General features: G+C 43.4%; 1 protein-coding gene across 2 annotated transcripts; it reads right to left on the minus strand.

The window, feature by feature from the left end:
* Positions 1-1,578: 1,578 nt before the first annotated feature.
* LOC137528247 (NTPase KAP family P-loop domain-containing protein 1-like) lies at positions 1,579-33,129 on the minus strand. Of its 2 annotated transcripts, XM_068249527.1 has the most exons (6): positions 33,021-33,129; positions 22,286-22,396; positions 16,826-16,864; positions 11,103-11,237; positions 6,784-8,426; positions 1,579-1,970 (listed from the first exon to the last, which is right to left on the minus strand). In XM_068249527.1, the coding sequence occupies exons 1-6, from the start codon at positions 33,082-33,084 to the stop codon at positions 1,758-1,760; spliced, it is 2,205 nt and encodes a 734-aa protein (XP_068105628.1). In that variant the 5' UTR covers positions 33,085-33,129; the 3' UTR covers positions 1,579-1,757. The 2 variants fall into 2 exon arrangements, with proteins under 2 accessions (XP_068105628.1, XP_068105629.1); XM_068249528.1 differs by lacking the exon at positions 22,286-22,396.
* Positions 33,130-72,089: the final 38,960 nt, after the last annotated feature.

Below are 72,089 nucleotides of genomic sequence, written 5' to 3' on the forward strand. Positions count from 1 at the left end.
CATAAGGGGAAAAAGAGGACACAGGGACACAATATACCAGGGTGACACAAGATGTACAAGGAAGGCACAAATAGAACATAATAATTGCGGGGAGAAGATCCACAAGATGCCCCTGCGCCATGGACGCATCAGGTTTAGTGAATTTTTTCCCCCGTTTTTGCCCTCTAAACCTAGGTGCGTCTTATGGTCCAAAAACTATGATATCATGATCATTATTATTACTGATTTATAAAGCACCAATTATTTATTGAAACTCAGGTTTTAATGATTTCTGTACTCATCATGAATAGTGTGGTGGTGTGAAATATCACCAATCAGTCTCTTGGTAGTATTGTATAGGTTTATTTAGGAGACATACACTGAATTATACCAATGTCTGCCCAAGAGGGCTTGGACCAGACAGATAAACCCTTTGGAATGAATTACAGATTATAACTGTTCCACCTACCTTGACCAACGATTGGGTCCTGACATGTAAGCTAACTATCTTATTGGATAATATAAAACTGCATAAATGAATACATAAATATATATGACAATGTACGGTAAGTAGGCAAGCTTGTTAGTTGTTAATTATTTCATACTGTAGGTTTTTGTATGAACTATAGTCTGTTGTAACTCAAGGTTAGTTAGTCTCATAAGATACACTGTGTTGTTTTTGATCTACAAGACAGCAAAAACAATCCCCAGCTGCACATACCATTCCCATGAAGACTGTGAGAAACTGTGCGAAAGAGAACCTGTTATTTCTGAGAATGCAATGTATTATACAGAAGAAGTGTGGAAAAATGGCTTACAGGCGGCAATTTTGTTATAGCTCTATCATTTTTGCTTCAAGGCCCGTTTCCACTAGAGCGAATCTGCATGCATTTCCTGCATGCAGATTCGCATAAACAATACAAGTGGATGGGACTGTTTCCACTTGTCAGGATTTCTGAGCGTTTTTCTGTGCAGAAAAAATCTGCACGGCAGAGCCATCAGAATTTGCATACCGCTATGCGATTCACATACAATGTATTTAATAGGAAATGCGCATGCGGTTTTGGTATGCAAATTTTCATGCGAATTCGCATACGATTTCGCATAGAAACAATGCAAAAGCACACAGGCACTGCCATGGTTAAATTCACATACATAGTCATCCATGCGAAATCGTATGTGAATTCGCATATAACCGCATGCGAAATTCGTATCCGCATGCACATTTTTTCTGCGGCGATTCCCACCGCACAAGTGGAAATGGGCCCTTATTGGTAGGGATGCTCATTCGGATTCCGCGGAATTGAAATTTCCCTATTTCCGATCGGAAATCAGCATCTGAATCAGCAATTGGAATTAACCGAAACTTTAGCCCAACTAACTAATTTTAGCCCAATGACAGAACTCGGAAGCATTGGACCAATCAGAGAATGCAGAATTTTTCTGCAAATATCAGACCACCGCAGTAATTTTAGACCACTCACATGACCATTTTTTTTTCCAATTTCCATCTATCCAATTTTTTTTTCATTTTTTTGCATTCTCTGAAGCAAAAAATTACTAATAAAAAAAACTCCTTGAAAACAGGAAGTTGGAAAAAATGGAAAATCAGATATTGGAAAAATAGAAATTTCCACGGAATCGGAAATCGGTATTTCTGACTATCCGTATTCAATGGTCAGATGCTAAAGATTCTGGCATGCAATTTTCATGCAAAGCATATGCAGCTTAGCATTGGGCCACGTGGAATACAATTAGCACGTGCTTTACAGAAGCTTTCACAGTGAAGAAGCTGAACCAAGCTTCGGAGTAGGCAAGCGCAGGAAGTAGGTACAAAATGTCACCCAGTCTCCGATTTTCATGTCCAGGGCTTTTTTTAGTTCACGGTTCTCGGTGCTAACGATTGCCCTTCCATCCAGCTTGTGTTCTCGTATGCGGATTTTGTAGTTGTTCAGGTCATCTATGTTTCCAGCATTATAAATCTTATCCATCTAAAAGTGAATAAAGTAGGAGTGCTTTAGCTGGTTTTTCAAAATAAATCTTTTATTCACCACCAATATATTTACAGAGTACCCAGCAAGCTCATGGTGAACGAGAACTCCTAGGAGTGTGTACTTTCTGTTTTAAGAAGGCAAACGTTTGTTTTTCATAGCATTTTAGTAAGAGGGCTTTTTGGTCCATTGTAGCCCCTTACACTCTCCTAGGAGTTCTGGTTCACCATGAGCTTGCTGGGTAGTCTGCACCTCTGGATGTTTTGAGTCCTACCCCATATAGAGCCATAATAATCCACGACATTCAATAATGAGGATCAACCAATCCAAAACAGTCTGCTTGCATGTTGGATTATTGTGGTTTTGAACAATTAACAAGCTGACACATCATTGCATTCCTGCAGTTCTGGAGGTGTGTTTGCCTTACAGGGACAACACAGGGTGATTTGCATATGCAGCAGTGATGCACTGGGAGATGTCTCAGAACTAACTTCAACCTGAATAATTGCAAATACTTTCTGTTTTAAGAGGGCAAACTTATTTTCCACCACCAATATACTGCAACATCCCAAACTCTCAGATACTGGCTCATCAATGCAAGCTCTCAGCAGGAAGCCAGTGGCAATATGCAGAATGTGCGTGACTACTTATTGCCACTTGCGTGTACTCTTTGGAGGACCATCTGACTATTTCTGACTATGAAGAAGATCATGTCTGATCCCTTTCTCAAGGGGATGTATAGTAAAGTTTTTAGGTTGGAGCCAGCAGCATTACTATATCATACATCCTAGCTTTTTGAGATAAGAAAGGACACTTTAAGACATGCCCATGTCACACCTCTAACCACGCCCCTACCCCGCCCCTCGCCATGCATATCACATAGAATTCCAAAACAAAATATGTATTTTTATCATTCAAACCACATTGATCCTTTCTATTATCATTAGCTTTTGTTCACTTTAACATTTAAACAGAATAAATATATCAAACTAATTGATGGGAATTAGGCTACTTTCCCACCAAGACGTTGCGTTTTAGGGGACGTTATGGTCACATAACTGCCCCTAACGCAACGTATGGTGGTGTTGGTCAGATTGAGCTGTGTTATGCAGCTCTCAAAGCAGCCACTCCAGGTTAGTGATAGGAAGTCCGGATCTTTTTAAGGATTCGGATCATTTGAATCGGATCATTGAAAAGATCCGGATCTTTGAACCAAATCATTTGAATCATTTTACTAGGGAAGCAGACTGGGTGAAATGACTAGCAGGACAGGACTTTCCCTGCACTGTACATTCTGTATGTTCTTGTTCCTTCCAGACAGACATCCTGTGAACCGAATCTTTCATGGTGATGATCCGGATGATTCGACTCACAAAAAAGATCCGGATCAAATGAACGATTCGTTCATGAACCGGACAACACTACAGTCCCACCATGAGTCTCTGCAGTGCAGTGAATATTAATTAGCCATGTGGCTGGCCGAGGAGGAGGAGGGGAGACCTCCTCCTCCAACATTACTGAGCATGTGCAAACAGTCTAACGTGGCTTAGCTCAGTATAATGTACAGCATGCAGCACTTTGTTTAAACGTGCTGTGTTACTATGTACCGCAACGTGGGCACTGTGAACAGCACAATTGATTTTACAGTGCTGTGAGTTGGGCTGCGTTACTGGCTGCTGTAACGTGGAACTTTAACGTCCCACTGTGAAACCAGCCTAAAGTTTTATTTCAAAAAATTAGTAGAGCAATACATATATTGACACAGATCTGTACATTAGTCTTGACTGAGGGACAAGTAAGGAAGAAAGAGGGTCAGGGGGGTTTGCTTCCTAAAGAGGGATTGTCCCTCCAAAAGAGGGACAGTTGGGAGCTATGCTATATGTAAGGCATGTAGAATGGTATCTACAACCTCTAAAGCTCCCTTGCAAAAGTTTTAAAAGACCCCTGACTCTAAACAAAGGTAAGTAACAGCGCCCGCCTTCTGAATTGAATATGTTTCTCCAGTGTGTGAGTGCAGCCGTAAACAAGCGGGTCCCTACTGCGCATTCGCGAGTATGGTTCAGCAGGCTCGGTAAAACGAAGGTACTAATGCTCTTTACTGAGCTCCTTCATTCTACTATGCCTGTGTGGTCGTACTCATCCAAGTGAGCCAGCGCTGGAAAGGTTTGGTGTACAAAGATACAGGAAGCTTCTGATCTATCCAGAGGCTCCCCACTAACGAGGTAAGCATCTATCTTTCTTTTTTTATGACTTCAGGATTACTTTTTACAAAGTAATTAGAAGTTTAATTAGGACATTAAATAGGCAGCATAAACCTAAACTGTATTTTCATTTGACAAACATTTCATTCTCTTGCATATTTAAATTGCAATGCCCTATTTTCCTATATTTGAAGTGCTTTACTAATTGTAATAGTAAAGGCTATTAATATGTAAATTCAGTAGGAGCCTGTGATTTAAAGGACACCTGAGGTTACATGTGACATGATGACATAGACATGTGTATATACAGTAACAAGCACCCAAATAACTATGCTGTGTTCATTTTTTACTTTCTCTGCCTGAAACAGTTAAAAATCAGGTATGCAAGTGACAGTTTCTGTCTGGGTCGGGACTGGGTCAGACTATAGTCTAACCCTTACTGATAAGGAATTACAGTCATAAAACACTTTCCTGGCAGAAAACGGCTTCTGAGAGCAGAAAAGAGATAATAGTTTATAGATGTTAGGTCTGGCATACTTCAATCAATGCATCATTGAGAAGAGGCCATGAAAATGTAAAAACGTAAAAATTAGATTTAAATAAAAAATTAAAGCTGTGGGATAACTAAAACAGTCATTTTTAGGAGAAGGAGGATATATACAATTGTTTATCTCATAATTTTTTTTACCTTGGATGTCCTTTAATGCTTTTACTTTGGAAGTGGAATGCCATTCAAGTGCAAATAAAACGCTATAATAATGCAAATTGAATTCTTGCTCAAATGAAAATTAAGTCAAATTCAAAGATAAGTAAAGTGTGATTGAAATGCAATCTATGTGCCAATTATTGCCATAATCCTGTCAAATACTGCCAACAACGCAGAGCTCTCACAACCAGGTGACGCCCCAGCTGTTTGCTTGTGTTGTTTATGCTGAGCAGTGGTGGCGACAAGCTAAAAAATAATAGGCATGAATTATATTTAGATCACTTTATTGCACTGATACTATAACATTCCTCCTCAGTTTACTCATGAAGGGATCATTTTATGCTTTATCTGTCTCTTAGTAACAAAAAAAGTACTCAAGATAGGTTGTTCCATATTTGCTTAACTTATTTCGCCTTTTGAACGTAGCTGCTCGCGTCCAAAAGGCTACTACTGTGCTGCTGCGCACTCCCGTGCGCCATCGCGCACGCGCCTGACGCCGCCCATTAGTCCGGCGATCAATGAATGGGAACGCAGTTCCCATTCATTGATCTAAGTCCCCGTTACAAGGACCGATGGCTTTTTTCTGAAGCCGCGATCTTTCTAAAAAAAAAAAAAAGTTTCCCGTCCTCCCTTCACTTTCTGTAAGTGAGAGCGCTCACTTAATAACCCAAATAATTTATTTTAATTTAAAAAAAATTACAATTAAAAAAAAAAAAAAAAACATAAATAGTTACCTAAGGGTCTGTACTTTTTTAATATGCATGAGAAGAGGGTATATTATTATTATTTTTTAACTTGCTTGTAAATAGTGATGGACGCAAAAAATATTGGCACCATACATTGTGATAGGGACATAATTTAAATTGTGTAATAATAGGGACAAATGGGCAAATAAAATACGTGAATTTTAATTATAGTAGCATGTATTATTTTAAATCTTATTTTAAATTAATGGCCAAAAACTGTGAAATAATGATTTTTTTTTTCATTTTTTTCTTAACGTTCCCGTTAAAATGCATTTAGAAAAAAATTATTCTTAGCAAAATGTACCACCCAGAGAAAGCCTAATTAGTGACAGAAAAAACAAGATATAGATCAATTCATTGTTATAAGTAGTGGCGAATGAATAGGAGGTGAAAATTGCTCGGATGCATAAGGTGAAAAACGACTCGAGGCTGAAGTAGTTAAGGAAAGCCTAAACTGAGAAGTATATGGATTTTTCCTTTAAAATAATACCAGTTGCCCTACTCTCCTGCTGATCCTGTGTCTCTAATACTTTTAGACACAGCTCCTGAACAAGCATGCAGATCAGGTGCTCTGACTGAAGTCAGACTGGATTAGTTGCATGATTGTTTCAGGTGTGTGATCCAGCCACTACTGCAGCCAAAGAGATCAGCAGGACTGCCAGGCAACTGGTATTGTTTAAAAGGAAACATCCATATCCCTCTCAGTTAAGGTTCCCTTTAAGACTTAATGTTTTCCCCCTAATTGATGCCTGATGCTCCTCTTAATTAATCTGACTCTATATCCTCCAGTACCCAAAGTCCCCATTCATATGTTTACCTATGGGGGTTTTCAGCTTTCAAGATCCATAAGCCCACTATGTAACGGGCGCTACTTACCACAATGCAATGCATTACCTACGCAAGGTTCACAGTGAGATGGGTGAGTTGCGGCATAATGGGTTGCAGTATAATAGAGCACTGCATGCAGTGTGTTACCATTAAACACACGTTAACAGTAGAAGTGAAGCATACTTTTTATTGACCATATGCTTCACTATACCCAACTCAATGCAAGCCAAACGTGGGGCATCGCTGCCCTGATCCATTGCGTTGCAATCCTGCTATTCCAGCACTGTTTATGTGTAGTGTCTTGTAAGTATAGCACAAGAGTAAATCCTTACCGTTTCGCAGACCATGTCAGTGGTCATATTTAACAAAGTCCACATGGTTATTCTCCCTACAGTGGAGACCTTGAACTTTAGCATGTTGTAACTGCCTTGAAGTAGTTCCAATTGTCTCTTAATGGAATAGTCTAAGTTCATAGTGAATTGCTGTAATACTGTAGCATCGTAAAAAGTAAGGTTGTTGATCATGTTCTTTGGGTCATCAAGCAGTTTGTTAAAGATTTCTGGATCTCCATCCAGCTCCAACAAATTTTTGATACTCATTTTTATGTTGTCCAGTTCTTCCAAAGATGTCTTGAAAAAATCCCAAATATTAGTATCTTTAATATCTGTCCAATCATTGTTAGATCTTGACTGCCGTTCATCCTCAATTATCTGCAGTATCCAACTCATCCGACAAGGCCAGTGAGTAGTTAGGACCACCCACTTTGTCACTTTTCTCCAATTAGAATTAAGATATTCCCTAACTTTGCTGTCATTCTCCATTAATCTGATGGTTAAAAGGATGGTATTTAAAATCCTTTTCATGTGGATGATGTTATCAGTAATGTACTCTTTCATGTCGTTCTTAAGATAACGTTTAGCTTTTTCAAGTGGGCCATTTGCAAGGGAGCTTCCTACCATGTCCTTACCACATATCTTTTTGTGGGTATTTGGTGCTGTACTGTTCCTTATTTTCTTACCACATTCATTTTCATTGGTATTTTGTTTTTTACCGGTACTTATTTCATTTAAATTGGCTAATTTAGCGTCCTCATCCATTGGTGGGATACAAATGGGCAGTTCTATAGTCCGGTTTAGGTACTGATAACCATTGTTGGCCATTCCTTTGAGCAGGTCAGACTTTTCAACACATTGCACAATGACTCCTGGATCAACAGCCACAATGGAAATAAATGGGGCATTGTCATCAGAGAGGAGGATATTCATGGCATTTAAGACTCCCACCACTTTGTCTGGCATGCATCTGTCCAGGTTTGTGATCTCTAGGACTACCTGAATAGGCTGTTTTCTGAAGACCTCCATAAACTTGAGGTAATTTATTAGGACCTCAACTTCTTTCTTGACATCATGCATGAAGCCCAACTGGGAACTTATGTCTGTGCGATTCAGTTTCCTCTTAATGACACTTTTTTGCGTGAAGAATACATTTTTGATTGTTTTATAGATGTTTACACCAGGGACGAGGACAGTTATCCCACTGAAGCACGCAGTTATGGATAATGAAAGGTAATCATAGAGCTGAAAGCAAACTATTACAAATATAAGACCAGCTAATAATGAAATAGCCATCGAGGTAATCCACCAAAGTGGAATACATGAGAACCTTTTCTTAGGAACCCACGATTTTCCTTTAGTTTTGGTTTTAGCTTCTCCACCCAATGCTCGATAAAGGCTAATTGCAAAAATTCCAAATTCCATCTCGATATTGTCACAGAGATTGGTGATCAGACCAGCCCAAAGATGATCACTGCCTGCATATTGCCAGGCACTGAACCGCACAAAGACATAATGTTTATTCTCTTCTTCTTTACTCTCGTCTTTTATAACAGGATGAAAAAATGTCACACGCAACATCAGCTTCAAAACCTCTACAATCCAGTTCCTTTCCTTCTTCGGCTCTTCAGTAAAAAGATGATCTGCAAAGCCATTGAAAACATTTATTTTAATATTTATCAATGGATTAACAATACTTTTTATAGTGACAAAGAACTGTGTAAGGCTAGGTTCACACTTGGTACGTTAACGTATCCATGGCTCCGTCTTTCAGCCCGGATCAAAAACGGAGCCATGGATACTAATGTTGAAAATAGAAGCTGCCTTTACTCAAAAAAAAAAAAAAAACGGATCCATCTGCATTCAGGGGGATCCGTTTTAAAAACCTGAACGGACGGTCCAGATTTGCTGCATTTTCTCGGACCGTAATCAGTCCCGCATACACGGAGGGGTAGTGGAGGGAAGTGGAAAACCGGATCCACTTCTACACAGGCATCTTTGGACACAGAAACTGATCCGTTTCTGTGTCACAGCCTGTGGAGGGAGAGGCAGCCGCCATGCTGGAGGGGTATAGCAGGCAGGACGGGGGTGGCAGTGGTCAGTGGGGACATTCCCCCCCGCCCTCACCTGGGTCCTCTGTCCCTGCTAGCCCTCCAGCTAGTTTCTGCAAAACTTGTTAAAATGTATAGTGCCAGCAAGCAGGGAGCTTACCTTCTTCTGCCACTCGCCGCCTCACTGCCTGCAATGCCGCCCTTCGAAGTATAGAGGGCAGCATTGCAGGCAGTGATGCGGCGAGCAGAGAAAGTGGTGAGATGGTAAGCTCCCCGCTCGCTGCCGCTATACATTTTAACAAGTTTTGCGGAAACTAGCTGGGGGGTAGTGCGAACCCAGGTGAGGGGGGGGGAGTCCCTCTCCCCACTGACCGTTGCCACCCCCATCCTGCTTGCTATACCCCTCCAGCATTGCGGCTGCTTCTCCCTCCACGGCTGGGCATACGATTCCATGGACTGGATACGTATGCTGCAAAAAAAAAACATTTTTAGGAAAAACGGGGAAGGAAAAGAAAGTTTAGAAAAATGGATCCGTTTAAAACGGATCCGATCTGCAACGGACCAGTGCAGCAATTTAACAATACTGTATACTGATTGAGGCTAGGTCCTAGCCACAATCAGTATACAGTATTGTTAAATTGCTGCACACAGAGAATAGTGCCACCCTTATAGAATGTATTGGAACACCCCTCCAAATCGCTGAATTCAGGTGTTCCAATTGCTTCCATGGGCTCAGGTGTATAAAAGCAAGGACCTAGGCATGCAGACTAATTCTTCAAATATTTATGGAACAATGGGTTGCACTCCGAGGCTCAGTGAATTCCACTATGGTACACATGACACGTGTGCAATAGGTCCATTTGTGAAATTTAAACTCACTACTAAATATTCTACGGTCAACTACTAGTGGTATTATAACAAAGTAAAGCAATTGGGAAGAACCGTAGCTCAGCCATGAAGTGGTAGGCGTGTTGACCCATACCAAGGCACAACTTTTTCAACTACACACCTTACAAACTTCATAAGGCTTTTAGATTAGCTCAAGAACAGTGCATACAGACCTTCACAGATTAGGTTTCCATAGCTGACCAGCTGCATGCAAGCATCTATTTAGCACAGGATAGCTATCTCAAGTGTCAATTTTGGATTGGAGGTATCTCACTAGTCTCCATCTTATAGTAACAAGCACGGCCACCACGTAGTGCTTTTAAGAATTAGGTAATGCCAATCCCACTGATCTACACTACACTAAAGAGTGGACATTTGGGGAAATGTTTGTGTCCAATCAAACCTCTGGTGATTCTAAGGATATTTTGGAAGAAAAGTCTCCAGAATCCAGACAATTTCAAAACAGGTAGTTTAATTTAGGTAATTAAATCATTTTCAGCAAATCTACCCTGCCTATGAGTTACAAAGCAAGCACTTCACAAATTGTATCTTTATCCCTATATCTTTGCGCTGAAGTTAAGAGGTATTAAGAGGGTTCCTGCCAATCACCACTCCAAGATACTTGAATGTATCATTCCAGACCAGAGGGCATTGCATACTATGGTCAAGTGGAAAGATGAGGGATAAGTCCCAGTTTATTTTCAGGCTGGAATAGCCTCCAGAAAGATTGGTGTCTCCTGGATAAATAAGTCAGTCATTGGCATGAAAGGTTGTTTAATTCCTTATGTCTGTCCAACATTATGATTGGGATAGCTAATCAGTCAAGGCTAACAATCATTCTGGGGGCAGAGCTATTTTCAATATACAACAGCATATTTCTGATGCTGAAACCAGGAAAATTGCCATAAAAGTGCTTATCTTAAACAATTGACTGATCTCTACTATATGTCACTACAGTTTCTCTTTAAGTCAGCTGGCCCATGTACACAAGAAAAATGCAAAAGTTACATTACATGCCTACATGGATTCATGGTGGTAATATTTACAGCCACACAGTTGCCTCTGATAAGTTTGTCAAGGAAACGGGTAGTTTCACCATCCACTCCCTGTAGTTTAGCAGGAAATATGGTGGCATAGCGTATACCTTTTTTCCTAGGCGTGCACCTGATGAAATGCTCTTCTGAGCCACTGTGCCTCAGCAGTACAACATGGAAAGGAAAGTTGCTTAGCACTCCACACTGAGCATCATCTGCTTTCCTGGCTTCTTGAAGTATGAGGTCCCCTTCTTGGTACTTCATCACGTTGAAGATAAATGGTCTTGGCAGACCAATACTACAGATTGGTTCTGACAGCACAGATCTGCATGAGCAGAATACTCACCTTCAACGTTATTGAGAAGCTTATTCTTGCCTCGTCCCCATGGTGCATAGAACCCCACCGTCAAAGGGCACCTGACAAGATTCAGAGTCTTTGCCACGGAATCACAGAAAACATCTTCTTTGTTCTTATTCATGTCTGTACAAAGATAAAGGAAATAGAATATTAAGCTGGTAATCATTTTGCACATACAGTATATGAACTTCTTGGAACTGGTGTATATTTCTTGAAAGCCAATAAAAGATCTCATGACTTATTGTCATACCCTCAATTTTTGGGGGATTGTAAGGAGCATGGTGTAACATATACCATGCCAGGTGATTATTATCTGTGACCACAACTCCTGTCATATTTTCATCTAAGGAAGATCGGAAATTCCCTGAATCTCTTCAGAATATTGACTTTCCAAATGCGTTTTCCAAATGAATTACTGACATAACATTGAGTTTTTTAATTGACAACAAAATGGCTGAATAGGATTTTTTGACGGGGTAATGGTAACAATAAAGGAATGGTTAGGGTAGAATAGACCATGAGTCAGGTAATTCATTAATATTTACAATTTACCAGACTCACGATCTTTTTCACTCTACTTCTTAATTTACTGTTACCACTGATCCTCCTCAAAAAATCCTATTCAGCCATTTTGTTGTTAATTAAAACACAATGTTGTGTTTGTTTAAAACATTTAAAAACGTCGGTAGATCTCCTGGCCTCTGCAAATTTTAAAGCAGCTTGCGAGTCGAAAAAGTGTGGGCACCCCTGGTTTAAGCACCCCCCTGTTGATATTAAATAAAAACAATTTGCAAGGGGTTATCCCAGGGTCTCTGGATGGCTGTGTGACTCGTAACATTTCATTTTGGGAGTTTCGGCTTTTGCATTGAATTTTTTAGTGCTGATTCTCTGAAATAATTGCAGAGCTGGTAAAAGTGGTATAATCACCAAATTTACTGTGTGTATTTGCAAATTTGTGGAATCAAGCGCGATCTCTTGCAAACCTGTTGGGGCAATCCAGAGCTTTCTCCCTTCAGGTTTCCTTAAAGCGGACCTGAACTTCCTCTCTGCTCTAAAAGATACGCAACAGCATAACAACCTTTCAAGAAAAACATTTCTGTTATAGCTGATAGAAATCCTGCAATAAATCTGCAGTGTGTCTACTTCTTGCTTTCATGGAAGCAGACACAAGGTTAACATCCTGTGTTTACAAATTAGCTGCTCTACCGAAGCAGGGGAGATTACTGTGCTGACACAGCTCAGTGATCAAATTGCAGTTGGGACTAATAACAGATGAGGGGGAATTAGACAAGGTAATTTCTCTAAATGCATACACGGTGCATTTCTCACTGTTTGCCTCTGTCCTGTGCAAGAGTTCAGGTCCACTTTAATGCCCTGTCTGGGCATTGCCCCCAGAACTGGTCATTAGCATGCCCAGAGAATCACGCCATTTGTGGTTTGTGTGTTCTTCAGTAACCCTGTAAATGTAGAACTCCGCTCACTCCTCCGTTCACCGTCAGTAACCAATGGCAGTGCTGGTTTGTAGAGTAGAATGGCAGCCTCCATGCGAGTCTTTGGCATGTTTATTGCTATTCGTATCTGATTTTTAGAACTCCTGTGAGAGTTTAATCTATACTAGAACTATACTGTTTTTAGCATTTCCTGATAAAATTACATCATACTAAAAATAACTGGACAATGGAATGAGAGAAATAATGGCAGTGTGTTGTGAACAATGGGATTTTACAGTATGCCTATCATCGTCGTAAATATATTATGTACATAGTATTTCAGGATCACAGTTTTTTCCCTTAACCCCCCCCCCCCCCCCCCCAAAAAAAAATATTTCACATTTCAGCGCTCCTCCCATTCATTCAGTGATAACTTTATTGTTACTTATCACACTGAAATGATCTATATGGTGTTTTTTTCCTCCACAAATTAGACTTTCTTTGGGTGGTACTTTTTGCTAAGAATTATTTTATTTTATATGCATTATAAAGGGAATAATAAGAGAAAATAAAATCATTATTTCTCACTTTTCAGCCATTATAGTTTTAAAGTAAAATGTGCTTCGATACACAAAACCCACACGTTTTATTTGCCAATTTGTAATAGGCAAATGCTATAGTGGCACAATTGCTAAGCGCTTTTCCGGCACTCCTATACTTTGTATAGGAGTGCAAATGCAGAAAAAATGCAGCAGGCCCGCAAAGACACAAGACACAGAACATTTATAATGTGCTTTTCTCCTGGCAGACTCAAAGTGCTAGAGCTGCAGCCACTAGGGTATGCTCAGTAGGCATTAGCAAGTTTGCCCAAGGTCTCCTTATTGAATAGGACCTGGCTTACTGAACAGGAAGAGCCAAGATTTGAACCCAGGTCTCTTGTGTCGGAGGCAGAGCCCTTAACCCAGGGATGTCAAACTGGTCCTTCCAGGGCCAAGGTCCACATTTTTGACACAGATCCAATTAATTGATGGGTCTGAATCAGGAAAGGTGTGGTCTATCAGGTAGAACACATTCCTCTCTTTCTCAGTCCATCCTAAACACTGACAAGGATCTGGCTCTCCAGGTCTGGAGTTCGACACCTCGTCGGATTTTTTTAAACGACGGGTCGTTTGGACGTCCCGTCGTTCAGTCATTCGGACGCCAAATCGGGCGTGTGTACAGTCCGTCGTTCAGCTGATAAGACTGGTCAAGACCAGTCTTATCAGCTAAACGACGGACTGTACACACGCCCAATTTGGTGTCTGAACGACGGGACGGCCAAACGACCCGTCGTTTAAAAAAATCCAACGTGTGTAAGGGCCTTCAACCAGTCACAATGCGATTTAGATGTCAGACAGGCACTCCCTCTAGACACTGATATTTATCTGAGGGAGCAGGATGTAACAGTTCCTTTATAAACTCTTCTTATGGTCCTTTTCCTTTTGCTACATTTCGATGCGTTTTTCGTAACACTCATGAGTGTATTGTAACCTGTGAAACGCATTGTCCAGTTTTTCCAATAAAGTAATGCTAGGTACACACTATGAGATTTTCTGGCAGATTTACTGTAAGATCAATTATTTCCAACATGTCCGATCTGATTTCCGAACGATTTCTGATCATTTTCCGATTGATTTCTGACTGTTTTCCATTCACTTCTATCAGAAATTGATCGTAAAATGATCAGAAATTGTTTGGAAATCAGATCGGACGTTGGAAATAATTGATCTGACAGTAAATCTGCCAGAAAACCTCATAGTGTGTACCTAGCATAAATTTTCTGTTATTTTGCGTCACTAGTGAGGTAAGACCTCCTTACTGTTTTTCAACTGTTTTTAATTGTTTTATCATTTTGGGGGCGCCTCTTCCCACCTTAGTTCTGCCACGACCCTTATTGGGGTAGTTCTTAGTAAGGCTAGTTGTCGGCCTTTTTCTACCCAGTCCTCATTATATTATTTTTTCATTAAAGAGCGACGAAACCAAAGGATATCCACGTACTCCAGGGGGTGGTTGGACCCACCGCACTCAAAGCTTGTACCATGGTCATTTTGAGAGGACCATATTTAGCAATTATTTCACCTTTACAATTCATTGGTGTACTACACCATAAGGGCCCCCTGTTCTCTCCTGTGTTATCATTACATACTCTGGAGGATCCACAGGTCTTCCAGACTCCCACCAATACAGTGCTGCCCGTAATTACTCATACCCCTGGCAAAGACTTAAAGTTACTTTTATTCAATCAGCAAGTAATTGTTTGACGGAAAATGACATGGGTGTCTCCCAAAGGATAATAAGACGATGTACAAGAGGCATTATTGTGGAAAAAAAATGTGCAGCTTTTATTTACATTTGAGCAAAAAGTGTTTAGTCCAAAATTATGCATACCTTTCACAAACTGTCACAGTCTGTGGGAAACTCCGAAGCTCTATACCATTCTAAATAGTCCAAGCTGTTCGAAAGCATCCTAATTACCCTGCTTAATTGGGAACAGCTGTTGCGAACAACTCAACAGGTGAAAAACAGCAGCTCTCTGCAGTTGGATTGTGGACAGTCATGGCTAAGACAAGGGAGCTCAGTGAGGACCTGTGGCTGCGCATTGTGGCTGTTCACAAGTCAGGAAAGGGCTACAAGGCCATTTCTAAATGTTTTCAAGTTTCAGCGGCTACAGTGCTAAAGTATTATTTAAAAATACAAGATGTTCCGCACTGTGAAAAATCTCAGAGAACTTGGACGGAAGCCAAGAGTGACACCTGTGCTGGTCAGGAGGATAGTGAGAGAGGTGAAAAAGAATCCAAGGATCACCACCATGGACATCCTGGTGAATCTGGGCTCTGCTGGTGGCAATGTTTCAAGGCAGGCAAACCAAGGAGGGCGCCACTTCTCCAGAAAAGGCACACAAAAGCTTGCTTGGCCTTTGCAAATGCTTATCTGGACAAAGAAGAAGACCTCTGGTCTTCTGTGTTATGGTCAGATGAAACAAAAATTTGATTGATTGATGTTTCTTTATTTTGGCGTAAAAAAGGAGAAGGTTTAAACCCAAAGAACACCATCCTCACTGTCAAACATGATGGTGGGAACCTAATGCTTTAGAGGTGTTTTTCAGCCAATGGACCAGGCAAACTAATCACAGTAAACGGCACCATGAAAAAAGAGCAATACATGAGGACTCAACGACAACATCAGGCAGTCTGCAGAGAAACTTGGCCTTGGGTACCATTGGACATTTCAGCATGACAATGACCCAAAACACACAGCAAAAGTGGTGAAGAAATGGTTAGCAGACAACAACATTAACATTTTGGAGCAGCCAGAGTCCTGACTTAAATCCAAATGAGAATCTGTGGAGGGAGATAAAGATCAGAGTGATGTCAAGAAGGCTCGCCAACTTGAAAGATTTGAAGCTCATTGCTAAAGATGAATGGGCAAAAATACCGGTGGAGACATACAAAAATCTGGTCTGCAGTTATAGGAAGCATTTTATTGCTGTAATAATCTATTGATTATTGAGAAGATTTGCTCAAATGTAAAAAAAAAGTGAGAAATGTTGTATTTCTTCAATAATGCCTCTTGCATATCGTCTTATTATCTTTTGGGAGTCATTTCCCGTCAAAAAATTACTTGCTGGTTGAATAAAAGTAACTTTAAGTCAAAATGTGCCAGGGGTATGAATAATTATGGGCAGCACTGTATGTAGATAGTATACATATGGCATCCCTACTGCTGGTTACATTTGTTTTCCTGTTGACATGAAGCAAACTTTGATTGGGCAAAGTTGCCCAAAATGAAACCCATGTCCCTCATTTTAGCCATATCTGCCACGATAGCTGACCATTGCTAATGCAAGAAGGGGTGTTATACTGTACCCAGTAATGCCACACAGAACCAGAATCACCAGTTTTTTTAAAGACCAGCTGATTTGTATAGTCACTAATTGCCTAGAAATGATGCATTATGGCGGTCGTTCCTTGCTCATGTGACAATAAATGCTTCGAAATAACTTTTGTTTTAGGAAAGAAACATTGTACTTGTAGTTGTGTAAAACCTGTTAAAATTATAGATACTTGACGAAGGCAAGACCATTCTTTCTGAGCCAGAGCGTGCTTAGACAGGTGTCTGTCCCCCCAGCCTCCTCCTCCCCCCCCCCCTTCCCAGGAATGAAGTTGGCTGAACAGAAATTTCGTTATTAGAAGAGATAGACTATACACAAATAAATAATGTTAAGTTATTAAGTATATTTACCTGACTGTGATGGAGGTTTAGTTTTTGTAGGACAATCACCTAAAAACAACAAATTAACAGTCAAGGCAATTGCCTATAGGGCGGTCTTAATACAAATATAAGATTATTCAGGTCATAAGAAGCCACATTGACATTCATATAAACCATTCTTTCAGAAGAGTGGAAGTGCATATATATATAAAAAAAAAAAAAAATGCATATAACAATAACTACTAGTGCGGCCACAAGAACATGAGCCCCCTAAAAAGCTATGCTTAACGACTACCTCTGGCCAAAAAAAGAGTTTACATGGCAATACATATATGTATTCTATGCAGTGTGTACAGTTAGATGCACATGTAAAGTTTACATTTGGTACACTGTAGTGGGTAGAACAGACTCACATTTATATCTGCAGTAGCACCTCCATCTTTCTCCTCATGTTGATGCCTTGCAAGTACACCCTCAGCATTATGTCCTCCCCTCCAGCCAGGAGCTCTCCCTTGACCCGCCCTCACCTTCTTTCTGCCTGCCTGGATCAAATTACAACTCTTTTCACAGTGCGTAAGGGTTTTTTCACATTACAAAACTCGTGCACGAACTAATTTTGTACACGTTAATGACCTGCGGCATTATGTCAGGAAGTTGCGGTCCGACGCTGATTAGCAGCGGTCGTTCTAATTCACCCGACAGGAAACCGCTGGCGCTGGACGTTACGAAGCTCCCAGATGCATTACAACGTAACGCTCTGGAACGCTTCATCTGATGTGGCTAACATGAAAGTCAAATAGACTTTCATGTTACCTTTCTAAATGCAATCTAGGAGCGATCCGTCAAAATGCATGGATCAGCTCCCAGTGTGAAAGAGCCCTAATTCTGGGTACACACGTTATGTTCTTTCGGTCGATTCTGCCGTTCGATCGTTTTTCAATTCGTTTTTCCGCTCCATTTCCCGCTCAATTCTCTTATCTTTCCTTATCAATTTCCATTCACTTCTATGAGAAATCGAGCGGTAAAACGATTGAGAGTAATATCAAACATGATGCATCTATCGAACGAAAAAATGTAACGTGTGTACCTAGCATAAGACAGAGGAGACACAGCAGAACAGCTGAAGCCTGTCTTATGTCTGTTCGCTATAATTCTTATTTCAGATGTCTTGTCTGCCTGCCTGGATTAGATAACATCTCTTTTCACCGTTGTATTTGGTTGGGATTAGAACCTGTGGGTGGATTGATGTCATAAATCCACCCCGCAGGTTCAGCATACTTTGCACCTATGGTTTGAAAAGAAAAAAATTGCCCGGGTCGGGCCCGATTTCAGACAGGAGGCAGGGATTTTAAGACCATATGTGGAACATGGACCCTGGGGGTGAGAAAATCACACTTTATTATGTGTGATTATATATATCCTGGCAACTTATTTGGTTTAAAGCAATAATTTATCATTTTGGTATATAAACTTGCCTTTTTAAAATAAATATTTTACATTTTTCAGCTTTATGTGGACTGGAAAGATCTACAATGATGCATCACTGCTGAATATGCGAAACATTACTTTCAGGGGTTGATTCACTATAACAAACAGCGTGCCTTATCAGAGTTAACACACACCTTATCCGAGTTAACATGCCTTATCAGAGTAGCATAGCGAGCGCTACAAACTTATGTCTGTTAGTTGGCAATGACGAGAGCTCCACTCGCCCTGCCCTGAGCCTCTGCTTGACAGGAAACTTTACAGGCAGCCTATTGGGCCAATCAAAGGGCGGGGATAATGTCCTTTAAAGTGATTGGACCTGCAAGGGCTCATTAGCAGGCATAAGTTCGTAGTGCTTGCTATGCTACTCTGATAAGGTGTGCTAACTCTGATACCGTGTGTTAACTCTGATAAGGCACGCTATTTGTTATAGATAATCAACCTCAATATGTCATATATTACCTGTACACTGTACATGTGATTTGTCTTTGACTCCCTCAAAATATTTTAATTCTCCTATGATTTTATTGTTGTGTCTTTTGTTATAATACTTTACAGGAGCCAATTTTTTAGGACCACTATCATGAAAAAATATAAAATACATATTAACGCATATGGACTGTATATATGCACTATATTCCTTTTTTCCTGTGTCCCTGTCACTTACAGTGGGTAGTAAAAATCTGACAGACCTGATGGGTTTTGGACTAGTCTCTGGATCTGGACTACCACTCCCTGGTAAAAATCTATATAAAGATGCTGTATAGAAATGTAAATTTACTTATGGCTGCCTGCACTTACTTGTTATTTCATATTTGTATTCTGTTTTAATATGAGTTTAAGGTTTAGTGCATAGTTTGCATTTGTTTTGAATACAAGGTGTGTATGTTGCCTCTAGGGGGCTCTGCACGCCTCTGTTGGTAGTCATTTCAGATGTGGCCTAATCAGGAGCACTGCCAATTTTTTCCAATGTTGTGTTATGGTTTTCTATTGCTGGCATGGGTCTTCCTCCTTGTGTCTCCCACCTGTTCATGCACCTCCATTACCATACACCCATCCTATGGATCTGAGTGAGTTCTTGAGTGAACTCAACTAGCCTAATCCCCTTGCTCCCATCCAGTGACTAAGCATTAACTTGTACTCATACTGTGCTGCGTGGATCTAATTTGCATGAATTCCTGTATTGTCTTATTGCTGTATGTCACCCCTAAATATTGTCTGTAGCCTTAACTAATGTCCAGCGATGCGTAATATGTTGGCGCTTTATAAATACAATAAATAAATAAATAATAAATATTAGGGGGTGGGGGCTCTGCCCCCTTTTTCTAACCCTAACACCTAACACACAAACACTCAGTGACCAAGTTTTTGAGCTATTAGGTCTTTGGCATCAATAATTTGTATTTTCTCATTGAAATGAACCAAATCTGATTGACTGTTTGCAACTCCACCCCCATTTCGGAATTTGAACCCCAGTCACCCAATGAACGACTGTAGCACTTTTGAAGCCTCTGCCGTTAACCGTGTAAGACTGGCAGCAGTTTAAATATTCCCCTTGAAAATTAATAGGTGCATTTTGATTGGCTGTTGTAGGCTCCACCCACTTTTTTGAATATTAATCCCATTCACCCAGTGACTAACTGTGCATAGTTTGAGAACCCTGCCATTAGCAGTGTAAGAATGGCTGTAGTTTACATTTTGCTAGTGAAATTTGTATTTGTCTACGCCCACTTTTTGTAACCAGGACTCACAGTCACTCAATTACCAAGTTTATAAACTTTCAGGTTTCTGGCATCAAAATTGTGTGAATGGAAGCAGTTTATCAAACAAAGAAATCTGATTGGCTGTTTGTGGCTCAGCCCCCTTTAGTGAATTTGAACCCCAGTCACTTAATGACTGACTGTTTCAGGTTTGAGGCCTCTGCCAATAACAGTGTAAGAATGGCAGCAGTTTAAATATTCCCCTTGAAAATCAATAGGTGAATTTTAATTGGCTGTTGTAGGCTCCCTCCACTTTTCAAAATATTAATCCCAGTCACACAGTGGCCAACTGAGTCAAGTTTAAAAACCCTGCTATTAACAGTGTAACAGTGGCTGCCGTTTATTGTTTCTAACCTTGATGTACAGTCACTCAATAACCAAGTTTATGAGCTTTGGGGTCCTTGGCATCAATAATTTGCATTTTACCACTGAAAATAAAAAGTCTGGCTGTTTGTGGCCCCACCCCTTTTCAGAATTTGAATCCCAATCACCCAATGACCGATTGTCCCAGATTTGAGGCCTCTGCCAGTGTAAGAAGGGCAGCAATATAAATATTCCCCTTGAAAATCAATAGGTGAACTTTGATTGGCTGTGGTAAGCTCCACCCACTTTCCTGAATATTAATCCCAGCCACCCAGTGACCAGCTGTGTGCAGTTTGAGAACCCTGCCATTAACAGAGTAAGAATGGCTGCAGTTTATATTTTCCCATGTAACAAATTTAGTTATTGGCTCCACCCACTTTTTCTAACCTTGACATACAGTTTGTGAGCTTTCACTGAAATTAAAAAAATCTGATTGGCTGTTTGTGGTCCCGCCCCCTTTTCAAAATGTGAACCCCAGTTACCCAATGACCGACTGTACCAGGTTTGAGGCCTTTGGCATTAAGAGTGTAAGTTGAAAATCAATAGGTGAATTATGATTGGCTGTTTTAGGCTCCACCCACTTTTCTGAATATTAATTCCAGTCACCCAGTGGCCAACTGTGTCAAGTTTGAGAACCCTGGCATTAACAGTGTAAAAATGGCTGCAGTTTATATTTTTCCATGTAAAAATTTTTTGGGGGGCTCCGCCCACTGTTTTTGACCTTGACATACAGTCATTCAGTGACCAAGTTTATGAGCTTTGGGGTCCTTGGTATCAATCATTTCTATATTCCCATAGAAATCAAACACATTTATTTGGCTGTTTGTGGCTCCAGAATTTAAACCCCAGTCACCGACTGTATTAGATTTGAAGCATCTGCTATTAACGGTGGAAAAATGGCAGCAAATTAAATATTCCCCTTGAAAATCAATAGGTGAATTTTGATTGGCTATTGTAGGCTCCACCCACTTCCCTGAACATTAATCTCAGTCACCCAGTAACTAACTGTGCAAAGTTTGACAATCCTGCCATTAACGGTGTAAGAATGGCTGCAGTTTATATTTTCCCAGAAATTTGATTTTGGCTCCGCCCACTTTTTGCAACCTTGACACACAGTCACTCAATGACCAAGTTTGTGAGCTTTCGGGTTGCTGGCATCAAAAATGTGTGAATGGAAGCAGTTTATCCACCAAAGAAATCTGATTGGCTGTTTGTGGCTCCACCCCCTTTAGTGAATTTGAACCCCAGTCACCCAATGACCGACTGTAGCAAGTTTTAAGTCTCTGCCATTAACAGTGTAAGAATGGCAATAAATATTCCTCTTGAAAATTAATAGGTGAATTTGATTGGGTGTTGAAGGCTCCATCCACTTTCCTGAATATTAATCCCATTCACCCAGTGACCAACTGTGGTAAGTTTGAAAACCCTGCGGTTAACAGTGTAAGAATGGCTACAGTTTACATTTTCCCATTAAAAATTAATGGCTGGAATTTAATTGGCTGTTTTATGCTCCGCCCACTTTTCCTGGATTTGTAACTTCGGTCACCAAATGACCAACTGTGCCAAGTGTGGGGACTCTGGCTTGATTACTGTGAGAATGGCAGCCTTTTACATTTTTCCCATTGACATGCATGGGTGAAATCTGATTTGCTGTTCGTAGCTCCGCCCAGGTGTGCAGGGGGGGAGGGGGGCGCGAGACCCCCAGAACATATCATCCCAGGTAGTAAGGGATCTGTATACCAAGTTTCGTTCAAATCAGTCAAGGCGTCTTCGCGTGATTGTGACACACACACACACACACACACACACACACACGATTTAATATATATAGATATATACTGTGTATATTCTGTATACATAGCACAGCGGTTACAACTCTCACCTTTCAGCGCTAAGTTTCGCATCTCAACCAGGGCACTATCTGCAGGGAGTTTGTATATTCTTGCCGTGTCTGTGTGGGTTACCTCCGGGCACTTCGGTTTCCTCCCATGTCCTAAAAACATACAGATAATTTACCATATTTTTCGGACTATAAGACGCTCCTGACCATAAGGCACACCTAGGTTTAGAGGACACCACAAAGACAGACAGACCCTGAGCCTGTACCGTCTGAGTGCCCACAGCCTGGAGATAGAGACAGAGTGCCACAGACAGACATGGAAGCCCCGGAAGGAGAGACTGTGCACGCAATGCGACCAGGGGGTCCTGGAGGATGAGGCCCACTTCCTGCTACACTGCAGCAAATACGCACCTGTGAGGACTGTCCAGAGACTCTCCGCCCACATCCAGGATTTTACCTCCACAGATGAGGAGAGGAAACTCTACATCCTACTGGGGGAGGAGGAAACAACCGCGCAAATAGCTGCCTGATATGTCACAGCCTGCCACCAACTGAGAGGAACATGATACCACATGGACTGTATTCCCCCAATACCCCCTATAGACTGTATATCCCAGCTCCCCATATTGTCCCTTACATCCTCCACACACCTATGGACTATATACCCCAACCCCCTATATCCTTCCCTTATTCCCACAATCCCCCTCCCCATGTTAATGTTTTGTTTTGCTTTGGCAATGCTAAATGTATTTGGTCCTGCCAATAAAGCTTTTCTGGACTTGGACAAAAAACAGGGGAAAAATATATACTAAACCTGGTGCATCCATGTTGAAGGGGCATCTTGTGGATTATGTCCCCTTTGTACCTCTTGTGTCTCCATGTGCCCTCCTCTGTCCCCCTTTTCTCTGCATCTGTCCTCCTCGTGTCCTCCTCTATGCCCCTTCGTGTCCCCCTGTGTCCTCCTCTGCATGGGCATAATACAGGGAGTTCCTGACATTGTGGCGGTTTGGAGGTTCACAAGTCAGGAACTCCTTGCATTTGGACTATAAGATGCAGTGACTTTCCCCCCCAACTTTTAGGCGAGAAAAAGTGAGTCTTATAGTCCACAAAAAAACAGTAATTGGCTTCCCCATAAATTGGTCCTAGTCTACAATACATACACTACATAATATGTAAATGGACTTTTGACTATGGCAGGGATTAGATTGTGACCCCTTCTGAGGGACAGTTAAGTGACAAGACAATATACTCTGTACAGCGCTGCAGAAGATATTGTGCTATATAAATACTAAATAATAATATGTATCGTGCTGCCCATAATTATTCAAACCCCTGGCAAAATTTGACTTAAAGTTACTTTTATTCAACCAGCAAGTCATTTTTTGACGGGAACTGACATAGATGTCTCCCAAAAGATAATAAGACAATGTACAAGAGACATTATTGTGGAAAAAAAGCTTTTATTTACATTTGAACAAAAGGTGTCCAGTCCAAACTTATTCATGCCCTTCACAAACTGTCACAGTCTGTGGAAAAATCCAAATGTCTATACCACTCCAAATAGTCCAAGATGTTCTAAAGCATCCTAATTACCCTGATTACTTGGGAAAAGCTGTCTTAATCAACTCCACAGATGAAAAACAGCAGCTCTCTGCAGTTGGTTTGTGGACAGTCATGGCTAAAGGCTCATACACACATCAGACTATAGTCTTTGGAATATGAAAGATCACAGACCAACCTTACCACCCTTCATGTAGTATGAGAGCCATACCTTCACAGTCTTTTCTATGGAGCTGAACTCCCCATCAGAAAAACATCTTTGCAAGATGCTGCACACACAGATGCCCGTACACATTCAAAAGATCACTATCTGCAAAAGCTCTGTTTCTACAAAAGATCTGTTCCTGCAAATTGCATTCATAGTCTATGAGATCTGCAGATCATCATACACACCTTGTTTAACTGACAATCATCTGCAGATCAGACAATCATCTGCAGATCTGAAAATCCATCCTGGTGGATCTGATCTGCAGATCTGCAGATGAACGTCTGTTAAACAAGGTGTGTATGAGGATAAAAAGGGGGTAAAATTGGTCTGTGATCTTTCATTTTCCAAAGACTATGGTCTGATGTGTGTATGAGCCTTTAGAAAGATAAAGGAGCTCAGTGAGGACCTGCGGCTGCGCATTGTGGATGCTCACAAGTCAGGAAAGGGCTATAAGGTCATTTCTAAATATTTTCAAGTTCCAGTGGCTACAGTGCAAAGTTTTATTAAAAATGCAAGATGTTCTGCACAGTGGATAATCTCAGAGGACGTGGTCTGAAGCCAAAAGTGACACCTGTGCTTTGGGCTCTGCTGGTGGCAATGTCTCAAGGCAGACAATCCAACGGACACTGCACACTGCTGGGTTTCCACGGATGCAGTCCAAGGAGGACGCCACTTCTCCAGAAAAGGCACACAAAAGCTTGCTTGACCTTTGCAAATGCTCATCTAGACAAACAAGAAGACTTCTGGTCTTCTGTGTTATGGTCAGATGAAACAAAAATTGAATTGTTTGGTAACAATGATGTTTCCTTCATTTGGAACAAAAATGGAGAAGCTTTCAACCCAAAGAACACCATCCCCACTATCAAAAGTGATGGGAACCTAATGCTTTGGGGGTGTTTTTCAGCCAATAGACCAGGGAACCTAATCACAGTAAACAGCACCATGAAAAAAGAGCAATACATGAGGATTCTCAATGACAACATCAGGCAGTCTGCAGAGAAACTTGGCCTTGGGCACCAGTGGACATTTCAGCATGACAATGACCCAAAACACAAGGCAAAAGCGGTGAAGAAATGATTCGCAGACAACAACATTAACGTTTTGGTGTGCCCCAGCCAGACCCCTGACTTAAATCCAATTGAGAGTCTGTGGAGGGAGCTGAAGATCAGGGTGATGGCAAGAAGACCCTCCAACCTGAAAGATTTGGAGCTCATTGCTAAAGATGAATGGGCAAAAATACCTGTGGAGACATGCAAAAAGCTGGTCTGCAATTATAGGAAGCATTTTATTACTTTAATAGCCAATAAAGGCTTTTCTGTTGATTATTGAGAAGGGTATGAATAATACTTAGAGACAGCCCGAAGATCAGATTCTCTCGAAGACTCACCTTCGCAAACAGCCGCAAAGGGTTGTCATTAGTTGAAACTCTTAAGTCATAAAATGTCAGTCCTCTCGGCGGCAATGTTTGTGTAGTGATAGCCGTGCTCGTGCGCACGTTGGCGAGGGTGCAGGCGATGGCGGTTTTCAAGCCTCTGTGGTCAGGCTGAGGTAGTTCAATGACAGAACAACAGTGACTTTCCAGTTGATCAAATTTGGTCTGTCCACAATGAAGCAACGACCTTATCTTGGTGTGCCCCCAACACACTCATATAGATCATTGCTTCATTGTGATATGCAAGCCCCTTCACCGCCACAAGGTAACGATCACGAAGGGGAATTGACACGTACATGCCTTTTGTTTTGTTCTTGTTGCAGCCACAGTGCAGCCAGAAAAATTAGGCATGTACACACACCAGAAAAATTATTATTTTTGGTAGCGGCCGCTGCTAGCAGCAGCCTTAAACATTCAGGATCCACCTGGAGTCCTGGACCCTGTCGGTGGTGGCGGAGTAGGCAGTCAAGTGGCGTGCAGGCAGAGATGCTGTGTGGGGGACTGACTTAAAGGGGAACTTCAGCCTAAACAAACATACTTTCATTAAGTTAGATTAGTTATGTTAATTAGAATAGATAGGTAATATAATCTCTTACCCACCCCGTTTTAAAAGAACAGGCAAATGTTTGTGATTCATGGGGGCTGCCATCTTGGTCATGGGGGCAGCCATCTTTTTGGTTGAAAGGAGGTGACAGGGAGCAGGAGACACAGTTCCAACTGTCCTGTGTCCTGATAACCCCTCCCAGCTGCATGCGCTAGGCTTCAAATGTCAAATTCAAAATGTAAAAAAAAAAAATTGCACCAAAACAGCAGAACGAGAACAACAACATCAGAAATCCCATCATGCTTTGCACAGCATTAGGGGAAATATGCCCGGGCAGTTGTTTTCTGTGCAGCTAAAAATGAGGCTTGCATAAGGGAAAAAAAGTTCTGATGCTGTGAAACAGTTAAAGAAACACCAGGCCTTTCCAGTGCTGCTGAGTCAATTTTTAGTCTGGAAGTTCACTTTAAGGTAGCCATACACTGGTCGATTTGCCATAAGATTCGACCAACAGATAGATCCTTCTCTGATCGAATCTGATCAGAGAGGGATCGTATGGCTACCTTTACTGCAAACAGATTGTGAACCGATTTCAGCCTGAAACCGTTCACAATCTGTTCTGGTGGTGGTGCTGCCGCCGCTCCCCCCCCCCCCCCCCCCCCGCATACATTACCTGCTCCGCCGGCGCGACTGTTCCCGGTCACCGCTGCTTCGTCTCTGCTCTGGTCTCCAATTCCAGCATGCTTTACTTCTTCTTGCCCGGCAGGAAGTTTAAACAGTAGAGCGCCCTTTACTGTTTAAACTTCCTGCCGGGCTAGAAGAAGTGAAGCATACCGAACCGGAGACCAGAGCGGAGACGGAGCAGCGGTGACCAGGAGCAGTCGCATCGGCGGAGCAGGTAATGTATGCGGGCTCTATTACGTCGGTCGTCGGGCACTCGAACGCCGCTAGCGACGCGCTCCCTACCCGCCAGGGATCGACGGTAATTTTCCGCACGGAGCAATCGACGGGATCGGACGAAATGGATCGAAATTTGGCGTGTAGCAGGAACGATGTGACAGCAGATTCGATCCCAGTGATCGAATCTGCTGTCGATCTGGTGGGAATCGGCCTAGTGTATGGCCAGCTAAGTCTTCGGTAGGCAGTAGCGGCATGCAGGCAAAGATGCTGTGTTGGGACTGACTTAGTCTTTGGGCAGGTAGTAGCCCTCTGGGTTCCATGCCTCATTCATCTTAATAAATGTGAGGTACTGAACACTTTTTTGGCCTAGGCAACTTCTCTTCTCACTGACAATGCCTCCTGCTGCGGTGAAGGTCCTTTCTGACAGGGCGCTTGAGACGGGGCAAGCCAGAAGTTCGATGACAAATTGTGACAGCTCTGGCCACAGGTCAAGCCTGTGCACCCAGTAGTCCAGGGGTTCATCGCTGCTCAGAGTGTCTATATCCGCACTTAAGGCCAGGTAGTCGGCTACCTGCTGGTCGAGGAGTTGTTGGAGGGTGGATCCCGAAGGGCTGAGGCGTTGGACTAAAGAAAGTCTGCATGTCCCACATCACCATCAGATCCCTAGAGTGTCCTGTCCTTGCCTGCGTGGACATGAGAGGAGGTGGAGGATTACTTGCACCTCTCCGCCACTTTGTGCTTATACCGAGGGTCTAGGTAAGAGTGTGCTGGCGGAACTACAAGGCCCAGCTGCGACTGTGGGCTGTATGCAGCGTGTCACACAGATATGCTATACTTTGATCACAAATACAGTTGGAAGAAAAAAAAAACACAGCAGAAGAATATTAGCCCTCAAAAGGGCTTTTTTTTTGGGGTGCTTTCAGCAATAAATTTCAGTGAGGAGCAGCTAAACAACAGCCTAGCTAACTGTCCCTGTCTCTGCAGCAACTTCTCCCTTCCTCTCACTAAAGCAGCAGCCGGAGATTGAGAACATGGCGGGCTCTGCTGCGTTTTTATAGGGGGGTGGGGAGTCCATGGGGGAGTGCAGCCTGATTGGCTGCCATGTGTCTGCTGACTGTGAAGTAGGGGGTCAAAGTTTATATTTCTATGCAGTTTTGAATTGGGCCAATTACATTAACTTAAAGAGGAATGGTCACGAAAATCTTAAAATTTAAAACACATACAAGTAAGAAGTACGTTTTTCTTCCAGAGTAAAATGAGCCATAAATTACTTTTCTCCTATGTTGCTGTCACATAGTAAGTAGTAGAAATCTGACATTACTGACAGATTTTGGACTAGCCCATCTTCTCATAGGGGGGTTCTCAGGGTTTTCTTTATTTTTTAAAGTGCTCAGTGAATAGCAGTTGCTCCGTCCAACTGCCAAAATAGTGTGCAGGGAGCAGGGAGGCTGGCCAGCATCTTTGTATTAATCATTTTCAGGGAATGTCTTTATAAAGAATAAAGGTCATGCTGAGAATCCCTTAAGGAGAGATGGACTGGCCCAAAATCTATCGCTGTGATAGGCAGATGGGGGGAGGGAGGGAGGCTAATTTAAATAATTAAAAAAAACGAAATTAAATAAAAAATAATACAATAAATATTTATAAAAAAAACCAAACAAACCTGGGGGCGATCAGACCCCACCAACAGAGAGCTCTGTTGGTGGGGAGAAAAGAGGGGGGAATCACTAGTGTGCTGTGTCGTGCGGCCCTGCAGCTTGGCCTTAAAGCTGCAGTGGCCTATTTAACAAAAAATGGCCTGGTCTTTTTGGGGGGGTAAAGCCTGTGGTCCTGAAGAGGTTAATGCCAGTTGTGATTAGCCCAAAATCAAGCTGTAGTTTACAGGAAATTTGCATGCAAGCCAGAATTATTTGCACCTCATTGACTATCGCTACTATTAATCTCTAGTCATTACTTCAAATTCCACTTAGGTAAAAAAAAAGATTGCTATGACATGTATCAGTAATGCAGTATTGTAAATCTGACCTAAAACAGAAGGGCATTGCAGTTATTCAGCTTTATGTGAGCAAGTCTAAGGACATGAAGTCAGTGGCAGCTCCACACTGGGCTTACCCGGGCTTAAGCCCCAGCTGACATCTTGTGAGCCCCTCCGAAAGCCCCCCGCCCCTGACCGACCCCTCACAGCGGCAGAAAAGGAGGGGAAGCAGCGAGAAAAGGAGGGAAAGCTGGGACAGTGGTGGGGAGGGGGGGGGCAGAACCCCCCCTCCCTCACATGAGTCCCCTCCTTCTGCTCCCCCCCCCCCTCCAGATATGCGGATGGCAAGCAGGCGTGGCAGGCAGAGAATAACTCACCTGACTTCTGCATACCAAGCGCTGGAGCGCAGCATCACCTTTGCCACAGGTCTCCGCCTTCAATGCCACTCACTGTGCTTCCTGATTAGCGGAAGCACAGTATGCGGCATTTAAGGCGGAGACCTGTGTCGACGGTGACACTGCGCTCCAGCCCTTGGAACTCAGAAGTAAGGTGAGTAATTATCCGCCTGCATGCCGTGGCTGCCGCTGCATATATAGAGGTGGAGAGAAGCAGAAGGAGGGGACCCAGCTGAGGGAGGGGGGGTTCTGACTCCCCTCCCCGCCATTGTGCCCGCTACTCCTCCTTCTTGCGCTGCTTCCCCCTCCTGGGGCAACTATACTACCATCACATGGGGCAACTATGCTACCTACACTGGGGGCAACTATACTACCTACACTGGGGGCAACTATACTATCTATACTGGGGCAACTGCCTACCTCTCGTGTCCCTACCTCTCCCTCTAGATTGTAAGCCTTTGGGCAGGGTCCTCCTCCTTTTGTGTCCTACCTGATCATGCACCTCCATTACTGTGAACCCATGCTATGCATTTGAGTGAACCTAACTTGCCTAATCTCCATGCTCCCATCCAAAGACTGACTAAGCATTACCTTGTACTCATACTGTGCTGTGTGATCTGGTTTTCTTGTATTCCTGTATTGTCATATTGCTGTATGTGACCCCTAAATATTGTCTGTAACCTAAATTAATGTCCAGCGCTGCATAATACGTTGGCGCTTTATAAATACAATAAATAATAATAATAATAACTATACTACCCACACTGGGGGCAACTATACTACCTATACTGGGGGCAACTATACTAGCTACCTATACTGGGGACAACTTTAGTACATATACTGGGGCAACTATACTACCTCTATTGGGGGCAACTACACTAGCTATACTGGGACAACTATACTACCTACACTGTGGGCAACTATACTACCAACACTGGGGGCAACTATACTACCTATACTGGGGCAACTATACTAGCTACACAGGGGGCAACTATATTACCTATACTGGGGCAACTATACTACCTTTACTGGGGGCAACTATACTAGCAACCTATACTGGGGACAACTTTATTACATATACTGGGGCAACTATGCTACCTCTATTGGGGGCAACTATACTACCATCACTGGGGGCAAATATACTAGCTATACTGGGGCAACTATACTATCTACACTGTGGTCAAGTATACTACCTACACTGGGGGCAACTATACTATCTATACTGGGGCAACTATACTAGCTACACTGGGAGCAACTATACTATCTATACTGGGGGCAACTATACTACCTATACTGGGGGCAACTATACTATCTATACTGGGGCAACTATACTAACTATACTGGGGCAACTATACTAGCTATACTGGGGGCAACTATACTAACTATACTGGGGCAACTATACTAGCTATACTGGGGGCAACTATACTAACTATACTGGGGCAACTATACTAGCTATACTGGGGCAACTATACTAACTATACTGGGGCAACTATACTAGCTATACTGGGGGCAACTATACTACCTATACAGGGGGCAACTAAACTAGCTATACTGGGGCAACTATACTACCTATACTGGAGGCAACTATACTGGCTACCTATACTAGGGACAACTTTATTACATACTAGTGACTTAGGGCTAGGTCTGTCACGAATAGCACCGAGCGCATGCGCGCGCTGACACACGGACAGACGCAGAGACATTAGGGTTTTATTAGGTAGGATACTGGGGCAACTATGCTACCTATACTGGTGGCACCTATACCTGGCATTACCTGACGTGGCGCGATTAGCATGCCGCACTTGCACCTTACCTGTTTTTTTTGGGGGGGTGCCCCTGTGAGTCCCGCCTGCCAACCATTGAGCCCCCCCCCCCCCCATAAAATCTGAAGCTGGCGCTGCCACCACATGGAGTAATGATTTGCATATTGACTCACTGGCCGGAAGCAATGCATTATGGGAGTATGTACTTGCTCATGTAAGGATAAACAATTGCAAGTAGTGTCTGTGTAAAGGTTGCCACACACCATACAACAACATTTTTTACGGCAATTTGATAAAAACAATCAGTTGTCCTGAAAGATCAAACACTTTTTTTTCATTCATTTGAGAGTTCTGATCGAATTTCCAATTCTTGTTTGATAAAACAAGATTGGGAGTAGTGGATTTTTCTGATAAATTTTTAGGAAAATTGAATGGTGTAGGGTAGATTGTACAAATCCAAGCAATTTGTTCTGAGTTTTCAATCATTTATTTTATAATTGGGGAAAATTTGAACACATGTGTGTGGGACATTGGTCAGATTGTTAAAATGTTACAATCAATCAGAAAAAATGATTGCAATTCTTGAATTAAAAACATATTTTAAAAATTGTATGGCGTGTGGCCACATTAAAGAAGGCTAAATTCTATGGGAAGGATGAGGTGGGCTTTTAGATTCCCTTTAGCCCCTTGTACTATCCTAGTGGTAAGATTTGCAGTGACTGGATACTCAATGGAAGATGGAACAGCACTACCCAAGACGTTTTGTAATTTAATGTTGCTAAAGATAGCTGTCTTTTTCAGTTTTCAGGTTTCTCTGCATGTCTTAAAATTTTAATACGGTCTGGATACTCAAATAGCTAACTCACCTAACTCACCCATGCCCCCCCCCCCCCCCCCTCAACCTGAAGGGCATTAGATATGTACTTTTTAGCTCTACCTGTGAAATGCACTGCTCAGTAAACTGCCCAGAAACTCTCCTCTTCCTGTACATGGAGTAAGCTGTACAAAGAAGATCGTTTTGCAACTCTGGAGGTACATCAACTGCACTGATCACCCAATACTCAGGCAGGAAAACTGAGGTACCTATGTGGCTGTGTCTGCAGATAACATTTCAGGCTTCCTTCACACTGTGTCCGTTGTGTTCTGTTGCAGCAAAAATGTAATTGCATCATTTGTCATGCTATTATATTTTTATGGTACATTCACAACAGTGCATCAGCGGTGCATTACGATGAGTTCCAACGGAATAATGCACAGCATGCAGCATATTTACTGGGAAACATGCATGTTTACAGTGGCGGTGAAGCATACTTTCAATGTATTGCATGCTTCACTGTATGGATTGTATCTCACTCCTAACCTGTAGGTAACTTCTTGGGCTTGATTCACAAAGCGGTGCTAACTGTTAGCACGCCTGTGAAAACCCCCTTAGCACGTCTAAATGAGCTTTTCGCGCATAAAACTTTATGCACGTAAAACTTTACACGCGCACTGCACAGAGCGCTCCGCACGAAGTGCCCATTAAAGGCTATGGGACTTAGCGCGCATAAAACTTTGCACGCGTAAAACTTTGCGCGCGCAAAGTTAGCGCACGATCTGTTTGAGAAATCCGGTGCTAACCTACTTAGCACCCTGGTTAGCACGTCTAAAGTCTTTAGACGTGCTAAGTAGGTTAGCACCACTTTGTGAATCAAGCCCCTTGCCTCCGTTGCATTGCGATGCTATTGCAAGGCAATCTGTAGTGTAAAAATAGCTAAGAAATTTGAAATACTTTGTTGGAAAACTCATTGTGATGTGTAGATGCCTTTTAACAGATGTCAACTACAAATTTGCTTCACTGCTCTTAATAACTACAAATGGGATTTTCATATTACAAGTACAGTACACTTATCCTTTAACTGCTATTGTAACTGTATACTATTACTACCACTAACTCTACCATTTGTTAACAATAATTCATCATTAACCTCAACAAGATGAATCCCGGAAAATGGCATACTTACCATTCTGGGTATTTTCAGTCCTTTCAGCTGTGTTAATGCAGATGAGACAGCAGTTTGAGTCCATCAGGTGATGCTGAAGCAAACTCTCCAACAAAGAAATCGAAGGTGTTTTCTGGCAAGCAAGATTGATTACTCTGAAGTATGATCAGGGAAAGGATGCCTTATATATGTATGTGGTTAGAGCTCTGAACATGACTTGTTGCGTCATGTTGAATTCCATAGAATAGGATGTGATTATACCTGGCCTTATTCCTGCTTAATTACACACAAAGCTGGCTTCAGTCAGATGGTTTGGAATCACTAGACAGTTAATATTGTTCCTCTCCTGATTACTCTTTCAGCAGATCTACAGCTCCTCGTATACACCCACCCACTGATTGTCCCCTGACCCAAAAGCTACTGACTCGATCTAGTGACAGCCAAATACCTAATTTTACTTGAAGTTAAAAGTAATCAGCCAGGTTGGACATTCCTTTCTTCCCAGACACTTCTGTCATCCACCTAGTTCAGGCAGCATGTCAATTGACCTTCTTCTGTCCACCATCATCTCTTAATAGGACACCATGGCCCATATGCAATTCACCTTTTTCTCCTATGTTTTCTCCAAGGAGATAATTTTTCATCTTCTGTTTACAACAACTTTTCAGCACTCTGCAATTGAAAAAGTACCTAAAGTACCGTAGGTGAAAAGGTAATGTTAGAATTATTCAGATTTTTTCTTGCTTTCTGGTGGCTTTAAAGGCATTTTATTGACAAGTTTAAAAATATCGCCTAGGAGAAAACGGAGGAGAAAAAGTTAATTGCATACGGGCCCATGGCCTATATGCAATTCGCTTTTTCTCCTGAATTTTCTTCTAAGTGATATTTTCACACTTTGGCCCATATGCAATTATTTTTTTCTCCTGAGTTTTCTCTTAGGGGATAATTTTTCATTTTCTATTTAGAATAACTTTTCAGAACTTTGCAATTGAAAAAGTACCAAAAAGTAGGTGGAAAAGTACTATCAAAACTACTTTAAGTATTTTCTTGCCTGCTGGTGAGTTAAAAGGCATTTTACTGACAAGTTTGAAAATATCACCTAGGAGAAAACTCAGCAGAAAAATGGAATTGCATATGGGCCCTTGTCATAAACTGCCCTTTGAACCACCAGCAAGCAAGAAAATACTCAAAATAATTTTTATCAACTATAACTTTTCATCAACTTTTAGGTACTTTTTCAATTGTGAAATGCTTAAAGGTTCTTTTAAAAAGAAAAAGACAATTATCTTGGAGATAATGTTCTTTTTCTTTTTAAAAGAACTTTTAAGCATTTCACAATTTAAAAAGTACCTAAAAGTTGATAAAAAAGGTACTATCAAAATTATTTTGAGTATTTTCTTGCTTGCTGGTGGTTTAAAAGGCATTTTATTTGCAAGTTGTGAAAATATCACCTAGGAGAAAACTCAGGTGAAAAGGTAATTACATATGGGCCCTTGTCTGATAGTAAAGATGGTAGTCCTAGAGGTGAACTAAATGCATACAAATAACCACTGACCCAGGAACAGAATTAATTTTAGCAAATCAAAGCTTAACTAATTGATCAGCAGCTACTCAGTTCCCCTACCATAGAAGAATTTATAAAAAAAATAAAACAAAACAAAAAAACAGGAGGAATGTGTTGCTCATTGCTATACTAGTCACATAATATGTCGGTGCTATATAAATACTTAAATAAATAAATAAATAATTATATTCTAGCAAGGTTCAGGTTAGTTGTATTTACAGATAATGGATGTGAGTTACCGGTACTTTGGTTTTCAAGGTTGCTGAAAGCATCAGTCATTTTGCAGATCTACCTTGGATCACTTTAAAGTGGAATTTAACTCCCCAAACTAAAATTTAAGTACCTTTTCTTAAGGAGCCTATTAACAGTACAATCCCACGCAGGGGTCTGGTCCTGGGAAAAGAAGTGAGTGGACTCACCTGGAGAACCTCTGCGCGGCGCGAAGCGCGGCTCGCCAAAAATGGGTGTGGTCAAGCACACCGTGGGCGTGGTCATGGGTGGGGCCAAATATACATGACCTTAGCAGTGATGTAAAAGGTCTGCCAAAGAAGTTTGAGCTCTGCCGTAGTGTATCCCCCAAAAATTGATGTAATCTGACAGCATTTCACCAAAAAGACACATAATCTGGTAGAAGTTCCTCCAAAATACAGATAATATGGAAGTGGTTCCCCCAAAATAGACAATGTGGCAGCAGCAGTTCCACCAACAGGCCGAGGCATAGGCTGGAGAGGCTCCAGCCTCAGGGCGCAGTGTAGGAGGGGGCGCACAATTCATTCAGCTGTCATTCCCAATTGTGTTTAAAGCAGAAAGAAATAAGAAAAGGGGATACATGGCAGTGACTGCAAGCCAGATAACTAGATATTAAGGTGTTGGGGAGGTTGTGGGCCCTGTGGCCCTCTTAGTCTAATAGCAGTCAGTGTGTGACAGCTGGGGTGGAAGGGATGGAGGGGCGCACTTTGGTGTCTCAGCCTTGGGTGCTGGAGGACCTTGTCCCAGCTCTGTCCACCAACATACACATAATTTGGAAGCAGTTCCCCAAAATACGCAAAACCTGGCAGCGGATCACCCAAAATACACGTAACACCCAAAAGACATAATCTGGCAGTAGTGGTCCCCCAAACATACACAATCTGGCAGCAGTTCCCCAAAATACACGTAATCTGGCAGCAGCCGTTCCCCTAACATACACATAATCTGGCAGCTGTTCCCCAAAATACATAACAGCGATTCCACAAAAATGCAGATAATCTGACAGCAGTTCCCCCAAAATAGGTACCCCTAGGTAGCCAGGTCTATAGGTGTCCCCAGTATATGTAGCCAGAGGTATAGTTGCCTAGTATATGTAGCCAGGGGTATATGTGCCCAGTATATGTAGCCAGTGGGATATGTCCCCAGTATATGTAGGCAGGGGTGTATATCCCCAGTATATGTAGGCAGGGGTATATGTCCCCAGTATATGTAGGCAGGTGTATATGTCCCCAGTATATGTAGCCAGGGGTATATATGCCTAGTATATGTAGGCAGGGGTATATGTTCTCAGTATATGTAGGCAGGTGTATATGTCCCCAGTATATGTAGGCAGGGGTATATGTCCCCAGTATATGTAGGCAGGGGTATATGTCCCCAGTATATGTAGGCAGGGGTATATGTCCCCAGTATATGTAGGCAGGTGTATATGTCCCCAGTATATGTAGCGAGGGGTATATATGCCCAGTATATGTAGGCAGGGGTATATATGCCCAGTATATGTAGGCAGGTGTATATGTCCCCAGTATATGTAGGCAGGGGTATATGTCCCCAGTATATGTAGGCAGGTGTATATGTCCCCAGTATATGTAGGCAGGGATATATGTCCCCAGTATATGTAGGCAGGTGTATATGTCCCCAGTATATGTAGGCAGGTGTATATGTCCCCAGTATATGTAGGCAGGGGTGTATGTCCCCAGTATATGTAGGCAGGTGTATATGTCCCCAGTATATGTAGGCAGGTGTATATGTCCCCAGTATATGTAGGCAGGTGTATATGTCCCCAGTATATGTAGGCAGGTGTATATGTGGCCAGTATATGTAGTCAGGGGTATATGTGCCCAGGTAGCCAGGTGTGCCCCCACCCGGAGGGAGCAGAGCAGGGAAGGCGAGCTATAGGGACAGCGGGGATGAGCGGACATCTCCCCCCCCATCCCTCACCTTTGTGCTCCCCTTCCTGCCTCTCCCCTCCGGCGTTTTTAAGTGTCGGCCCGGCGGCGAAAGTGGGCGGAGACTTACCTCTTTCCAGTCGCATGGGACGCTCCGCTCTGTGTGCGGCTAGTCTGGTCTTCTCCCATGCGACTGGAACGCAGAAAGTCTCCGCCCACTTTCGCCGCCGGGCCCGACACTTAAAAACGCTGGAGGGGAGAGGCAGGAAGGGGAGCACAAAGGTGAGGGATGGGGGGGGAGATGTCCGCCCATCCCCGCTGTCCCTATAGCTCGCCTTCCCTGCTCTGCCCCCCTCCACACAAGCCAGGGTGAACGGCGTTCACTTTGAAGAAAAAGTGGGTGGACGCCGTTCACCCGCGTTCACGCAAGACTCGACCCCTGATCCTACGGCAATCGTTTGTTTCCTAATTTATTCCATTAATCTGATCAAATAGGTTGGTGGAAATTTGGATGTTAATGGGCATGACTGATCATTTCCGATTGATTACTGTGGCAATCAGAAACATGGATCAGCCACAGGATTGTACAATTAATGGGCACATGTTTAACCAGTTCCTCACAGCTGGTACACATATCTACCTGGATACAGTACTCGGGAATTAAGTGTAGAGAGTCATCTTATGGCCAAAATGTAAAAATGCACCTGCACATACTATTATATAGAAACATGAAAATACATTATTATTATTATTATTATTATTATTATTATTTAACCCCCTTCACGCTTACCCCACAATTACCTAAAAAACGCACTTGTAAAAAAAAAATGACATCATTTAAAAAAATATATAAATAAATAGTTACCTTAGGGACTTTTTAATATGTATGCCACGAGGGTATATTACTGTTATTTTAGTAAACAAAGACTTGTAATTATTGAAATAGTAAAAAAAAAAAAAAAAAATACACATTTATTTCCAAATAAAATTTTATACATTGTACTAGGAACACAATTTAAACATTGTAATAATCAGGACAAATGGGTAAATAAAACTTGTGGGTTTTATCTATCATAGAACATTTTATTTGTTTATTATTATATTAATAATATAATAATAATATTTATTATTATAATAAATTATAATATATATTATTTATTATTTATTTTTATTTATTTATAATGGCAGAAAACTGAGAAATTATAATTTTTCATTGTTTCCTTATTATTCCTTTTAAAATGCATATAAAATAAAATAATTCTTAGCAAAGCGTACCACCCAAACAAAGCCTAATTTGTGTAAAAAAAAAAACAATATGTGGATTATTACGCTGTGATAAGTAACAATAAAGTTATTGGCAAATGAATTGGAGGCGCATGATTTGCAAAGGGTAAAAAACCTGTGGTTGGGAAGTGGTTAAATGTTTAATCCCACTTTAAAAAAAAACAATTTCTTACTGCAGATTTGTACACTCAGCTGTTTGCGGACAGTTGCTTTTTAAATTCTAAATTCTGTGCACCCCTTGCAATGGTCCGATCTAGCTAAGGAAAGGATTGCAAGCACTTGCTACTGGATCACAGTTCTTAAAGGACCACTATCGCGAAAATTGTAAAATTTAAAATACATGTGTACAAATACATATAAAATGAGTCATAGATTACTTTTCTCCTATGTTGCTGTCACTTTTGAGTAAGAAGTAAAAATATGACAGAACCGATAGGTTTTGGACTAGTCCATTTCCTCATGGGATGTATGTTCCCGCTTCCTCATGCAAGAAACAGATAGGAGTACACAGTATAGTCTCAAGGTCACAAATAGTGCCCTGTCAGAGGCGCTATTCGTGACCTTGAGACTATACTGTATACTTGTAAGGGCTAGCAGAAGTACCGCCGCCGCGGTAAGAAACATGGCGGCGGTCTCTGCGTCTCAGCCGGCGGTTTCCGCTGCACAGTCAGTTCCCAGCACTGCACCTGTGTTGCAGGGCAGCATGGACACCGCCGCTGCGGCCAGCGGCATGGCGGCAGTTCCCCCAACCCAGCCTTTTCACAGTCTGACATTTTGCATAGCCTTTCTGGTACACAGAGGCTGAGGGTCACACGTGCGCTAGGCGACAGGACCTTTATGCAGGTAGTAGGGCAGTTAGCTGACCTGCCGGTCAGCTGACTCCAGTCGCTCTTCTGATTGGTTGAGTAAAGGGGGTGGAGCTTAGGAGTGCTCCAGGTATATATAGACCCTGCCTGTCAGTTGATCCTTGTCTGCTGTTGCGAATGCTATATGTGTTAGCTCTCAGACCTGAGTCAGATTCTTTGATAGCTTAAAGTACTATTGAACTGTATTATTTGTTATGACCTCTTGCTTGCCTGACTACTCTCCTGTCTTCTGATTCTGTGCCGTTGCCTATTTGATCTGGTTGCCGAACTCTGCCTGTGACACTACTCTGATCTTGCCTCTTGCTTCTGTACTGCCTCTGTAGATCTAAGATGGCGCCATGCCAGGACGCCACGGCCACAGGGCTCCGGTCCTTTTCTCTTCTTTCCCCCTAATTCCCCCGCTGGCAACCTCCTGACCAGCTCCACCCACCTGGGGATCATGCAGGGGCCTCGGAGGTGCTCGTGGTGGGGATCGCTGAAGCCAGGGGAACCTGGACGCCGCTCGTTGTAGCCAGGGGAGCCGGGAACTGGGATCGCTGCAGACAGGGGAATCTGGACGCCGCTCGTAGTAGCCAGGGGAGCCGGGAGCTGGGACGCCACTCGCTGCAGCCAGGGGAGCCGGGACGCCGCTCGCCTCCACGCTGTCCGCGGTCTATCTCTCCTGCCGGGGACCACAGTGAGAAGGGCAGCAGCGACACTGCCCTCAGCCGTCTGGGGCTGCCGCCTAGGAAGAGGCCGCCATGCGGGCTGAGCACGTGCGCCGCCGCTCCGACATTTTCAGGGGCCGGTGGCTGCTCCAGCCGCCATCAGCAGCCGTCCAGGGCCGCCGCCAGAGACCACCCCATCGCCGGGCAGGTTACCCTTTGTCCGCAGCCAGAATTGCTGGGGCTGTCGGACCCCCTCCACCACGGGTCGCCCTGAGACCAGGACACCAGCACGGGCATGTGGGACACTCCCCGCGTGCAGAGGAGGCCTATACTGCAGTGGCTTCCCCAGTCACCAAGGGAACGGCCATCGCAGCCCCGGCCCCTGCTGGACCCCCTCCACCACAGGTCACCCTGAGATCAGGTCATCAGCACGGCCACGCCACCGTCAATGGAGGGCCCGATGCTGCCCCATCGCAGCCACAGAGGAGGTGATGCTGCCTGCTGCATCTGGACATCAGCGTCCTGCCACCACCAAAGGTAAACCCCCCTGGCCTGTCCACCACTGCTGCTGCCCAGCCGGGGTGGCCCCTGGCCCCACGTCCACCATTGCCCCTGGCCCCACGTCCACCATTGCTGCCCAGCAAAGGTGCCCCCTGGCCCCACAGGGCCCCCACTGTGTCTGCACCCTCATTACCCAGCCGTGCGGACTTGAAATCAGGAGCGCTACTCCTTGGGCAATATGACCCGAGTGAACTCTGCTGTCCGCCTCCATCATGTTGCCCCTCAGCTTTCTCTCTACTTCCGTGGACTATCGGTAGCACCTGTCTTGTTGGGAGCGTGTCGCTGTGTAGCGTCCAGTGCCGAAAATGGCAGCGCTCATATCAGCTCTCAGGCTGCTGCTCCAGTCCCACTCTTTTTCTGTTCCTGCTATCAGTGTATGTCCTGCTATGGTTGTATTACGTTAACTGTACGTGTATGCTGCAATGCTCTGTCTTGTTTTTTTATTTTTACTTTAATTGTTTTTATTGTTTATATGTATGTACCATGCTTAACTGTATGCAATGCTGCACTCTGCTTAATTGTGCGCACAAGCTGTAATGTTGTCCTATGTATGCTTTTCCTATGTATGTGCCATGCTTAACTGTATGCTATTTCTTGTTTCTTCATCAACGACCCTGTATGCGCCAAAACCAATTCCGGGTACAATCCACCGTTGTACTTGGCGATAATAAATTCTGATTCTGATTCTGATTCGGTCCGTGTGTTGCCGAATCTGCCTTTCTGACTACTCTAAACCCTCAGCACTAGGTCTAGCCTAGGCTGAGGGGTTCTTGTTATTCCCGCTCCTCGGAAATATACTTCTGCAGTAAAGTCTGAATCACTATACAGGAAGTGCAGAATTATTAGGCAAGTTGTATTTTTGAGGAATAATTTTATTATTGAACAACAACCATGTTCTCAATGAACCCAAAAAACTCATTAATATCAAAGCTGAATATTTTTGAAAGTCATTTTTAGTTTGATTTTAGTTTATAGCTATTTTAGGGGGATAGCTGTGTGTGCAGGTAACTATTACTGTGCATAATTATTAGGCAACTTAACAAAAAAACAAATATATACCCATTTCAATTATTTATTTTTACCAGTGAAACCAATATAACATCTCAACATTCACAAATATACATTTCTGACATTCAAAAACAAAACAAAAACAAATCCGTGACCAATATAGCCACCTTTCTTTGCAAGGACACTCAAAAGCCTGCCACCCATGGATTCTGTCAGTGTTTTGATCTGTTCACCATCAACATTGCGTGCAGCAGCAACCACAGCCTCCCAGACACTGTTCAGAGAGGAGTACTGTTTTCCCTCCTTGTAAATCTCACATTTTATGATGGACCACAGGTTCTCAATGGGGTTCAGCTCTGGTGAACAAGGAGGCCATGTCATTAGTTTTTCTTCTTTTATACTTTCTTGCCAGCCACGCTGTGGAGTACTTGAACGCGTGTGATGGAGCATTGTCCTGCATGAAAATCATATTTTTCTTGAAGGATGCAGACTTCTTCCTGTACCACTGCTTGAAGAAGGTGTCTTCCAGAAACTGGCAGTAGGACTGGGAATTGAGCTTGACTCCATCCTCAACCCGAAAAGGCCCCACAAGCTCATCTTTAATGATACCAGCCCAAACCAGTACTCCACCTCCACCTTGCTGGCGTCTGAGTCGGACTGGAGCTCTCTGCCCTTTACCAATCCAGCCACGGGCCCATCCATCTGGCCCATCAAGACTCACTCTCATTTCATCAGTCCATAAAACCTTAGAAAAATCTTGAGATATTTCTTGGCCCATTATTGATGTTTCAGCTTGTGTGTCTTGTTCAGTCGTGGTCGTCTTTCAGCCTTTCTTACCTTGGCCATGTCTCTGAGTATTGCACACCTTGTGCTTTTGGGCACTCCAGTGATGTTGCAGCTCTGAAATATGGCCAAACTGGTGGCAAGTGGCATCGTGGCAGCTGCATGCATGACTTTTCTCAGTTCATGGGTAGTTATTTTGCACCTTGGTTTTTTCACACGCTTCTTGCGACCCTGTTGACTATTTTGAATGAAACGTTTTATTGTTCGATGATCACGCTTCAGAAGCTTTGCAATTTTAAGAGTGCTGCATCCCTCTGAAGATATCTCACTATTTTTGACTCTTCTGAGCCTGTCAAGTCCTTCTTTTGACCCATTTTGCCAAAGGAAAGGAAGTTGCCTAATAATTATGCAAACCTGATATAGGGTGTTAATGTCATTAGACCACACCCCTTCTCATTACAGAGATGCACATCACCTAATATGCTTAATTGGTAGTAGGCTTTCGAGCCTATACAGCTTGGAGTAAGACAACATGCATAAAGAGGATGTTGTGGTCAAAATACTCATTTGCCTAATAATTCTGCACTCCCTGTAGTTACACTGTGTTTCAGCCTTCCCTTACTGCTGCAATTGCCTGTGCTCTTTGTATTACTGTTGCATCAAACACCTTACACTTGTCTAGTACCTTGGTGGCGTTATATTATGAACACAAATTTATGATCCTGTCTGAGACTATAATACAGTAAAATATAACTTTTAATTCATCTCTTATAAACCATTGGTTTAGGTGGAGGGTTTTCTTATATCTCTGTAGAATCCAATCAGCATTTGTATATATTTTTGCCTTGCGGTGGGCAGAAACCTCAGCTGACCAATTATAGTATATTGGCCCAGTTTGAGGGGCAAATACAGTTAGACTGCCCAGCAAAGTATTAGAAAGTAATTAAAAGAGGAAAAAGAATAAAATTAAACAAATGTAATAAAGAATTCAGTATTAAACTGACGTTTTATAAGAGATGAATTAAAAGTTATATTTTACTGTATTATAGTCTCAGACAGGATCATAAATTTGTGTTCATAGTAAAAATCAGATGTGTGTGTTTTGGCGTTATATTAGCATTATTGGTGATTCTGCAGATCACCATATAATCAGATATAGCATCTGTATTAGTGGTGATACTGCAGATCACCAGTAATCAGAAGAGCTGTTGCTGACACCAATCGTTACAATACTCCTATCTGTTTATTGCCTGAGGATGCGGGAACATACCCGTGAAACATGTAGCACTGTTTGTTTTGGAGTATATTAATAAACCTGTTAAGATAAAACTGACGGTATCTTGTCTGCTTCGGGGAGGCGAGTCCACCACCACCACCTCCTGAGGGATTTTAAGCCTTTTAGAACGTTTTATCCTGCTGGCGCCTCTGTCCACTCTTATATTTCCATCTTGTATGAATGTGTTTATTTAGGTCTGAGGACCACTTTAATACTTTTTTATGAGAAGTAGGTCTGGACCAGCAGCATGTAGAGGACACGTATGCCCTAAATGACTCACAGGCTATTAACATTTAATGGATCAAGATAGTGATTGCTTTCATATATAAATTCTTAATTGTCTAGATAGATATGTAACTAAATGCAGATAGGGAGAGTCTAAAATGTCTTAATTGTTCATAAGTAGATACTTGACCCAGGGCAGGACACTAATCTGCCAACTTTAGGGAGGGAGTGAGAGATAGACAGGATATGGCCCTGGACCTATTCCACCCATTACATGGGAGATCTGGTTAATATCAATAAGTCTTCAGAGTAATCAATGGGTTGCTATTGTCTTCTATGGAATATGAAGTGTATAAAGATCAGGCCATCGGTACTGTTGTCAGGCATCTCTTGACTTTGCGTTGGAGTTGGCCACTCTGACATTGTTACCGACCACATTGCTTTGGTCAAGGGTGCTAGCTAATTGTTGGGAGAAGAAGTCACTTTGCAGTGTAGGATAGAAGCAACTCAGTGCAGTTTTTAGGCTAAAATGCACCCAGGGCGAGGGTGTAAAAATTGCGCCCCCCCCCCCCGAAGCAAGGTATGGGTGCCCGCAGTGTAGGTTAGCCAGGTCTAGTTGCACTCAGTATAGATTCCCCCTAGAATAGGTACCCCAGTATAGGTAGCCAGCTATAGGTCCCCCCAGTATAGGTAGCCAGGCATAGGTGAGCCAGTATAGTTGCCTTCGGTATAGGTTAGCCAGGTAGGTGCCTCCAGCATAGGTAGCCAGTATAGTTGCCCACAGTATAAGTTAGATAGGCAGGCGTCCCCGGTATAAGTTAGATAGGTAGGTGTCCCCAGTACAGGTTAGCTAGGTGGGTGCCTCTAATATAGGTAGCCAGAATAGGTTAGATAGGTAGCTGCCCCCCAGTATAGGTTAGATAGGTAGGTGCCCCCCAGTATAGGTTAGATTAGGTCGCTGCCCCCTCATTATAGGTTAGATTAGGTAGCTGCCCCCCAGGTTAGATAGGTAGCTGGCCCCCAGTATAGGTTAGGTAGGTGTCCCCAGTATAGGTTAGGTAGGTGCCCCCAGTATAGGTTAGATAGGTAGCTGCCCCCCAGTATAGGTTAGATAGGTAGCTACCCCCCAGTATAGGTTAGATAGGTAGCTGCCCCCAGTATAGGTTAGATAGGTAGCTGCCCCCCAGTATAGGTTAGATTAGGTAGCTGCCCCCGCAGTATAGGTTAGATTAGGTAGCTGCCCCCCAGGTTAGATAGGTAGGTGCCCCCCAGTATAGGTTAGATAGGTAGCTGCCCCAGTATAGATTAGGTAGCTGCCCCCCAGTATAGGTTAGATTAGGTAGGTGCCCCCCAGTATAGGTTAGATTAGGTAGGTGCCCCCAGTATAGGTTAGATAGGTAGCTGCCACCCAGTATAGGTTAGATAGGTAGGTGCCCCCAGTATAGGTTAGATTAGGTAGGTGCCCCCAGTATAGGTTAGATAGGTAGCTGCCACCCAGTTTAGGTTAGATAGGTAGGTGACCCCAGTATAGGTTAGATTAGGTAGGTGTCCCCCAGTATAGGTTAGATTAGGTAGGTGCCCCCCAGGATAGGTTAGATAGGTAGCTGCCACCCAGTTTAGGTTAGATAGGTAGGTGCCCCCCAGTATAGGTTAGATTAGGTAGGTGCCCCCCAGTATAGGTTAGATTAGGTAGGTGCCCCCCAGGATAGGTTAGATAGGTAGGTGCCCCCCAGGATAGGTTAGATAGGTAGGTGCCCCCAGTATAGGTTAGATTAGGTAGGTGCCCCCAGTATAGGTTAGATTAGGTAGGTGCCCCCCAGGATAGGTTAGATTAGGTAGGTGCCCCCCAGGATAGGTTAGATAGGTAGGTGCCCCCCAGGATAGGTTAGATAGGTAGCTGCCCCAGTATAGGTTAGGTAGGTGCCCCCCATGATGGAGGGGGGAGCCACAGCCGTGGGGAGGGCAGCCCGACCTCTCCCTCCCTTCCTCTCCCCGGGCCGCCCTCCGTGCGATCCCCCCTCGGAGTGCAGAGTAATGCAGCAGGGAAGCGCTATGCAAAACTACTCACCTCGCTGGCTCCAAGCGCTGCTCTCTCGCCGCCAGTCTCCTCTCTGCCTACACGCTGATACACACACACGCTGCTAAACAGGAAGCAGCGTGTGTGTGTATCAGCGTGTAGGCAGAGAGAGGAGACTGGCGGCGAGAGAGCAGCGCTTGGAGCCAGCGAGGTGAGTAGTTTTGCATAGCGCTTCCCTGCTGCATTACTCTGCACTCCGAGGGGGGATCGCACGGAGGGCGGCCCGGGGAGAGGAAGGGAGGGAGAGGTCGGGCTGCCCTCCCCGTGGCTGCAGCTCCCCCCTCCACCACAGCGCCCCCCTCCCAGCAGCGCCCCGGGCGGCGGCACTCCCCGCACGGCCGTAGAAACGGCCATGAAGCAACTGCAAAACAAGCAAATGGACATAACACAAGGTGATGTGTTTTGCTTTATAACACAAGGTGATGTGTTTTGCTTTATAACACAAGGTGATGTGTTTTGCTTTATAACACAAGGTGATGTGTTTTGCTTTATAACACAAGGTGATGTGTTTTGCGTTTGTTGTTTGATTTTTTGTTGCATGCATAAGAGCGACCAAGAGACATCTCTCTCTCTCTGATTGGATCTGATTAGAGAGAGATTTATTGGCTGCCCACAGGCTGATTTCCGATTGATTTCAGCAAGATTCAGCATGAGTCTGCCGCATCTGCCGCCTCGTCGCTGCCCCCTAGTATATAAAAGTGCAATCTGTGTCTGCGACATATATTTGAAATTCTGTGCCGATCAATTAGTGCCTGTATTTGCAGACATATTCAAATCATCTCTGGAACTCTCAACTGTTCGTGCCTGCTTTAAACGCTTAACCATTGTACCAATCCTTAAAAAATCAAAACCTACATGCTTAAACGATTACAGGCCTATCGCCCTGACAACATTGGTCATGAAAGCATTTGAATAACTGATAATGGCTTTTCTGAAATCTATCACAGATCCCCTACTTGACTCTCTGCAATTTGCCTACAGGTCTAATAGATTCACATACTATGCCATAAACATGTGTTTGCATAATATACTACAGCATCTAGACACCCTAGGAACCTACATCAGAATATTATTCATAGATTTCAGCTCTGCATTTAATACCATAATTTCAATGCTGTTACACAGCAAGCAGTCCCAGCTACACATTCCTGAATCCATCTGCAAATGGATAACCAATTTCTTAACCGACAGGAGACAGCAGGTTAGACTTGGGAAACATTTATCAACCTCTGTGACAGTCAGTACTGGTGCACCCCAGGGCTTCGTGGTCTCCCCACTGCTCTACTCACTTTACACCAATGACTGCATCTCCACAGATCCAACTGTTAAAGGACTTCCGAGGCCAAAATGGAGAAAGTTACACTTTCCCTTTTTGTTAGCAGAATCCACGGAGGACGCCCTGTGCATCCTCCGCTCCATTCCGCCGTCAATGTAGGCCTTTCTGTTCCCCCAGGGCTTGCCCCGACCCCACCGAACGGGTCGCATCGATGGCACCCCTAAGATGGCCGCCGCCTTGATCCGCGGCTGCGCAGTACGCTTTGCCGCGATTGCGACTGTGCAGCCTTTAGCCCGCCGTCCCAGTGTGAGTGGGCTGCCAGAGACAGAGACTCTGGAAGCCCACTCACACTGGGACGGCATTGAGGATATCTCTTTTCACTCACTTCAGATCGCGCTGGTGGTTTTTATGTCCTAGACTTTGGATGTTTTGTTTGTGGTGTGCCTCTGAGGAAGCGACTTATGGCCGCGAAACACGTGTCAGGCATTTTTATGTGAAGTGAAGGTCTGATGTTGTATCTACACTTATCACCTGCTTTCTGAAGAAACAATTGAAGAATAAAAGAGAACTTCATGAAAAAAACCCCGTTTGCTAGTAAAAACACAACTGGACTTAGAATGAAGAAGAGCCAATTTTTCCACCTACACAGAGCATGAGGGCAAACAGATTTTGAATGCTATTAACAAATTGTGTAGGTAATATTGGCCAATTAAAATTGAAAAAATTGAATGTGTGTATGTACCTTTGCTGCTAGATGCTAAAGGTGCGTACACACGTCAGATAAAAGTCTTTGGAAAATGAAAGATCACAGACCAATTTTACCCCCTTTCATGTAGTATGAGAGCCATGCTCTACACAGTCTATTCTATGGAGCGGAACTCCCCATCAGATAAAATCTTTGCAAGATGCTGCACACAAAGATGCTGTACACATGCAACAGATCAGTGTCTGCAAAAGATCAATCCCTGCAAAAGATCCATTCTTGCAATGTGCATTCATAGTCTATGATATCTGCAGATCCTCATACACACCTTGTTTAACCACTTCCCAACTGAGGGGTTTTACCCCCTGACCACCAGAGCAATTTTCACCTTTCAGCGCTCCTTCCATTCCTTCGTCTATAATTTTATCATTACTTATCGCAATGAAATGAACTATATCTTGTTTTTTTCGCCACCAATTAGGCTTTCTTTAGGTGGGACATTATGCCAAGAATAATTTTATTCTAAATGTGTTTTAATGGGAAAATAGGAAAAAATGTGGGAAAAAATTTATTATTTTTCAGTTTTCGGCCTTTATAGTTTTTAAATAATGCATGCTACTGTAATTAAAACCCATTAAATGTATATGCCTATTTATCCCGGTTATAAAACCGTTTAAATGATGTCCCTATCACAATGTTTGCCGCCAATATTTTAGTTGGAAATAAAGGTGCATTTTTTTCAGTTTTGCGTCCATCCCTAATTACAAGCCCATAGTTTATAAAGTAACAGTGTTATACCCTCTTGACATAAATATTTAAAAAGTTCAGTCCCTAAGGTAACTATTTATGTATTTTTTTTAATTGTAAATTTTTTATTTTTTTTTTAATTACAAAAAAAAAAAAATTGGGGAGTGTGGGAGGTAAAACAAGTTTATTTGTGTGTAAAAAATGGTTAGGGTGTAGTTTTACTATTTGGCCACAAGATGGCAACATTACCAATTTGTTTCATGCGACCTGCACGCGTCCTTCCGGACGCTTGCAGGAAGTAAAAAGAGGCTGGGACTTTGTTATTGCTCACAATGATCGCGCTGCTCAGCCGAGCGGCAGCAGATCATTGCGGGGCTTAGATCAACGAACGGGAATGGATTTTCCCGTTCGTTGATCTCTGGGCGAGCGGGGCGGCGGCGTGTTTACTAGCGGCGGGCGGCGTGTTTACGAGCGGGAGCGCGGACAGCGGCGGGAGTGCGCAAAGTACGGATTTCTCCGTCCCTGGGGGTGAAAGGATGGAAAAAGGGGCGGAGAAATACGTACGCGCGGGGGTAAAGTGGTTAATGGACATTCATCTGCAGATCAGACAATTATCTGCCGATCTGAAGATCCAACCTGGTGGATCTGGTCTACAGATAATTGTCCGTTAAACAAGATGTGTATGAGATCTGCAGATATCATAGACTATGAATGCGGTTTGCAGGAACGGATCTTTTGCAGGAACTGATCTTTTGCAGATACTGATCTGTTGCATGTGTACAGTGTCTTTGTGTGCAGCATTTTGCAAAGATTTTTATCTGATGGGGATTTCAGCTCCATAGAATAGACTGTGTAGGTATGGCTCTCATACTACATGAAAGGGGGTTAAATTGGTCTGTGATCTTTCATTTTCCAAAGACTTTTATCTGACGTGTGTACGCACCTTTAGTCTTTGTACCACAGTTCCGGTACACATTTAAATAGTCAACATTTTGCATTGAAAAATTAAGTTTTTCGTTATTTTTTTTTTTTTTAATATAAAGACAGCTATATAAACTACAGAGAAAAGCACAAAAAAATGTACAGAGATTTATATAGTTCTTATATAAGCGGAGTGAAAGAAAAAAAAATTATGCAGAACTCTGGTCATAGCTTGTAGACAAGACAATTTCTTGAGAAGTGAAATAAGCAAGTTAGGTATGTTAATCAACCTTTGTCTAATGTTTATTTAGAGAGAGGACAGGACAGGACTGGAAATATCAATTAGGTAAATGAGTTCTCCAGAAAACTGTTCTTTCTTTCACTTTCCTTCACCAGGATTCAATAAAATGTAACTTTTAATTAATTAAGCTAAAAACGAGATAGAGCTATGACTGACAAACTGGTAACTTGTACAGCAGTGGGTAGGAGGTTTGTGAAAGAGCGTAGACCCCCGTCTAAAAGACTGGGAGTATTACTTCTACCTCATGCTGCTAACAGTAAATTTACAACCACCCCACAAAATCCCTGTATGTTACAACCACCCCACAAAATCCCTGTATGTTTCACCTCCTCAAACTGGGGGGCTTCGTCAGGGGAAAAAAGTGCCCAGTGCTAAGGGGCTTTTATTTACCACTTTTTTCCACACATTTTTTCCTATGACAAAACCCTCCAGTTTGAGGGGCTGAAACATGTAGGGTTTGTGTGGGGTGGTTGCAAATTTACTGTTAAGATTAATACTCCCAGTAAACAGGGTCAGTCCATACTGAAGTTCACATTGCACAGGAGTTGCCAACTATCTGCAGAAACAATAGTTACAGACCTCCAAATTTCATTTGACCTTCAGCTAAGCTCAAGCACTGCTCTTCAGATTAGCTCAAGAGCAGTGCATTGAGCTCCATGGAATGGGTTCCTACGGTCGAGCCGCTGCATCCAATCCTTAGATCACCAAGGGCAATGCAAACCATTGGATGCAGTGGAGTAAGCATGCTGCCACTGGAATCTAAAGTGGTGGTGACATGGGCCTATATGCAATTCACTTTTTCTCCTGAGTTTTCTCCAAGGAGATAATTTTTCATCTTCTGTTTAAAATAATTTTTCAGCACTTTGCAATAGAAAAAGTACCAACAGTTGGCGAAAAAGTGCTATCAACATTATTCTGATTATTTACTTGCTTCTTGGTGGTTTAAGGGTATTTTATTGACAAGGTATGAAAATATCAGCTAAGAGAAAACTTGGGAGAAAAAGTTATTTGCATATGTGCCATGTTCTCTGGAGTATTGAATCATGCTTCTATGTTTATGTCTATGATGGATGAGTCTGGGTTTGGCAGATGCCAGGAGAACGGTACTTGCCTGACTGCTTTGTGTCAAGTGCAACGTTTGGTGGAGGGGGGGATAACTATGTGGGGTTGTTTTCCAGGGGTTGGGCTTGACCTATTGGTGGCAGTGGAACAATCTCTGAATGCTGTAGGATACCAAGTAATTATGGACAATTTCATGCTCTCAACTTAGTGGTAATAGTTTGGGAATGAATCCTTCCTATTCCAATGCACAAAGCAAGGCCCATAAAGACATGAATGAACAAATTTATTGTGGAGGAACTCTGCTGGCCTTATCAGGGTCCTGACTTAAACCTGATGACAACTCTGGGATGTATTACAGGTAGAGCCGTGACTGAGCCCGGCATTCTCGTCTATCATCAGTGCTGGACCTCACAAATGCTCTTCTGGAAGAATGGTTGAATATTCTTACAAACTCCTAAGCCTTGTGGAAAGCCATCCCAAAGAGTTGAAGGTGTTATAGCTGCAAAGGGTGGGACAACTCTATATTAACACCTATAGATTAAGTATGTGGTGTCATTATAGTTCATGGGTGTGTTGAAGTAACAAGTATTTTTAGCAATATACTGTATCTCTGTAAGTGTGTTGAAAATAGCTTTGCTGCTTTTCATTGTATCCACTACGAAGAGTTGTTTGTTTTTTTACCTATTGAAAAAGGCATACCAGTAAATCAATAATTGTTCATGGTTGTCTATGTGTTTTTTGATAGGAATAAAGATCAATGACATTATTTTTTGGTGGCGCAGCTTGGTTCATAGGACCTCTTTCCTCTTTTGTTGCCTGTTTTTTTTTACCTAGCGTAGCTTCATCCATCTAGTGCTTCAACTATTTTCTTGTGCTTCTTAAAGGGAACCTGAGTTGAGTGTTATATGGATGCTTCCACATTTACTTCCTTTAAAACAATACAAGTTGCTTGGCTGTCCTGCTGGTCCTCTAATTCTTGTGGCCATGGACCCTGAACAAGCATGCAGATCAGGTGCTCTGACTCAAGTCTCTGTGCATTAGCAATATGCTTGTTTCAGGGTTGTGACTCAGACATTACCGAAACCAGATGAACAGCAAGGGTCTTTTAGGCAACTGGTATTATGTAAAGGGAAATAAATACGGCAGCCTCCAAATAACTCTCAATGCGGGGTCACGTTAGGTAAATGTAAGCTGCCACCATTTTCACTGCAATACTATCCCCCAACATTGCTTACATTTTCACAGCCCCCCCACCCACACACTTTTCAGCTTACTGTGACCTGAGCAGTGCACCTTTTTCACATATTTGCTAGTGTTTGGGAATAGGGATGTCAAGTTTAGACTGTGCTGCAGTGATGCATTATGGGATTTCATGTTTAGACTGTCCTGGGCTGATGCATTATGGGGCATCATGTGTAGACTGTCCTGCAATGATGCCTTAAGGGACGTCATGTTTAGACTGTCCTGCAGTAATGCATTATGGGACGTCATGTGCAGACTGTCCTGCAGTGATTCATTATGGGATGATATGTGTGCATTGTCCGGTAGTGATGCATTATGGGGCGTCATGTGTAGACCGTCCTGCAGTGATGCTTTATGGGTCATCATGTGTAGACTGTCCTGCAGTGATGCATTATGGGTCGTAATGTGTAGACTGTTCTACAGTGATACATTATGGGATGTCATGTGTAGACGGTCCTGCAGTGATGCATTATGGGATGATATGTGTGCATTGTCCGGTAGTGATGCATTATGGGGCTTCATGTGTAGACTGTCCTGCAGTGATGCATTATGGGATGATATGTGTGCATTGTCCGGTAGTGATGCTTTATGGGTCATCATGTGTAGACTGTCCTGCAGTGATGCATTATGGGTCGTAATGTGTAGACTGTCCTGCAGTGATACATTATGGGATGTCATGTGTAGACTGTCCTGCAGTGATACATTATGGGATGTCATGTGTAGACTGTCCTGCAGTGAAGCAGTATGGGATGTCATGTGTAGACTGTCCTGCAGTGAAGCAGTATGGGATGTCATGTGTAGACTGTCCTGCAGTGAAGCAGTATGGGATGTCATGTGTAGACTGTCCTGCAGTGATGCATTATGGAAGTAACTATGTAGACAATCAGAAAACATGCACTTCACTCCTTCACGTGTCTGAAAAACAAGGCACACATTATTTATTTATTATCGTATTTATAAAGCATTAGAAAACATTGGATTATGGAAGTTGATGAGTAACACTTCTACCCTGCAAGCCATGAAAAGCCACAACCACTTATATTTTTATAAAACCTCTAATGCAAAAATGTGTCCTGCTATTGTGCTTTCCTAAAAAAAAAAAAAAAAAAAAACAGTAGATATTTCCAGATATTCAGCTTTGCAAATATGTAAATAACTGGACTATGATAATCAAACAGTGCAAATTTGCATACGTGTGCTTTACATCAACAGCAAAACAAGTGTCAGCAGTAACATGGATGCCGTATTCACTTCAGGATGCCTGACAGCTACTTCTGCTGCTTCTCATTGCATACAAGTACCACTGTGCAGCTACAGATAAACAGCACAAGGATTTTATTTTGAGTAGTAAGAAAAAATGGATTCATTGTTATATTTATGAATGGGGATCCTGGGATAGCGCTACATTTCCTTTGGCTTGTGTAACCTTAAAGGAAACCTGGAGTGAGAGGTACATAGAGGCTGCAATATTATTTCCTTTTCAAACCTAGGTTCTCAACGTGTGGTTCGCGTACCCCAGGGGGTACTTCTGATGGTTCCAGGGGGGACTTGGGCTTCATATACTTAACCAAGAATAACAAATTTAGAGTTTTAGAAGATGATAAATCTTATTTAAACAACACCAAATTAGTATTTTAGCTAAATAAAAGCAATAGTAAATGTTTGGAAACTGTTTAGAACCAATTTTCATGTACTATGATTATATATATATTTGTCAAGGGGTACTTGTGATAATGTTTACTATGCTAGGGGGTACTTGGTGAGTACAGGGTTTTAAAAGGGGTACATACTAATAAAACATTGAGACACACTGTTTTAAACAATACCAGTTGCCTGGCTTTACTGCTGAGCCTTTGTCTCTATTACTTTTAGCCATAGACCCTGAACAAGCATGCAGATCAGATGCTTCTGACAAAAATCTGACAAGTTAGCTGCATGCTTGTTTCAGGTGTGTTATTCAGACACTACTGCAGCCAAAGAGATCAGCAGGACTGCCTGGCAACTGGTACTGTTTAAAAGGAAATTAATATGGCAGCCTCCCGTATACCTCTCACTTCAGGTTCCCTTTAAGCCTGGTACACACATCCAATACTGATTGGCTAATGACTAGCCAATTTTTCCACCTCCAGGGAGCACAAAGGCCAACAGATTTTACATGTTAGTAACAAATTGTGTAGGTAATATTGGCCAATCAAAATTGAATGGGTGTACACAACTTTGCTTCTAGTTAAAACCTGGTACACACCTTCAACTTTTTTGGCCAATCACAGATCAATTTTACCAACTCCATGTAGTATGAAATTATGATTTATTTATTTTTTAATACAAAGCTAGCTATGTAAACCACAGAGAACAGCTATGTACATATATTTATAAAGTTCCTACATAAGTGGAGAGGGAGAAAGAAATAATGCAGAGCTCTGACCACAGCTTATAAACAAAGCAATTTCTTGAGAAGTGAAATAAGCATGTTAAGCATGTTAATCAACCTTTTTCTAATGCTTATTTACAGATAGGGCAGGTCAGGACTGGAACGATCAATTAGGCAAATTAGTTCTCCAGAATATCGTCTTTCTTCCGCTTTCCTTCAATTATGAGAGCACGTAACACGTTCTCCTGAATATCATTCTTTCTATCACTTTCTAACCTGTGCTAGCTCATAAAATGATGATATTGATGACCACACTGAGGTGAAGGGAACCTGAGATGGGCATTGTGGGTGTATTTATACTTACCTGTGGCTTCCTCCTGCCCCATTAGGTACGTGGGGTACCTAGCCTTCCTCTGCGGCCACTCCATTCTCCAGGAAATCCCTCAGGTAATCCGGCTGGTTGCGCTCTTCTGTGCATGCGCCGATGGGATCGTTCTGCCTGCGTAGTAGCACAGCATAGGCGCAGAACATACCCGGGAACAGGTGCATGGTCGGGGTGGACAAGCGCCTGGGTCCTACACCTACAACGGCCATCTCGGGTACACTTTAAGACTGCTCTAACTGAGCTTGTGCGGGAGCACAATGGAGTTAAGTTTCACTTTAAACCGAGGTGACATGTGACATGATGAGATAGACATGTGTATGTACAGTGCCTACTGCCTAGCACACAAATAACTATGCTGTGTTCCTTTTTTTCAGTCTCTGCTCCAAAGAGTTAAACATCAGGTATGTAAGTAGCAGTTCCTGTCTGAGTCAGGAAAAAGATAAAAAGGTACAATAGTTCATAGATTTTAGCTCTGGCATTCTTCAATTAATGTGTAATTGAGCAAAAACAATACAACAGTAAAAAAAATTATTTTCACCTTGGGTGTCCCTTAAGAAAAATGCTTGTTTCTCCCTTTGCACTCTGTATTCTGTAGTGGGAACAAGGTTAAAGAGGTTTTATGGAGAGCAGCAATTGTAGGCTGGTCAGGGCCTGATTTCTGGAAAGGCCACCAAGGCTCGGGCCTTGAGTGGTGGCTGGACGTAGAAGAGAGATTGCTGCATACGGAAGAAGAGGCTGCAAATGGAATACAGAGGTTGCAACACATGGAAATAGGGATCTGCTGCCCAAGGGATCCGTATAGATGCTGCTGCCCAAGGGATGTATATAACTGAAGGGGGGCTAATGTACATGAATGCTTGATATGGAAGAGGGGAGCTGCACAAGGAATAGGAGGGGAGGGGGGTGCTGCATATGGAGGGAAGCTGCAAGAAAGTTGGCCTGGGGGTTTAAAATGTATAAATCCAGCCTTGACAATGGGCACAGATGGAAGCAGTCCTTGTGTGGGAGTTAGGGGGTCTGTCTTTACCCCCTACTGTAATCTGACACTAAAGTGGGCACTGCGGTGGAGGACAGTCACTACAGGAAAGGGGAGCAAAGTAGCACTGAGGGATGTCTGGTTCCGGCACCTGCGTGGACGGATAGGGGTTGCAACGCATAGTTGGCCTTACGGAAACACACAAGCCGCATCAGTTCTAAGGCTTCTATGAAACGACCATCCCACAATATTTAGAGTTTGAGGCAGCTTTTGGGTGGAAAGAGCTCATAAAGTAGCCCCCCCCCCCCAGATCACCTAATGAATTGCAGTGGGGGTGCCAAAATTTCCCCAGATAACCAATATCTATATGGGTGCCTATGATGGCACCAGAAAATATGCAGGCTTTTTATCAGCGGATAGGTGGGAGAGGCGGTTAAAGGGATCTAAGCAGCTCCTGGCTTCAAATAGCTGAAAGGGCTGCCATGTTTCAGGAGGACAACTCCCTGCTGCTTTTCCACTACCATTATCCAGGCTAGGTGTGAAATTCTTCAAGTACGACTAATGTTTTTTGTTTGAAGTACAGAAGGGTAGACTCAGGGTTTGTTTGCGGTCAATTAGACCGCAGTCCTTTCACGGACGGAAGAAGTGCCTATTTTAACCCTTAAATGTAAAAAGATGAGGTAAAATGAATGTTTTTTTAAATAATAAACCATGTTTTTATAATGTATTTTCAATTTGCTATAGAGCTGCCCTGGGTGTTAAAAATGATGCTCAGTTCACTTTAAGGACAGGCTTTCAGGGGTGGTGGTTAAGGTTGGGCATGGGGGGATAGTTAACTGCTTGAGGACCACAAGCTTACATCCCCCTAGTGACCAGGCCATTTTTACAATTTATCACACTGCAGCTTTAACAGTTTGCTGCACGGCCATACAACTTAGCACACAAATGAATCTTGCTTCTTTTCTTGCCACCAACAGAGCTTTCTGTTGGTAGCATCTGATTGCTAATGCGTATTTTTTTTTTTTTTTAATACAAAAAAGTCAATTCTTTTAAAATTATCCCTCCCCCACAAGATCCCATAATTGCGATCACCTCTCATAGACATCAGCCTTTGAGAGGGATCGTGTTGTGAGCCTTTCCTGGGGACAGCTCAGTGACAGAGCTGTCCCCCATACAGCACAGCACTGTACAAGATATTCTGCTAGTTTTTCTTTTATTTACAGCCTGCCAGCTGTGATCGTGGTGGGCAGGCAGCTTACGGAGATCCATAACTATGCAGGGATGTGTTAATCTCTGGCCCCCGGACTTGATGCCGATCGGCGTTAGGCGCTCCTGGGGAGCCACTCTATGGCCGCCGATTGGCGTTAGGTAGTCGCACAGTGGTTAAGGTTAGGCATCAGGGGAGGTGTTAAGGTTAGGCATCGGTAGGGAAGGTTCAGAGGATAGAGTTAGATTTAGCTGTAGTATATCAGTATCTATTAGACAATGTAAGCGGAGATGGTAGAAACACTTCATTTAATAGACATTTCATGATTTTATTTTTCCAGCTAATACAATAACACATACCCAGAGATGGATAAAAATGTGATGGGGCCCTAGGCAAGGTAGTATATTTTGTGTCCCTTGTGGTCCTTTGAGTAAGCTCAAGTAGAGAGGTCAGAGAAGGTGGCAGGTGGGTCCCTTGACACCCACTAGGCCCCCAGCACCTGCCTAGGTTGCCTGGTGGATGATCCTGCTCTGCCCAGAGCACAGACAGTCTTTGGACGTCTCCCCAGTGCTTATATGGGGAAAAGATATTTCACCAACTCCTGAGAGGCTGGTGTCTTGAATTCACAACAGCAAATATATTGCATCAGGACACCCCTACACAGTTTTAGGATAGAGCCAAGACTGTCCCTGGCGGCAGGATAATCTCGCATGCCAAGGGGAAAGGAAGAGAAGTGATCAAGAGTATAGAAAAGCAGTCAAAAGGTTAGAGAGTAGAGGCGCCAGCAGAATAAAAGTGGATAAAACCTTTAAAATTTGCTTGGAGGAAGCGGTGGACTTACCTCCATAAAGCAGACACGAAAGACTGTGTGAAAAGTAGCAATCACATTTATTATATGGTACCCCAAAAGTGCAACGCGTTTCGCGACTGAGGCGCTACACCTGCTACTGCTGGAATTCTGTGTTGTCCCCACTTTATTGCCTGATGAAGCGGGCTCGACCTGCGAAACGCGTTGCACTTTTGGGGTACCATATAATAAATGTGATTGCTACTTTTCACACAGTCTTTCGTGTCTGCTTTATGGAGGTAAGTCCACCGCTTCCTCCAAGCAAATTTTAAAGGTTTTATCCACTTTTATTCTGCTGGCGCCTCTGTTCTCCTACTGCAAAATCGTGTCCACCCCTGGTGGAGGGGTGATCTACCTCTTTTTCTCATCTACAGAGAGCGACTTCTTAATCCTGAGTGAGGACAGGTCTAATCTCCTCACCTGCTTATACAGTGGTTGCCTGTGTGGTAACCCACGTTTGTGAGTATATTCTTCTCACTGATTTGCCTTACTTCGTTTATGTTTTAACATACTACACTATATTGGGCTCTCGGTTTCTCTATATTTTAAAAGGTTAGAGAGGCTCACACTCTTTACAAGAATCTCCCTTCAGATAGTAATAGGAAAAGCTGGACAAAAACAAAAAAAGGAAGCAAATAAGTAGGCTAGAGAGAGGAAACTTTTTTTTTTAAGTCAGAACTCAGCCATAGAATTGCCATGTGACCCAATCCAGATCAAACAAGCTTCATTGGAGCACTCTTATTGGGTTGTTGTTTGCATCATCATTCTGCTATTAATACGGTTTATCTTTATTTATATATGGCTTCATATTACATATTACTCAAAACACACCTAAAGACAACACCCAACCAAAGTTTTATTCATCCACAACAGGCCAAAACCACTATCTCTTACTACCGGAGCCCCTAGTCCTATAGGCCACCACCTGTTCTTCAGTATATAAAATCTGCTATCTAGCTTCGAGGCACGTTGGTTGTTCTATTATGAGGTTATCAAATAACTTCCACATAGCATTAATCCACTCATCAAAATGTCAGGGATCTTTTGTGCTCTTCCAGCTCCCATACTTCGTGCCCATTTCATACTAATGTTCCCATTTCTTTGATTACAGTGTTGTCTGTACCATGCCCCTCTGATCCCAAGCCAAAAATTGCTGCGGTAGGTAAAATTTCAAAGCGAATGTCAGTTAGCTGCTTCCCAAATGTTCCTATCTTCATTCACAGTTTATTAACTTGTTCTCATGTCCACCACATGTGCACTTCGTCTTCCCCCTTTTCTCCACATCTCCAGCATTGATCCACTGAGAGTTTGAAAACTTGCCCCTCCGAACTGGTGTCACGTACCATCCGGAAATGATCTTGTATTGTATTAACTGTAGATTTCTATTGGGGTACTTCCAGATTTTCCCAATCATTTCTGTCCTCATTTCTCCACCAAAGTCTGTGTCTAGGTAGCGTTCCCATTTTGCACACAGGATGAGTAATCTGTTGGCATGAGCCGCACATAAAGTTGTAAATAGTTGATGTTTTCTGGGAAACCTTTCTGCAATAAACCATCTTTTCTAGTAGATTTAAGACTTTCCTTTTTTTACCTTTTTTTTAGACTTTAACTTTAGTTTTTCTGAACTCTAGCCTTCTAAGGTAGTTTTGGATTTGCTTGAATCCACTCTGATTCCCATATCTTTATTAGGATTCAGATCAATTAGGCATGTATCTGTATTCATTTTGTTGGTTGTAAACCATGATTTGGACAAATGCTGGGGAGAAATTAACCACTTCCCGACCGCCGTATTGACAATTGGCAGCCGGGAAGTGCACCCCGCAAGGACCGCCGTATTGACAATTGGCGGCGGTCCTTGTAGGGGCATGGGCGGAGCGATCGCGTCATCCGTAACGCGATCCTCCGCCTCCGCCTGGCGCCGCTCACCCGCCGCAACATCCCGCCGGCCATACGGAAGCGCCGGCGGGATGTTAACCCCGCGATCGCCGCATACAAAGTGTATAATACACTTTGTAATGTTTACAAAGTGTATTATACAGGCTGCCTCCTGCCCTGGTGGTCCCAGTGTCCGAGGGACCACCAGGGCAGGCTGCAGCCACCCTAGTCTGCACCAAGCACACTGATTTTTTACCCCCCCTGCCCCAGATCGCCCACAGCACCCATCAGACCCCCCCCCTGCCCACCCCCCAGACCCTTGTTTGCACCCAATCACCCCCCTAATCACCCATCAATCACTCCCTGTCACTATCTGTCAACGCTATTTTTTTTTTATCCCCCCCCCCTGCCCACTGCTCCCTCCTGATCACCCCCCCCACCCCTCAGATTCTCCCCAGACCCCCCCCAGACCCCCCCCCCCATGTACTGTATACATCTATCCCCCCTGATCACCTGTCAATCGCCTGTCAATCACCCATCAATCACCCCCTGTCACTGCCACCCATCAATCAGCCCCTAACCTGCCCCTTGCGGGCAATCTGATCACCCCCCCCACACCAATAGATCGCCCGCAGATCCGACATCAGATCACCTCCCAAATCCATTGTTTACATCTATTCTCTCCTCTAAACACCCACTAATTACCCATCAATCACCCATCAATCACCCCCTATCACCACCTGTCACTTTTACCTATCAGATCAGACCCTAATCTGCCCCTTGCGGGCACCCAATCACCCGCCCACACGCTCAGATTGCCCTCTGACCCCCCCTTATCAATTCACCAGTGCATTAATTACATCTGTTCTTCCCTGTAATAACCCACTGATCACCTGTCAATCACCTGCCAATCACCTATCACCCATCAATCACCCCCTGTCACCCCCTGTCACTGCCACCCATCAATCAGCCCCTAACCTGCCCCTTGCGGGCAATCTGATCACCCACCCACACCATTAGATCGCCCGCAAACCCGCCGTCAGATTACCTCCCAAATGTATCATTTACATCTGTTATCTTCTCTAAACACCCACTAATTACCCATCAATCACCCATCAATCACCCCCTATCACCACCTGTCACTGTTACCTATCAGATCAGACCCTAATCTGCCCCTTGCGGGCACCCAATCACCCGCCCACACGCTCAGATTGCCCTCAGACCCCCCCCCCCCTTATCAATTCGCCAGTGCATTAATTACATCTGTCCTTCCCTGTAATAACCCACTGATCACCTGTCAATCACCTGCCAATCACCTATCACCCATCAATCACCCCCTGTCACTGCCACCCATCAATCACCCGCTGTCACTGTCACCCATCAATCAGCCCCTAATCTGCCCCTTGCGGGCAATCTGATCACCCACCCACACCAATAGATCGCCCGCAGATCCGACATCAGATCACCACCCAAGCGCAGCGTTTACATCTATTCTCTCCTCTAAACACCCACTAATTACCCATCAATCACCCCCTATCACCACCTGTCACTGTTACCCATCAGATCAGACCCTAATCTGCCCCTTGCGGGCACCCAATCACCCGCCTACATGCTCAGATTGCCCTCAGACCCCCCCTTATCAATTCGCCAGTGCAATATTTACATCTGTCCTTCCCTGTAATAACCCACTGATCACCTGTCAATCACCTGCCAATCACCTATCACCCATCAATCACCCCCTGTCACTGCCACCCATCAATCACCCCCTGTCACTGCCACCCATCAATCACCCGCTGTCACTGTCACCCATCAATCAGCCCCTAATCTGCCCCTTGCGGGCAAACTGATCACCCACCCACACCAATAGATCGCCCGCAGATCCGACATCAGATCACCACCCAAGCGCAGTGTTTCCATCTATTCTCTACCCTAAACACCCACTAATTACCCATCAATCACCCCCTGTCAATGCTACCTATCAGATTAGACCCCTATCTGCCCCTAGGGCACTCAATCACCCGCCCACACCCTCAGAATGCCCTCAGACCCCAGCCCTGATCACCTCGCCAGTGCATTGCTTGCATCTATTCCCCCCTCTAATCACACCTTGAGACACCCATCAATCACCTCCTGTCACCCCCTAGCACACCTACCCATCAGATCAGGCCCCAATTTGCCCCGTGTGGGCTCCTGATCACTCGGCCAAACCCTCAGATCCCCCTCAGACCCCCTTCCGATCACCTCCCCAGTGCATTGATTGCATCTATTTTCCCCTCTAACCACCCCCTGAGACACCCATCAATCACCTCCTGTCACCCCCCCTAGCACTCCTATCCATCAGATCAGGCCCAATACAACCTGTCATCTAAAAGGCCACCCTGCTTATGACCGGTTCCACAAAATTCGCCCCCTCATAGACCACCTGTCATCAAAATTTGCAGATGCTTATACCCCTGAACAGTCATTTTGAGACATTTGGTTTCCAGACTACTCACGGTTTTGGGCCTGTAAAATGCCAGGGCGGTATAGGAACCCCACAAGTGACCCCATTTTAGAAAAAAAGACACCCCAAGGTATTTTGTTAGGTGTATGACGAGTTCATAGAAGATTTGATTTTTTTGTCAAAAGTTAGCGGAAATTAATTTTTATTGGTTTTTTTTCCCAAAGTGTCATTTTTCACTAACTTGTGACAAAAAATAAAATCTTCTATGAACTCGCCATACACCTAACAGAATACCTTGGGGTGTCTTCTTTCTAAAATGGGGTCACTTGTGGGGTTCCTATACTGCCCTGGCATTTTAGGGCCCCTAAACCGCGAGGAGTAGTCTAGAAAACAAATGCTTCAAAATGATCTGTGAATAGGACGTTGGGCCCCTTAGCGCACCTAGGCTGCAAAAAAGTGTCACACATGTGGTACCGCCGTACTCAGGAAAAGTAGTATAATGTGTTTTGGGGTGTATTTTTACACATACCCATGCTGGGTGGGAGAAATTTCTATGTAAATGGTCAATTGTGTGTAAAACAAATCAAACAATTGTCATTTACAGAGATATTTCTCCCACTTAGCATGGGTATGTGTAAAAATACACCCCAAAACGCATTATACTACTTCTCCTGAGTACGGCGGTACCACATGTGTGGCACTTTTTTACACCCTAAGTACGCTAAGGGGCCCAAAGTCCAATGAGTACCTTTAGGATTTCACAGGTCATTTTGCGACATTTGGTTTCAAGACTACTCCTCGCGGTTTAGGGCCCCTAAAATGCCAGGGCAGTATAGGAACCCCACAAATGACCCCATTCTAGAAAGAAGACACCCAAAGGTATTCCGTACGGAGTATGGTGAGTTCATAGAAGATTTTATTTTTTGTCACAAGTTAGCGGAAAATGACACTTTGTGAAAAAAAACTATTAAAATCAATGACCGCTAACTTGTGACAAAAAAATAAAAACTTCTATGAACTCACCATACTCCTAACGGAATACCTTGGGGTGTCTTCTTTCTAAAATGGGGTCATTAGTGGGGTTCCTATACTGCCCTGGCATTTTAGGGGCCCTAAACCGCGAGGAGTAGTCTTGAAACAAAAATGACCTGTGAAATCCTAAAGTTACTCATTGGACTTTGGGCCCCTTAGTGCAGTTAGGGTGCAAAAAAGTGCCACACATGTGGTATCGCCGTACTCGGGAGAAGTAGTATAATGTGTTTTGGGGTGTATTTTTACACATACCCATGCTGGGTGGGAGAAATACCTCTGTAAATGACAATCTTTTGATTTTTTTACACACAATTGTCCATTTACAGAGGTATTTCTCCCACCCAGCATGGGTATGTGTAAAAATACACCCCAAAACACATTGTACTACTTCTCCCGAGTATGGCGATACCACATGTGTGGCACTTTTTTGCACCCTAACTGCGCTAAAGGGCCCAAAGTCCAATGAGTACCTTTAGGATTTCACAGGTCATTTTGAGAAATTTCGTTTCAAGACTACTCCTCACGGTTTAGGGCCCCTAAAATGCCAGGGCAGTATAGGAACCCCACAAATGACCCCATTTTAGAAAGAAGACACCCCAAGGTATTCCGTTAGTAGTATGGCGAGTTCATAGAAGATTTTATTTTTTGTCACAAGTTAGCGGAAATTGATTTTAATTGTGTTTTTTCACAAAGTGTCATTTTCCGCTAACTTTTGCCAAAAAATAAAATCTTCTATGAACTCACCATACTCCTAACGGAATACCTTGGGGTGTCTTCTTTCTAAAATGGGGTCATTTGTGGGGTTCCTATACTGCCCTGGCATTTTAGGGGCCCTAAACCGTGAGGAGTAGTCTTGAAACGAAATTTCTCAAAATGACCTGTGAAATCCTAAAAGTACTCATTGGACTTTGGGCCCTTTAGCGCAGTTAGGGTGCAAAAAAGTGCCACACATGTGGTATCGCCGTACTCAGGAGAAGTAGTATAATGTGTTTTGTGGTGTATTTTTACACATACCCATGCTGAGTGGGAGAAAGATCTCTGTAAATGGACAATTGTGTGTTATAAAAATTAACAAATTGTCATTTACAGAGATATTTCTCCCACCCAGCATGGGTATGTGTAAAAATACACCCCAAAACACATTATACTACTTCTCCTGAGTACGGCAATACCACATGTGTGGCACTTTTTTGCAGCCTAACTGCGCTAAGGGGTCCAAAGTCCAATGAGCACCTTTAGGCTTTACAGGGGTGCTTACAATTTAGCACCCACCAAAATGTCAGGACAGTAAACACACCCCACAAATGACCCCATTTTGGAAAGTAGACCCTTCAAGGTATTCAGAGGGGGGCATGGTGAGTCCGTGGCAGATTTCATTTTTTTTTGTCGCAAGTTAGAAGAAATAGAAACTTTTTTTTTTTTTTTTTTCTCTCACAAAGTGTCATTTTCCGCTTACTTGTGACAAAAAATAATATCTTCTATGAACTCACTATGCCTCTCAGTGAATACTTTGGGATGTCTTCTTTCTAAAATGGGGTCATTTGGGGGGTATTTATACTATCCTGGAATTCTAGCCCCTCATGAAACATGACAGGGGGTCAGAAAAGTCAGAGATGCTTGAAAATGGGAAAATTCACTTTTTGCACCATAGTTTGTAAACGCTATAACTTTTACCCAAACCAATAAATATACACTGAATGGGTTTTTTTTTATCAAAAACATGTTTGTCCACATTTTTCGCGCTGCATGTATACAGAAATTTTACTTTATTTGAAAAATGTCAGCACAGAAGTTAAAAAAATCATTTTTTTGCCAAAATTCATGTCTTTTTTGATGAATATAATAAAAAGTAAAAATCGCAGGAGCAATCAAATAGCACCAAAAGAAAGCTTTATTAGTGACAAGAAAAGGAGCCAAAATTCATTTAGGTGGTAGGTTGTATGAGCGAGCAATAAACCGTGAAAGCTGCAGTGGTCTGAATGGAAAAAAAGTGGCCGGTCCTTAAAGGGATACTGTAGGGGGGTCGGGGGAAAATGAGCTGAACTTACCCGGGGCTTCTAATGGTCCCCCGCAGACATCCTGTGTTGGCGCAGCCACTCACCGATGCTCCGGCCCCGCCTCCAGTTCACTTCTGGAATTTCTGACTTTAAAGTCAGAAAACCACTGCGCCTGCGTTGCCGTGTCCTCGCTCCCGCTGATGTCACCAGGAGTGTACTGCACAGACACAGACCATACTGGGCCTGCGCTGTGCGCTCTTGATGACATCAGCGGGATCGAGGACACGGCAATGCAGGCGCAGTAGTTTTCTGACTTTAAAGTCAGAAATTCCAGAAGTGAACTGGAGGCGGGGCCGGAGCATCGGTGAGTGGCTGCGCGGGCACAGGATGTCTGCGGGGGACCATTAGAAGCCCCGGGTAAGTTCAACTAATTTTCCCCTGACCCCCCTACAGTATCCCTTTAAGGGGTAGAAAGCCCTAGGTCCTCAAGTGGTTAATGTTCTCTCCTATGGTTATTATGGGATTCCTTATGCCAACAAAAAACAACGATAGCCATGTCTTTAGTTTAATTAGCCGGTGTCCTTAGCCTTCGGTAAATGTAACAAAAAAAAAGTGTACAGTGTTTACCTTCAGCTGTAAGCTGTTAGCCATCTATCCCTGTACAGTGTAGTGTAAGGACAGCAGCAGAGAGCCATTAGGAGGAGCCTCCTTGTCCTTCCGGCTCCGATACCCTGGCCAGCGGGGCTTAAAGAGGAACTCCAGTGAAAATAATGTAGTAAAAAAAGTGCTTCATTTTTTACCATAATTATGTATAAATGATTTAGTCAGTGTTTGCTCATTGTAAAGTCTTTCCTCTGCTCGATTTACATTCTGACATTTATTACATGGTGACATTTTTACTGTGGGCAGGTTATATAGCTGCTGCTAGCTGTTTTGGCTGTTAGAGACAGCTGTAAACAGCTAATTCCTGTCTGTGAACCTTGTTACATTGTAACAAACTGCCAAAAGTACCGCGGTCCCAGAGCTTCTTGTGGGAGGGGTTTCAGCACAAAATCAGTCATACAGCGCCCCCTGATGGTCTGTTTGTGAAAAGCAATATATTTCTCATGTAAAAGGGGGTATCAGCTACTGATTGGGATAAAGTTCAATTCTTGGTTGGAGTTTCTCTTTAACTAAATAAACAAACGGAATCCCTTGGCTGTCAGGAGAGAGTGGACTTCAGAGGAGGCTGCACTGTGCCACTGCCAGATATGTGTAGAGCACACATACTGGCTGCAATGTGCTGCTCATTTTAGGCTGTCTGTTCCTAGTTGTGCACAGTGAACAAATGGGAAACTTTTGGCTCAGAAGCACAGCTTAGTAACTTTGTAGACAGTGTGCTGGGCTAGAAGGGCAGGCAAAGTGATTGCAGGGCAATATGATCCTCCTGCACTGCTCTAAACAGCTGCACTGCACTTCTGGGAATGCTTTGGGGAATGCTTTCTTTCACTGTGCGACGTTTGCATTCAAAGTATACAGATAAACATATAGGTGAAATATATGTAAAGCATATGATTGCAACATCAGAAATCAGAATCAGAAATCAGAAACGTTTATTTCGCCAAGCATGACTGGGTCCTGCCTGGAATTGGGTTTGGCACAGTACATACGCAGCTGGAAAAATATAGTTACAAAAGATAGGTTTAAGTATGCAGTTAACAGAGCTAGAAAGGAGAAACAGAACAAAAACACAGTATACAACACAAATCAAAAATCACAGTATGCATAAAAAGTGCACAAAAGTACACCAAAATCTGCATGGGGGAGATCGAACAGTTAGTCTGGAGAGCAGGTTGACTGGGGGGGCAGTATGTGAAGGGAGTTCAGGAGGCTGACAGCTGAGGGAAAAAAGAGTTTCTGTGTCTGGTGGTTTGGGTTGGGATGGCCCGTAGCCTCCGGCCTAGTGGAAGTGAGCTGAAGAAGCAATGACCTGGGTGAGAGGGGTCGCTGGCAATCTTCAGTGCCCTAGTGCGCATTCTTGAGCTGTATAGGAGGGCCAGTGAGGGTAGGGGCATACCAATGATCTTTTCCGCCGACCTGATGACCCTCTGTAGTTTATTCCTGTCATCAGTGGTGGCTCCAGCATACCAGACCAAGATGGAAGAGCAGAGGATCGACTCGATGGTGGCGGAGTAGAAGCATGTAAGGATCTCTTGGGTCATGCCGAACTTCTTTAGTTGCCGGAGGAAAAAGAGCCTCTGCTGGGCTTTCCGCTGGATGGCCATGATGTTGGGTCGCCAGCTGAGCCCACTGGAAATGGTGGTGCACAGGAGGCGGGCGCAGGGTACTTTGGCCACCACAGTGCCATCGATGTAAAGTGGAGGTGGGGTGTGGGCAGACTTCCTGAAGTCAATGATCAGTTCGACCATTTTCGCAGTATTAAGCACTAGCCTGTTCTCCTTGCACCAGTGACAGATTCTCTCCACCTGCTGAAAGTACTTCTGGACGTTGTCCTTGGTGATGAGGCCGACAATGGTGGTGTCATCAGCGAACCTGATGACCTTAACCGAGTCTGCCGTTGACCTGCAATTATTCGTATAAAGGGAGAACAGCAGAGGAGACAGGACGCAGCCCTGGGGTGCCCCCGTGTTGGTGATGGGTAATGTGTGCAAAAACATTTCTGCTCTCTCATTTCGTCCCTCCTCCCTTCTCTGTCCACTCCCTGCCCGTCTCTGTCCACCATCTCCCCTTCTCTGTGTGTCCACCCCCCTCCCCTCCTCTGTCCACCACAGGGAAAGTCTTGTCCTTCTATTCATTTCACCCCCGAATGTTTCCCTAGTAAAATGATCCGAGATTCGGATCAAAGATCCGCATCAAAGATCCGGATCTTTTCAATGATCCGATTCGAATCATCCGAATCATTGAAAAGATCCAAACTTCCCATCTCTACCCCTTACACACAGACACGGCATGCCCCCGCCAGCCTGCGCTGCAGAGACAGCCCATCAGGCGCACCTCCTTTCAGAGCAATTCAGGCAGCGAGGAACAACAGCACATTACCGCACTCAGACTGTCAGGAAATTACCGCATGCTGCAAAATGTAATGTACTATCCTGAACAGGGATTTTATACCAAAAGCGCGTTTTGTGAATTGAAGCCAAAATGTCAAAAAAAAACCAAAACCCTGAACTGCACTCAATTATAAATAAATGGTGAGTACAAGGTTTAAAAGGGGTACATGCCAATAATACATAGAGAAACACTGTTTTAAACAATACCAGTTGCCTGGCTTTACTGCTGATCCTTTGTCTATTACTTTTAGCCATAGATCCTGAACAAGCATGCAGATCAGATGTTTCTGACAAAAATCTGACAAGTTAGCTGCATGCTTGTTTCAGGTGTGTTATTCAGACACTACTGCAGCCAACGAGATCAGCAGGACTGCCAAGCAACTGGTATTGTTTAAAAGGAAATTAATATGGCAGCCTCCCGTATACCTCTCACTTCAGGTTCCCTTTAAGCCTGGTACACACATCCAATACTGATTGGCTAATGACTAGCCAATTTTTCCACCTCCAGGGAGCATGAAGGCCAACAGATTTTAAATGGTATTAACAAATTGTGTAGGTAATATTGGCCAATCAAAATTGAATGGAGGTACACAACGTTGCTTCTAGCTAAAGCCTGGTACACACCTTCAACTTTTTTGGCCAATCACAGACTAATTTTACCAACTCCATGTAGTATGAAATTATGTTTTGTTTTTTTAATACAAAGCTAGCTATGTAAACCACAGAGAAGAGCAATGTACGTATATTTATAAAGTTCCTGCATAAGTGGAGAGGGAGAAAGAAATAATGCAGAGCTCTGGCCACAGCTTATAAACAAGGCAATTTCTTGAGAAGTGAAATAAGCATGTTAAGCATGTTAATCAACCTTTTTCTAATGCTTATTTACAGATAGGGCAGGTCAGGACTGCAACAATCAATTAGGCAAATTAGTTCTCCAGAATATTGTCTTTCTTCCGCTTTCCTTCAATTATGAGAGCACGTAACACGTTCTCCTGAATATCATTCTTTCTATCACTTTCTAACCTGTGCTGTCTCCTAAAATAATGATATTGATGACCACACTGAGGTCTCGTTCACATCTAAAATCGTAATTCCAAACGTTTTGCAATTTTGTGTGGCGTTTTCTTTACCCCTCCCTGCGCTCCACTGCGCGCTGCGTTTTTGGTAAAATGCTTTTTCGAAGTGCTTTTCCAAAGCGGTTTTGTCATTCACTCCCTGACGCAAGTCAGGAAATGAACTCTTTGACCCGGAAAATAATAAATACAATGTATTTATTCTAAAAAACGCAAACGCAATCGCCGCATGAATCGGTTTTGTGAGTGTTTAGTGCTCTTCCTGTACCTTCCATTATAGCAAAAACGCCCTAAAAATGGTACAGGACCACAAAGCAGACGCAACGTGCTGATATGAAGCTTCTCATAGAGATACATTGCACAATCGTTTTGTGGGCGATTTTGAAAATCGCCTGTGCTGGAAAAAAGGTAAAAAACGCCTACTGTGAACAAGCCCTCAAGCCTGGAACCCACTACAAATCGCAAGCGCAATCGCTAGTGTTTTTAATTAGCATTTTGTAAACGATTTCATGAGCATTTTCTGGCAATTTTAGAAGCGATTTTAAAAAGTGTAAGCATTTTGCCAGCAATTGTGATTGCGATTTGCGCTTAGCGTTTTTAATTCTGATTGGTCCTTTCAAATTATTTAAAAACATTTTTTTTACATTTTGCAGTAATTTAAAATCACACACAAATCGCTATGTGTATCCACTCATGAGATATTTTCCAGCGCTTCAATACTTTCCATTGAAGCGCAAACGCTCCCAAAATGCTGCATGTCCTGCGATTACGATTTTGCTAATCACAATCGCTACTGTGGAATTTGTTACATTTATTTACATTGACAGATCGTTTAGGGAAATCGTTAGCGATTTAAAAGCTCCCTAAATGCTTAAAAAAAGTGCTCTAGTGGGTTCCTGCCCTCAAGCAATGCAACAGAAATGCAGCATACAGTGTGCTGCCCTGTTCAGTGCGAAATACATAGCAAGCACTTAAAGAGAAACTCCGACCAAGAATTGAACTTAATCCCAATCAGTAGCTGATACCCCCTTTCACATGAGAAATCTATTCCTTTTCACAAACAGACCATCAGGGGGCGCTGTATGGCTGATATTGTGGTGAAACCCCTCCCACAAAGAAATTCTGAGTACGTACTCCTGGCAGTTTCCTGTCTGTGAACCTTGCTGCATTGTGGGAAATAGCTGTTTACAGCTGTTTCTAACTGCCAAAAAAAGCATGCAGCAGCTACAACATCACCTGCAAACAGTAAAAATGTCACCATATAATAAATGTCAGAATGTAAATCAGGGATTTAAAAAATTTTACAATGGCAAACACTAACTAAGTCATTTATATGTAATTATTGTAAAAATTAAGCACTTTTTTTTTTTATTACATTATTTTCACTGGAGTTTCTCTTTAAAGTGTACCTGAGATACCCGTCAGCTTCCACAATGTCCTCCTGGTCCCCTCCGATGTGCCACTGTCCACATCTTGGTTCAGTCGTGACCAGGGCAGCCATCAGGGGGGGACAACTGACACTGCAGTGAGGGGCCCAGGGCTTCTGGGGGCCCTGGGCCCCCCCACAGCACTGGAAAGGCCGCATGTGCTGGCTGCGGTCCTGTCGCTCACTAACCAGCATACCGCGTTCCAGCACTACAGGGGCACATATACCTGGCTAGGGCAGGTAGATGAGCTGAGACAGAAGGGGACAAGAGGTAACACAGGGGGATAAAAGAGGCAGAGGGGGAACAGAGGTGGACAAAAGAGGCACATGGAGAAAAGAGAGGAGATGGGAACATGAGGTCACATAGAGGGACGCAACAGAGGCACAAACTGAGGTGAGACAGAGGGGGACAAAAGATGCACAGGAAGAAAAGAGGGGACAAAAGAGAATGGATAAAGGATAAGAACGTACCCACAAGTACCTTTCTCATTTGTTAACCGGGGACTACCTGTATTTTGCTAGTATTTGGCTCCACCCACAACATGTTATGGCCACGCCCACTTTTTTGCTGCATCATGCTGTGCATGCTGCTTTCTTTAGTGTCAGAGCCATGCACATTTTTTTTGCTGCTGCGCACTTCGCGCACAGACACAGGGGTGGGGTGGCTAGTGGGCGGGTACAGCAACCAGTGGGTGGGCCCAGGGAGGGGGGGCCCATGCCTGATGATGTGTAAGGGGCCCCAACATTTCTGATGGCAGCCCTGGTCGTGACCACTGTGCATTCCCGACCCTGGCAACATGCCTCCCTGATCACACTCCTGTGGCTGGGAACATTCTGCGCATGTGCAGTTCATTTAAGGGAACCTGAGATGGGCATTGTGGGTGTATTTATACTTACCTAAGGCTTCCTCCTGCCCAATTAGGTACGTGGGGTACCTAGCCTTCCTCTACGGCCACTCCATTCTCCAGGAAATCCCTCAGGTAATCCGGCTGGTTGCGCTCTTCTGCACATGCGCCGATAGGAGCGTTCTGCCTGCGTAGTAGCACAGCAGAACATACCCGGGAACAGGTGCATGGTCGGGGTGGACAAGCGCCTAACTCCTACACCTACAATGGCCATCTCGGGTACACTTTAACACTGCTCTAACTGAGCTTGTGCGGGAGCACAATGGAGTTAAGTTCCACTTTAAAGGATAACCGAGGTGACACGTGACATGATGAGATAGACATGTGTATGTACAGTGTCTAGCACACAAATAATTATGCTGTGTTCCTTTTTTTTTCTTTCTCTGCTTAAAAGAGTTAAAACATCAGGTATGTGAGTAGCAGTTCCTGTCTGAGTCAGGAGTGGTCACTGATAAGTAATTACAACTATAAAACATTTAGTTCACAGATTTTAGATCTGGCATTCTTCAATGAATGTGTAATTGAGCAAAAACAATACAACAGTAAAAAAAAAATTGAAAATTAGATTTTAATATAAAACTGTGGAATATCTTAAAAGGTCATTTTTAGGAGAAGGATAGATACAATTGTTTATTTCTTAGTTTATTCCCCGTGTATTCTGTAGTGGGAACAAGGTTTAAGAGGTTGTATGGAGAGCAGCAATTGTAGGCTGGTCAGGGCCTGAATTCTGGAAAGGCCACCAAAGCTCAGGCCTTGAGTGGTGGCTGGACGTAGAAGAGAGATTGCTGCATACGGAAGAAGAGGCTGCAAATGGAATACAGAGGT

Source organism: Hyperolius riggenbachi, chromosome 8 (assembly GCF_040937935.1).
Source record: "Hyperolius riggenbachi isolate aHypRig1 chromosome 8, aHypRig1.pri, whole genome shotgun sequence".
Lineage (NCBI taxonomy): Eukaryota > Metazoa > Chordata > Amphibia > Anura > Hyperoliidae > Hyperolius > Hyperolius riggenbachi.

Bases quoted from the DNA above. Each gene is read 5' to 3' on its own strand.
- LOC137528247 (XM_068249527.1), bottom strand. From the start codon at position 33,084: ATGGACTCAAACTGCTGTCTCATCTGCATTAACACAGCTGAAAGGACT. The intron at 16,865-22,285 runs GTGAGAGTTGTA...TGTTGTTTTTAG, and splicing joins GCGAAACTTAGCGCTGAAAG to GTGATTGTCCTACAAAAACT. The intron at 11,238-16,825 runs GTAAATATACTT...ATCTTTGTACAG, and splicing joins TAAACCTCCATCACAGTCAG to ACATGAATAAGAACAAAGAA.